This window comes from Aethina tumida, chromosome 6 (assembly GCF_024364675.1).
Source record: "Aethina tumida isolate Nest 87 chromosome 6, icAetTumi1.1, whole genome shotgun sequence".
NCBI lineage: Eukaryota > Metazoa > Arthropoda > Insecta > Coleoptera > Nitidulidae > Aethina > Aethina tumida.
This window is the reverse complement of record NC_065440.1, coordinates 9,136,820-9,208,908: the sequence shown is the minus strand read 5'-3', so window position 1 is coordinate 9,208,908 and position 72,089 is coordinate 9,136,820. Positions and strand designations below refer to the sequence as shown.

The following is a 72,089-nucleotide window of genomic DNA, read 5'->3' as shown; positions in this document are numbered from 1 at the left end:
TCAATCGGTACTTACTACAATTGTGTCAAAAACATACATTTAGCTGCATCTGCAGTTTATAATATCGTCATTTCCAAATCTGTATATTAAGAAAAAGATTTAATTTCAGATTGTGATTCAAATGCAAGTCCAACGGAATTTACTGTTTCTGGTGATGGGACTTGGGAAAAAAGAGATTTTAATTCTCTATTCGGAGTTACTACACTAGTAGCAAAAAATTTCATTAAAGTTGTTGATACAGTTGTCAAATCTAGTTTCTGTCAAGGATGTAAACTTTGGAACTTGGGCAGGTACAAGAGGAGAAAGAACAAGAAGAGTCAGTCAGATAGTCCGATTGAAACTGACAGCCCTGAGCGTTAGATATAAATAACCACAATGATTGAAAATAAATATTAGTACCGTGTATATAAACTGTAAATAGTGTATATATTGTTTATAGAGTTTTAGTTTAAGTTAGTCAGTTTTATTTTCACATTGCCAGAACCCCGGAAAACTGTTACGGAATTAAGAAAACCTGTTTCAGCAGTTCATAATGTATTTATAGGTAATGTCGAGTTTTAAAAATTTCATATAATACAAATGGCAAAGAAACTCTGTATGATTTTTGCAAACATAGCAAAACAAATTTTGAGTTCCCAGCTAAACCCTCATCAAACGGTGTCTGAATATCTAAATAATGCGGTCAAAACCACCGAACGTTTCAAATTCACTGAACTTTTATTGAAGTAAGGGAAGCATTTGACAAAGCAAAGAATAAAATTAGTAGGGACATATACAACAATAGTGTCTGATTGTTAAAACATATCAAAAACATAATAATATCGCCTGTGACTAAATTATTTAACTATTTTATAAAGGTACACATATATCCGGACTGTTTTAAAACAAGTAAAATTATTCCAGTTTTTAAGAAAGGGGATGTAAGAAATATAAACAATTATAGACTCATATCGTTGATACCTGCTTTATCCAAAATTTCTCTAACTTCTAAGATCACAACTCACAAAATATTTTGAAAATAATAATCTGTTCATAAAAAAACCAATATAGATTTAGGGCTGGCAAAAGTACCACCAAAGCCTATTATTGATTATGTAATCAATGGAAAATGTATGTTGGATCGACCTTTTGTGACCTCAGTAAAGCCTTCGACTGCGTGAACCACCGATCATTGATTTCCAAACTAGAGTACTATGGAGTAGTGACACCGAGTATTAATCTTATAATTAGTTATTTAACAAATAGATATCAACAAACATACGTTGGGGGGAGTTTTTCCAGTAAATAACAGTTACAAATAGAGTACCCCAAGGGTCAATCCTGGGTCCACTACTTTTCTTGATTTATATCAATGATATACCAATTCCAGATGAAACTGAGTTGATTGTTGATTCTATTTGCTGATGACACTGTTACAGAATTAAGAAATCCTGTTTCAGCAGTTCCTAATGTATTAATAGGTAATGTGGAGCTTTAAGAACTTCATATAATACAAATGGCAAAGAACCTCTGTTAGCTCTTCCACCAGGAATCTATGGGAAGTTCTACCTCACCTTCAACACTCCGTACTACCAGACCTTGCTTACTGAAGGTGATTATTTTTCATGATGGTAATCCATTAGTAGAAAAAAAAGAATGCTTAGGACATGTGCAGAAAAGAATGGGCGCATGGCTACGGAAAGCGAAGATAATAAAGGAGTTGGTGGAAAAGGAGAAGGCAAATTAACTGTTAAAGTTATTAATAAATTGCGTTCATATTATGGTTTAGCGATTCGTCGGCACCCTGACTCTGTTGAAGAGATGAAAAATGCAGTTTGGGCTACTTGTTACCATAATAGTTCTACGGATGAAGATCCACAACATGTGTATTGCCCACCTGGTGCACCTTGGTGTACGTGGAAAAAAGCTACATCAGAGAATACCTTAGAGGAGTTTCGACATGAAAATCTTCCTCTATATGATAAAGTTAATTATAAAACCAATTTATGAGAGTTTATCATCAGAGAAATTATTAAGTCGATGTTTAGGTTCAGAAACTCAAGATAATAACGAGTCTCTAAACTCGGAATGAATATGATTTGGACTTTCACGCCAAAACATATTCATTCCGGAGCTCGGATAATTGAGTTAGCAACAGTTATTGATGTTTGCATTTTTAATGAAGGTTTCATTCCTATTTTAAAAATGATGACGCTTATGGGAATGAAAATTGGTTCGGAAGCTCATTCATTTGCTGAGAGACGAGGCAACGCCCGGATTGACTACTCCGAAATATGAACATCCAACGCTTCAAAGGAGGCCAGAACTGCTCGATTGGAAGAGAGACACGGAAAATAGTTTTTTCGAAGTCGAAGAAGGTCCGATGTATGAAGCAGGAATGGCAGATTGAATAACTGTAAGTATGCAATTGCGACATCATTCTAAATTAATAATTTTTTTTTTCATTTCAAATTGCTAGGAGGGTTGAAATCGTGTGTATGGACACTTTAAAAATCACCTAAAATTCATGTCTCTACACTAGAATACCCCCTTAAAACTTTAATTCACTTTTTTGTGTTATTATTTCTTAAACTTCAAAACTGCACGAACTTTTTTAGTTACCTGATATGTGGATATGTCATTATATACTGGAGTATGAGGGCCAATCAGAAGGACTTGTATTAACAAATTTATTCGGATCGGAGGAGACAACAAAGGGGCCTATACTATAGCAGGAAGAGGAAAAGCAATTACACTTTGTTTAGTACAGAACGGAACAGAAACTAATTATGTGTAGTTGGGAATCATTGAAATGGATTCCTATCGTTAAGCAAGAACTTACACTACGCTAGAATAATAGGTCATACATTATTACCCCATGAACACAAGACGTAGCAACTCAAGAGACGATCGATTAAACAGCCCGGCACTAACGTTTCCCAACCGAAATCGAAAAATGGAAATTTCGAAGTCAATAATAGAAATAGTAAATAGGATAAATGAGGTAAAATTACTACACACAAGGAAATAATGAGTGTCGTATGTAAAACCAAAAACACATTAAAATGAATCCTTGTTAAAGTAAATAGAAAATATCTTAAATCCAACCGACACATAAGAGATAAATAAACCGTAACAACTTTTAACAATTTAATTTGTAAACTAAATTCAGCCTTAAAATACTTGTTATAATTGTCAATTCATCAACTCCAATGTTCAAAGAGCAGCAGGTTATAAACCTTAGTTGAGACAATTGAACATGTACACAAGAGGATATATACTGTTGAAGGAATAAATTACATTGTAACAAATTACATACTAAATACGTAAAATTACTTATGAAAAGTCCACAACTGGAGCACCAACTCGTGCTTAGTTCGAAGCCGAGATTATTTTGGTGTCCTAGTAGATTGATACAATCTATTGGCTCGAGTGGCTGAAGAAAGTAAGACTCGGATGAGTGGTTTCCGAATAAATGATCCTAATACCTAAAATATATAGAGATCACAAACGTTAGAAAATATTGTAACTATATACTTACTGATATATTTATAATTTGCTAAATTATTTGGGTGGGCGTGAGACGCGGACATGCCGAAAAAGACGCCATTTTTATTCGAACTCTTGAATTGTACTGTTGATACCCCGTCCACGAATAAACCGTTGTCTATTTGTGTCATTGCATCATTTCATCAACCCTCGTTTAACAATACTGAAAATAAAATATGTTTAAAATCATTAAAAAAAATCGATAAAATTTTAAATTAATTTAAAAAAAAGTAACAACATAAATTATTTAAACAAAAACATAAAAATTCATTGAATGTTTAAAATATGACAAATTTTACAATTTTAAGTTAAAAATCATTGAAAAAGCTTTGAAAAAATTATTTGAAAAATATATAAGAATTTTAAGGTGAAAGTTGCTGAATGAATTTTTTAGAAAGATTTTAAATTCAATTATTCCCTTTGAAATAAAAATGTTGGACATATTTTGTTGAGTGGAGTCTGTAGAAAAGGATCAAAATGTGGTTTGTGGCAATTAACCTTTTAAAAAAATTAGCCCCCTTTAATTGATCTGGAAATAATTATGATAGTTAAAATACCTGTATACTTACATTTTAGAGTTGGGTTTCCGATTCATTTTAATTCCTTCTTTCATAACATTTTATGACAGTTTAATTATTCATTTGTTCTTAAAAACTTGCACCTTATTGGAAATGTTTTTAATTTCCGAGTCCAATGCTAAAAGCAAAAAACAATATTAACTATTTATATAGTACATAAATTAAAGACTATAGAATGTTTAATTTAATTTATTGTGATAAATGACTAAAAATAATTGCTCATTATACAGACTTATACAGAGCACTTACATAACCATTTTAAGCAGTTAAAATATGTAATATTGTCTTTAACTAAACAAGAAAATTGTTGGACTATATGTCCAATTTCTTTATTTCCATATATTATTCATTCAAAATTTATTTCTACAATACAAATCTGGACGGTTGTAATTGCAGTTTTTAAAACACACAATCAGTATAATAATTGGCAAAATAGTAAATGTGAAACTGACCCTTTATATTTGAGTTTCTAATTCATTTCATTTTCTCTTTTTGTAAAATTTCATGTCAGTTTAATGTCCTAAGGAACTTACAATTTTATGAAAAGCTTTTTACTTTCTGGCTTAAATGTTATCTACTTTTTTAAAATAAAATAATTTTATGCAATAGTTAAGTTAAAAAATATAGTGGGCTAACACCAATTGTGACAACATTTAAAATTTATCCATATTTTAAAATTGTAATCCCTTTAAAAACACACAATCGGTGTGATACTATGCAAAATTAGTTTATAGTGAATATGAACCTAACCTTTTATATTTACACTTATGATTTATTTCCTTTCCTCATAACATAACATCCCAGTTTAATTTTTCTTTTATCCTAAGGAACTTTCAATTTGGTGGGAAGCTTTTTAATTTTGTGGTTAAATGCTGAAAAGAAAAAATCGATATTAATTATTAAAACTATCAAAATAATTTTATATAATAGTTATTAATACTAATTATTATATATAAAATTTATATTTTTGCAATACATAACTGAACGATTGTAATATTATACTTAAAAGCAAACTATCGGTATCATACAAAGCAAAATTAGTTAACAGTAAATGTGAGACTGGCCATTTATATTTACATTTCTGATTCGTTTTACATCCTTTCCTCATAAAATGACATGCTGTTTTAATTTCTCATTTGTCCTAAGGAACTTTCAATTAGGTGGGAACCTTTTTAGTTTCTTGGTTAAATGCTGAAAACGAAAAATCGATATTAGTCATTCAATTTAATAAATTAATTTTGTATAATAGTTATATTAAAAATATAGGATAGTATAACATATATACTAACTTATTATGGGTGACAAATATTGTAGATTGATACCAATTGTGATAATATTTAAAATAGAAAAGACACCTTGGAGGTAACTTATGATAACTGATCATATTTAAATAATCAAAAATAATTGCCCAGCACACATATTTATACTAAACGTACACACAATAAAGTTGAACAGTAAGATAACCCTTAGTACAATAATTTACTTATCCATATATTAATGAAAATTTATGTTTTTATAATATAAAACTGAACAGTTGTAATTGTGTTTTTAAAAACACATAATCAGTATGCAAAAGTTGTTTATAGTAAATGTGACTTATAGACTGATCTTACATTTCTGGTTCATTTTATATCCTTTCCTCATAAAATGACATGCCGGTTTTTTTTATTTGTCCTAAAGAACTTTCAACTTGGTGGTAATCTTTTATTTTGTAGTTAAACGCTGAAAACAAAAATCGATATTAATTATTCAATTTATTAAAATAATTTTATATAATAGTTATACGTTCAACATTTACTTATCTACATACATAACTGAATGATTGTAATATTATACTTAAAATTAGTTTACGGTAAATGTGAGACTGACCTTTAATATTTACGTTTTTGATTCATTTCAATTCCTTTCTTTCTAACATTTCATGCCAGTGTAATTTCTCATTTGTCCTAAGAAATTTACAACTACTGAAAAGTTTCTTCGTTTCTTGCGCCGTTGCTAAAATTAAAAATTCAGTATTGGTTATTAAAAGCACCTTATAGTTTATATACATTGTATATCATGAATAATTGAGCAAAGAATAACCAAACAAACCAAAAACGTCATTTTATATATTCCTTGATGTGCACACCGCCACGATGACATCAAAGAGTGGCGGGTTGCAAACTGGATGGACAATAATATTGTTAGCAATATAATTTTATCCATTCTACAAAATTTAAATTTTACAATTTTGTATAATTTATATAGTAACCTATTGTGTGTGGAAAATATTTTATATTCTCAATTAAGACGACATTCAATACAAAAAAGACGTCTTGAAAGTAACTTGTGATAACTGATATTATTTAAATAACTAAAAATAATTGCTAACTATACATAATTATTCAGAGCACATTTTTGAACAGTTAAAATTTGTCTAAATAAAGAGTAGGTGACTACATTTTACAAATCGACACGTATATTCTTTTTTGTTGATTTCATTTTTATTTATTTATTTTAATATAGTATCCGTGCGTCAAAATTATTGTCTTTTACTTTGTTCCATTTAAAATGTCTGAAAATTTCTATTTCTGATGGGTTAAACTCTAGATTAGGTAAAATGACGCACCGTATTAGAACAAACAATATAACAAATTTGAAAAAAACACAGACGGACACCAATATGAAACAGTAATGTGAAGTAAATTTGATAAATAAGTAGCTCCCCTTATTTATTTTATTATCTTTTATTAAATTTTATAGATTTATATATAATTTAAATTTGTTAGATAAATTTATTTGTTGTGTTTATTTTAGAAAAATATTCATTCAATATAAACTAATGGAGAGACATTTTACTAGGAATTAATTATAAACAAGCTATCACCAAAAAGAATAAACAAACAAGTAAAATTGTATTTACGTGGAATTATTGATTTTATTTGTATCTCAAATATTGACAAATGCAAAAATATTGAAAATAATTTTAAAAAATTGATTATTTTCTTAATCTTGGTTTATTGAAAAATAATGTTTAGAATGTGATGAATACTTTTATCAGGTACCAATTTTATTTGCTTTTACATGTTTGACAAGAAAAATAGAAAGTTTACAAGAAGTTAATTCAGTTTTCGTTAAACATCGAAGATCAATAATTATTCTTAAATTATAACCAAACCAAACTTAACTAGTATGTATTGTTTAATTTTTTATGTATTTTATAATTTTTTAATTATATTTATATATGGATTTATTTTATTCAAATTTTTTAAATAAATTAATTAGAAAAATATTGTTTATTTTTTCATACCTTGTCTATATGATTAATAAATTGTTTATATAGAAAAAATTAATATTTGCTTAACAAATAAATTTTGTTTGAATTTATATGAATATAATATATTTTTTGTAATATAAAACGGTGTGTATGAAGCTGGACGATGTGGAACCCGATTGCCAAATACATAACTAAAACTATGATCAATCGTGACATTGATTTAGGAAATCGCCTCGTTCTTCAGTAACTATTTCGTCGTTAAAAGCGCGACAAAGTCGATCCAAAGAATTACCACTCCTAAATCGATGTATTAAAATGTCGACACATCTTACTACGGTGCTATGAAACCAAGTATAACTTGTTTGAATTGTAGACAATATCTACGGAGACTAGTTGGAAAGAGAAAGATATTAAGTACTAGAAGCCAACAGTTAATCTTGGTGGTGGGAATACGAATTGAAGACAAAATGGGTCGTATTGTCTATAAAAATTTATTCGCAAGTCATGTGATGCCCTTTGCGGACATTTCAAATTGTTTTATAAAAACTGGATTACAAGTACAAAATGTGCAATATTAATTTCCCAAAGAATTTCGTATTTTCAATAGAATATGTGAAGTCTAAGTTACATAACATAGAAAGTATATTTCCTTCCATTTATATGACATTTATATTAAGATTCCTGCTGTTAAAATATCACCCGTAGTCTAAATATAATCCTTAATTATTTTAATGTAATTATTATTTTTTTATTTTAGTATATCATTAATTAAACGGAGAATTTCTTTATTTAAGGTCAGCAACAGATCTGCAGTTACACTTCGAATTCAGAATGGCTTGTTACTCTCCCTACTAATTTTGAGTTTATATATTTTAATTTTTAAATGGGTGAACTTTTTATTATTGTTGTTTATGGAAAGATTATATAATTTATTAATACTGATAGAATATTTATTGCTTAGAATTTATTTTAGAACTTCTAATGTCGAATGCGATACGGTAAAAAACGTACGGTATGAATATAATTCTTAATTACCAACATATATCATAATTAATTAAAATTTCTTTTAAAATAAATATATTAGAAGACAACAATTAGATGCTATTATATGAATTAACAATCATAACTGCAACTATAAAACAATTGTATAGATTAATATCCGATTCAAAATGAATAATGTGAACACAGCAATATTCATGATTTGTCAAAAAATAAGCATACGAGCAACAATACATCTGAAAAGATTTATGTAATATTGCCGCATTTGAACATTTTGAACGCTGACCGTACTATCGGATGCATGAGTGGTCTGCCACTTTCCGAAGCGCTTGACCTCGACTGTCACATTCTGTTATCGTGCATCGTTTTGGTTCAAAAACTGAATTAGTATAACATACTGCCTGAAGTGTATCGAAATTACAGAATTATATTTTATACTATAAAGAAGACTGCAAGGATTGAAATACGCCAAATTATTAACTAATTTTGTAAGCTTTAGTTATTCAGAGAATATTTTTTGTGTTTTGTTGAAATTGTCATAATAACTACAATATTTAAAGCGATTATTTAAATAATAAATATTAAAATAATCTTAATTAATATTATTTTGAATTATTTTAAAAATGATTTAAATTAGTATTTGAACTATTGTGATATATTTTAAAAATATTTCAAATACAACAAGAAACAAAGATTAACTATTTTCATAACAAAATCAAGTATTTACGAAACGTAAAATAGTTGAAATTTCTCGATATACGACAATTACTTAAATGTTATCAGTATGTAATATTCTATTTAATAATAATAATGGCAATTGTTAATTGTATTTACTCTTATGCTGTTTTTTAAAACTTTATTTTATGGACAATTTTGCAATTAATTTCTTTATGTAGATTAAAATTAAAACAATAAAATAACAATAATTATTAACAATTCAACAACATTTCGTTGTAAAAATCGAAGAAAACGGAATTTGGAACTATGAATTCAAAAATACCACTTTGGTTTGTTCAAAAAAGATCCTCCCTTGTCTTTCATTTATTGTTTCTTTGAATATTATTTGTTATTACATCTTATAACTCATTCATTATTTGTAATCTGTTTCTATACATGGTATTCTTTAAATGTTGTTGAATACAGTTTAAATAGCCTCGAGTGTAAAATATTAAAAATATGTATACATTAGGTTTTCATGTTATATAATTTTGTAATTACTATTAATTATTTTTTTTTAATTGATATTTATTTTAAAATAATAAATTAAATATCTATATTGCAAATGAATTTAAAAAAATTATAAGATTAAGATATAAGATATTTATTGAGTAAACATATATAATATATTAGTCATTTACACATATTTTGTACTTTTATATTTATTTAAATTGTTTATGAGATTCTGTACGTAATATTATACAAATATTTAGAAATTTGAGAAAAAAATAAATGAATAAATAGAATGACTAAATTATATGAATTGCCTGATTTTTAAAATTATTTTATACTTTCACTATTTTGATATATTTTTATCAACAATGAATTTTTTGATACATAATTTGAAATTAATATATAATTCACAAAATTCACGTCGTGTTTCGATTCTATTCTTAAATCTTGATCATTTTAGACCTCAGAAAGTCGGTTTGTAGAATGGTCAGAATGTTTCTCAGTTCACAATTAATTTTATAATCACAAAATTGTATTTATTTTATTATATGGAACATTAAATTGCAATATAATTTTTAAAATTAAAATACTTGATAATAAATGTTATATTATAATGAAAAACCTAAATCATTAAATCTTTAAGGAAAATTATTCGCATACGCGTTTCTTCGTTTAGATTCATATTTGTTGCTTCTATTCGCAATAACAATTTACATTGAATCGACAACACATTAGGGAATCTCATCTTACGATGTGGTGTGGAGTGGTGTGGAGTAGGCAGTGCATGGTAATATAGAATGTGACCGTATACCGCCTGACGCCAATGAAGTGGCGGACGAGTATAGTATATTGTAAACAGTTTAACACATTTATATATAGAAAAATAAATGCACACAAACCTCAAATAATTTAACTTGTAGTTTGAATTGCATTAGGGTCTTCATAAAAACCTTTTCATTAAATATTTGGATTTTTCTACTACAAGTGTGAACTAAACCAGTCTATATACGAAATTGTCTGATTTACGTTCTACACCTCTGGATGACTAATATACATGTTATGCAATTGATAAAGTGGATTCTACTAACCTAAAAACTGAATGTTGGATTTGTTTCTCATCGACCAATTGTGTAGGATTTGCTTCATCGAACGATCCATCCACAACCACGCAACAACCTAAACTGAGCAAACGCCATTTTGTTGGGGGTTTTGAAGATTGCTCTGTCGTCGATATTATGGTTTCTGCGCATATAGAAACGGCCGCAAAATGAACGCTTTTTCGACGCGCGACAAAGGAAACTAATTATTTGATGTGTGAGTGTTGGCGTGTGTTTTTGCTGCATCTCGTACACACAGAACACCCAAGAAGTACCAACCTCTTACTAAAAATGGGAAACAACACTGGACAATAAATTGATTTGTAGTGTTTAAATTAGTCAATAGATGTCGCCTTTATAGTTTTCTGTATTTGACATTTGACAAAATTGGCGGGAATAGTTTCAAATTTAAATTAATTGGTATATTATTGAGTGAATTGTGAGAAATAAAACAAGCTATGGAATTAAAACATTTTTATTACAAATTATTTATTGTACATTATAAAAAATACATCAGTCCTCTGTATACTTCATATTATATATAACAAAAATAAATAAATAATTACAAATACAACACAATAAATTTCTTCAACAACATAAAAATAAATAATTCGTATTAAAATTCAAATTAGACAATGAACTTCCAAAAACATTAAAATTAAGATCTCTGGACGTTGAAGGAATAGATTGACTAGAATTCAAATTAGACAATGGATTTTCAAAAACATTAAAATTAAGATCCCTGGAAGTGGAAGGAATATAAGAATGAAAAAGTAATGGTGACAAAGGAACTATTTTAGGTTTAAGGCGACGAATTTTTTAGTGAAAAACATGACATGTTTTGATAGAAGGATTAATATTACAAATTGACAAATTGAACGCCATACTAAATTTAATTTAGAATTGGAAGGTAGCTTAAAAACGATTTATTATTAAAATTAGAATTATGAACATCACTATAATATGTATTGAAACATAATATAATATATATTGAAACACATTTTGACACAGTAACCAGACAGAGATTGAGGCTGAGAACTCATGGCTGAATTTTATAAAATTATAAAATAAAATCGCAGAAAAAAATTCTGTATTTTAATAAACTACCTAATTCCCATTGATCGAACCTTCCCAATCTAGTTGGAACCTAGAATACCCACTTTTAATAATATATATAATAAGATTAACATACCTAAAAAGTGCAGAGTTTATTCTGGTTAAATCATTGGTCCGGCAGACTATTTAACCTACAAAATAATATTAATTTAATCAACAGATAAGAAAAAGTTTATTAATATATAAAGCATCTTATTCAAATTTGAGGTTATTTTATTTCTAATATGATTGTAATGTAAAGTAAACATCTTAAGTACTAAATTATTGAATTAAAAAGCATAGGATCCAAGTATGATTTAATTTATTAAGAAATATAAGAAATAACTTACCTAAAACAAAAATTTTAAACAATTTTATTCATTAGCTCTTTTCCATCCTCCCGGCGTCTTCGGACAGAAGCCCGCGCCATATTTAAATACTGCGTAGCTATTGGTCAAAAAATTAACGAACAAATCTGGTTAAATAGCCATTACCAATTGTCATACCAACATTATAAACAACATATCAATTTTAGAAAACGAGTGTAACTTCGGGAACATTCGGCTGTTTCCATTCGGTCCTATTCTCTTGCCCCCCCATGCTCGTACATACGTAATGATTTCGTAAATATTAATGGTAAGTGCATTATAGCGGCCTGAAATTATGTTGGTAGTTCCCACAGGCGCATTACCAACAAGAACTCTCACAACGTTGCCGCATTTGACATTTTATTACTTTTTGAGATATTTTGTGGTTGTTTTTTATATTCCGATGTGAGCAGAAAATGTACATTACAAATAATTAAAACGCTCTAATTAATTAAAAATAGATTGTTCCCTTTGACAAACTAAGAATGAATTAAGGAAATTTCGGTTACTCTTATACTTATTTCGTCAAACAAATTCGTGTAAAATGTAATGTGAAATAAATAGAACTTCTGATGTTCCAACCTGGTGCTTTTTGCCCTCATTCACATGTTTTCTATATTCTATAAATCATCGGGATTCGCATCCCATTTGAGATAATCCACCCATTTGAGATAATTGTTTAGAATCACGACTCTACCTATTTTCTGCCATTAAAAATCGACAATTTTTTTTTCATAATAAGATTAAATAAGAAGTATGTTTTGATAGAGTTAAAAAAATTAATATTTCTTAGAGGAAACTTTTGCTTGAAATTTTTATGATCATATTTTTTGGACTATATGCTTATTTTTTTCAATAAGTTCATCAAATGTAGCACATTTTTAAAAGAAAATTAATATGTAACATAATTTTTCAATATTTTATGAATATTTGAAAATTTAACAATTTTTATTAAATTAAGGCTTCACATTTTATACAATAAAAAATCAAAAAATTATATATTTACTTCATATATTTTTTAAATATTATATTTTTGGCGTGATGAAATACTTGTCTTGGTCAAATGAAAAAATAAGATATTTATCAGAGAAAAATTAATTTTAAACTTGAACAATACTGATTTTTGACGTTTTAATTATCAAAAATTCATATATTTTTATATTTTTTTTTCAGAAAGCTTATCAAAAATAGAATATTAAAAAAAAGAAATATAAACCAAATCTAACCTAACCTAAGATATTTTTTTTCAGAAAGTTCATCAAAAAGAGAACATTATAATATATAAAAATGTTCCGTTTTTGTTATTACATTACAAATATTTGAAAATTATTGTTAAAATATTTACAATTCTGGAACAAAACTAAAAAGTTTTAAATAATAAATATGTTAATTTCAAGAAAAGACTTAAAAAAATCAGCATTTTTAAAATTTAAAATTATTTATTCAAAAGATTTCATTAAAAAACGTTATTGACATTTTTTTTGAAAATATTCCATTTTTGATGAACTTTCCGAACAAAAAATAGGTTAGGTTAGGTTTCCATTTTTTTTTAACTAATTTTATCTATCTAATTTATTATTGTTTATTACTTAAACCAGCAAAAATCAGCATTTTTTCTAATTTTAATTTAATTTTTCTGCAAGGATTTTTTTTTACTTGATCGAAACATATTCTTTAATGCGCCAAAAAAATTTTTCAATTTTTTATAGCCAAAATCCATAGGTGGATCCTTGAAAAACAATTTCGTTTCAATATTATTATTATTCATGGCTGATATTATAATTAAAATAAACCTATGAATATCTAAAAATACTAAGCTAAAGCTATAGCACAATCTGTAAATAGGTGAAATAATATTAATAATATAATTTACAAATAAATTAGTTTTTACTTACCAACAAAATTAATATAAATCACACAAATCAACCACAATAAAAATTATCTATAAATCAATAAAAAATCAGACTAATCCAAATTAATAAACACGGAAATAAATTCAGGATGAATATAATTCCACCCAAAATAAATGGATATAGGTAAACACATGTAAGAAATGAAATGTTAAAAAATATAGAAATTCACATCAGCAATATTGAGTCCAATTTCGAGGTTCCAGAGTTACCAACTTAATTTTAGGTCGCTATAATACAGTTTTACATAATTAAAATATTAAGTGATTCTAATTCTAGTTAGAATGGAATGCTGAAGAAATGTTGAATTGTTGAATCGAATTGAATATCTGAATTGAATGCTGTTACAAAATGCAAGGGATTCCTATGAATAACTTAACAAAGAAACTATGGTATAAATACTAGAGCATGACGTCATTGCAACATCATCAAATTGCAACCTCGGAGGAATATAATATTGTGAAAAAATAATTAAAAAGGAAGTACAATATAAGATTGTATTCTAATACTAATGCGCATATAAATAAATAATTAACATATACATATATTCAAGTTTGTGAAAAACTACATAAGCATGCGGATCATCGGTGTCATATCATTGCAATAAAGTATCATCCGAATAAATGCGAAGGGTACCCGTACGCGCCCGAAGTTCTCGTGTTCCCACTCAAAATTTTCGCGCGTAACGTAGGACGGCTCGTTATTTAGGGTTTATTAAACATGTGGAATTTTTAATAATCAAATATAAATAGAAATTAATTTCGACGGTATATATGTAAGGGATTGTAGGCATTACTTTGAATAATCATCTGTTTGACAATAGTTGTGTAGTTACAATGAATAATGTAACAGTTGTATGTATTGGGTTATTAATCTGGGATAGACTTCTAAATGATAATTTATCACAGGGTTTAAATCTTAATATAACGTTAATATTTTTAAGTCAAACTGGAAACTTATTTGTAGTACATTAATGTTTATTATTTGTTTGATGGAGTGATATATAACAATCATGTTAATGAAGAATGTATATAAATTAAAACATGTTTGGGTGGTACTCATAGTAAAAAGTATTAATGTAATAATATTACTTTAAATTTGTATGGAACAACAATTAATAAGGTAATTAACAACTAATTATTAATCAATCCTATTATTAGTAATTTAATTTAATAAACTAAATAATCTGAAGCATTTATTGTCATCTGCACAACAATTACAGCTTTGTAAAATAAAATATCGTATTGTAAAAGCTAAAATATGAATTATAATATATTATATATTTAAATATACATATTATCTCTATTATATGGAGCTGAAATACTTATTCAAATTAGACATTTTGCCAATTTTTTTTATATAATTAATTACCTTATTGAAACAGATCTTGCCTGGTAATTATACACAAATTTAGCTTTAAACTTAATCCCGTGCCAAATTTCAACAATATGTCTAATTAATTTGAATTCTCTCCAATTAAATGTCTTTTTTCACTATATGAATATTGATGGGGGAGAACCGGTGCTAAAGTACATATTTAACTTAGATTTTTCAACAATATATTTTGTTAATTTTAATTACCTTAAGTTAGGTTAGGTTAGGTTAGGTTAGGTTAGGTTAGGTTAGGTTACGTTAGGTTAGGTTACGTTAGGTTAGGTTAGGGTAGAATTTGCTGTATAAATTTGGTAGAAAATGACCTAAGTTTGACCATTATTATCTTTGTTACTATGTCATGTCAGAGATCAAATATTTATTAAGCCACACCCAAAATGTGAAATAGATTGATTCCGAAGTTTTTGTGAATTGTCGTCGACGGCGTTTGTATAGTGAATTTAACACAGACGCTGCTTTTAAAGATTAAAATTTTATTGATTACAATCACGTTACATATGAAGAAACACGTGTGTTAATATTTATTAATTGACATTGAGTTTTTCATAATGATAAAAATATTCAATATAATTTTATATATTACTAAGCTTTAACAGTAAAATCCATAAAATAAGGAATTATTTTTGAAAAGTGTTTTTGTCCATATTTAAAAAGGTTAAACTGCTCCGATTTTCCGTTAAAAACAAAGAATATAATCCAAAAGGTTCACTTTAATGGATAATTTTAAAACAAGAAACAAATATCAGTTAACTTTTTAATTTAAAATTTTTTGAGTATACGATAATATTAGTCATATATTTTATTTTTATATACGTTTGTTGTGCTACATATATTTACAAGCCCGTGTGTACATTCAAATTTTTAATATTATATTTTAATGTTCGAATTTAAAATGCAGAGATAAATAATTGTACATAACAATTTTTTGGAATGAATATTAAAATACTAAACTAAAGAATTGAACATTGAAAATATATGGATATATATAACACATAAACAAAATAACAGAGAAAATTTCACGAGACATTACTTACAATAATAAGTAAAATTATTGAAAGTAATTGTGACTTAAAATTACTTGGTTACGTTAGTTATTAATATCATATTTGTTTTAAAATTTATTTATAAAATTTCACACTTTGTTCATAATGTTTCAAAAGTATTGAAGTTCAATATTTCTTTATTAAAATTATTAAACAAATTTTTAGTCTGGAGTAGTTAATATTAAAATAACTTCATAAACCGTGTCTTTGATTTATAAACGAATATTCTTCCTATGATGACATAAACAATACTTAATTTTACTCCAAAAAAGATTTATATCTGCTTCGCATATTACAAAATATCTACGCATTTCCACCAGAATTACTAAGATTTGTATATTCCACGGTTTGCTATACTGAACACGCAGTTTTTGGTCGACAGCTCCGGTCCAAATCCGTCGCGCCGCTGTTCGCAGAAAGCCATCGCGCGGCCGGCTTTCGTATGCCTTCGCATTTATTTGTCAAAAGTCGAGACTTAAGCGAATGATATGGACCCCGGATCATCGGCACTTACGTCCGTTTCAGAAACCGAACCTAGCCGAGTCGAAAGACGCCGAATGTGTCTAACGAAAATAACCAGTTCACAGAAAATCGGTTTCCTAAATGCCACACTTATCGCTAACGGAACAACCACGAGCATTCTCGGAGACCTTAGTTAATTTTCCAGGTTTTTCTTCGTCATCCCCTGGGATAATGATTTTATAACGCGTGCTATATTTGTCCTGGTGACGGTGAGTTTGTCCTGTTTGTGTATTTTTTGTTTACATTCTAATTTATATATTGTAGTTTAAAACTGAAGAAATTCAAGGACCACATGTTGGTGCATAAAACTTTGGTGTCTAAGAGTCGTGGTTTCTTAGAAGCCACTCCATCTGAAAATCTCCTGACGTCCTAAATTAAGAATATGGAGGCATTCAACGTAATATAAATTGTTTTACTTCATATCAATTAATCAATTTGAATACGTTAAGTTAGTAATAATTTTAGGTGGCGATGACAAAGTTTAATTGGAGGTTTAAAAAAAGAATATCTAGACGCGATGCTATAATGCTATTCTTGTAATTTGGGTAAACTGCGAGATGAATAATTGAAGGTGAGTAACATTTTCTTTATTTGAATATGTTAAGAAAATGATGCATGCATGTTCTTTAATATACATTTCAAATATTTCATTTTAAACAAAGAATCAAAGTTAAAAAATAATTTTCTGTTTAATTACTTATATAAATATTTAAGTTTAACAAAACATATTCCACTTTAAGGTTAATTTAATTAATATTAAATAATTTTATATTCATTCATGTGAACTAATATTCATGCAATTGAATATATTTAACTTGTCTATGTTATGTAATTAGTACAAATGTAAATTTGCTTATGTACAAGAATTAAATTACACTACTTTCTTTTTCTCATTTTAAGTCCTGTAAACTACAATCAATTAGATTTAGTTCACTGAAGAATGTTCAATCTGTACAAATCATTTTTAAATATAATATGAATTGATTTAGTTATTATACTTATTAAGGGGGTATTCTAGTGTAGAAATTCAAAAAAATCGATTTTTTTTCATATTTTCAAGGTTTAATTATTTAAGAATATGTCTACAAGAAGATTTTTGAAAATTTAAATTATTTTCGAAGATATAGGCATTTTACTGACCCGGAGATACGAATTTAGCCACCTGGGTAGGTTTTGGGTTTGGATGCATGTGGTTTTTAGTTCATTTGACGCCAATTTCCCGTAGTCTTAAATCAGGAGCGGGCGTGGAATAAAGTGCCACCATTGAAGTTCAGCAGCGTCTTCTTGATCTTTAACATGACATAGTTTAATAACAAAGATATTAATGAACAAACTTGTTTGTACTGCAAATAACTCCAAAAATAAAGAATATTTTGGTAAATAAAATATTATATGTTAATGCTTAGATTTAACAAGTGTACAGTGACAATTTTCCGAGAGAAATATTGTGTTTTTTAGAGTTGTTCCAAATTAGCAAAATATTAAAATTTCGTAATCGGAATAATCATAGATGGCTTATTGATTGGACGTAATCAGAAAAAATTGTACATTTTTGTACCAGTTATTATAGCAATAAAATTTAAATGTGAGTGTGTATCACACGTGGAATTCAAAAATAATATAATTTTTTAAAAAATTTATAGGAGTTAATTGATTATTCATCATTAATCAAATTTATGTGATGTAAATATATATTTTTATTTCATTATTTGAATAGTTATTATCGAATTTTGTAAATAGTACATTTTTTACCTGAAAATCTTAATAGAAAATTCTGCTTATTGTTCAACATAAACAATACAATATTTATGATCTGTTAAATTAAAATCAAAATATTTTTTATCTACACATATTTATAAAATTAGAGTGTGTGTTTGTAATATTGAAATAACCGTTTTTTACTACATGCATATGAATATAAATGCATAAACCAAAATAACATTTTTTACAATTTTTGTCTCTCTTTCTGTTTGTTCCGACTAATCTCTGAAATGGGAAGTGACTTTTATTGGCAGGTAGATGATGTAATAAGGAGTAACTTAGACTACTTTTATTTTAGAAAATAAAGTAATGTTGCAACGTCCAAGTACTGTCCAGTACCACGTTCAGCTCATGCGCATGCGCCACCACTGGGCCGTCACGTCGGGCACCTCCCACCACTTCTCCCACCAACGATTGATTGTTAGTTTGATTTGATTGATAATTGATCTTTTATAATTCCACCGATCCGTTCTTTTTATCTTATCATAATTCAAAATATTTTGTTACATTTTTACTGCTTTCCTTTTTTACCTTTAAGTAATAATTATAAATAATTATAAATTAAGTACATTTGTGTTCAATATTCAGATTTACATTGAAATTGATAAATTATTTATAGGTTATTTTATTTAGTTAGTAACGTAAATAGTTGTTTTTTTCTAATATTTAGTTATGTCTAAAAGAAAGTCAAATCTCTCTAAAAACAAGATAGGGATAGTCGTCTTACAAATTGTAGATTACGGAAGTCTATTACAATTAGATAGAACGCATCATTCATTGTTAATCATATTGATCGTATTCAACACGCTATCGGACGAAGTCGCGAGTACTGCTAGTATACAATAAAATCGCACAGATTAGCTACAATAATATTTAATTGATCTTGTATGAAAGTAATATTCGTGAATTTTCCTAAGTTCTATATTGTTGTCTTTCATTGCTTCTTTTAATGAACATCCTTGAAGGTCTTATAAGAACACTTGACTTCCACAACTTCGTTTTCAGTAATAATTCCTGAAAATATAAAAATTTAATTATAAAAATACACAATATAACATATAAAAGTTTTATACCATCAGGTGAAGCTCCAAAATATCCATGAAGAACATCTACCAATAAACCAGCAGGCATTATAATTTTATGATATTCCCCTCCGTCGGATCCAACGGATGCAGTGGACGTCCACATAGATGAGATCGAAGATCTCGAAATGCGGTGGGCACTGCTGAACTAGGACGAGGATCGGCGGATTCAGAACGAGGTGAAGCGAATGCGACAGGAGAAGTAACACCAAGCCAGTGAGACGATTCGAGGAACGGTTCCTAAACGCGATACAAGGTACGCACATATATGAATCGTATAGCGGAGTGTCTAGCCGAAGGGATATCAACCCGCCATCCACCACCAACAGTGGCGGCGCCGACCGGTTCAACATGGGACATGCACACATGCAGCTACAAAGCGAGGCGAAGCTGTAGTTCCTCAACAAGACATATGAAATCGGATGAAGCGTACATTTACGTAAGGCCACCACTGCGCTTCCGCCTACAGCAAACCCGAGGCCGTTCTTCCAGAGACCAAATTCGCAACCACTAGGTCGCCTCAGAGACAGAAAGACGACCGATGATGGCAAACCAAAAGACGACTGGCCGGCTGCGATTCCATACGAAGTTTCAACTGACAAGAAGAAGTTCACATCGGACACGATTTCCTACGATTCAGGACAAACGACATCTGACCGTGTACCTAGACTCCGGTAACGAGGGCAACGTCATCTCGCCAGAATGTGTGAAACGAATAGGCCTGCAGACCTGTCCCCTGTACTGAGACACTATCAGGTTTTGGAAGCGACAAGACGGACCCAAAAAGGCAGAGCCAGCTGGCGGTGACCGTCGACCGATGCCAGCTTACGATGGACGAGTGTTTGGAGTGGATCTGATGAACGATGGACATACCTACAAAGAGGTTAGAGGTCAGGAAGTGACTTTGTCCTGCTCGACAGACAGCAAGCGAGACAATCAGAGAAACCACAAGTGGACGCCTAACTGGAGCGCAAGCTTCGCCTCGGACCAGGGGCCTGTAACACAAACTCTACAGTCCTACAATTGTAAGTATATATTTTACAGTTGTTTCATTTTCGTAATACAACTCAACTTGTATATACAAATATAAATAAATTCTGTAACACAAAATCAAAACAACCCTGGATAAATGCGCAACACTACGACAGTTTCTGTACTGTGAACACGTACTTACATATTTGTCTTTAATATCGGGGAATGGTGCTCAATACCATGGTGTTTCCGATATGCATAGGGTATCAAAAATGACTGTGTTTTCCTTTTTCAATCTGAGGTCTAGTGTCCGGGTCGATGTCATGATACATTCTTACTCTTCTAGATCCTTGATCCGCAATTGTTTTCCTTCTTTTCGATGGTTGTTCATCAATTATTTTGTTATATATGTTCCCTTCTGACTGAAAGGTATGGTACGTCTGCATTCCTGATGGGTACCAGTATCTTACTACTCTTTATTTCTTCTTTTGTAGTTGTTTGATTAGAAGTATACGTCGATTTTTTGAAGTGTCAGATAGTTTATTTACTGGTTTTGTTTACTTTATTTTAAAATAAGTTAAAATTATTTTTATTTTTTATATTTTTTCTTAATTTTGAAATTACTTTATTTAAACTTAATGTTGAAATATTTTATTCACTTGTTTTGGTTATTTATTTAAATTTTACTTCAAAATAAATCTAAATTATTATAATTTTCTAAATCTTTACTTAATTTTGTATTTACTTTGTTTAAACTTATTATTGAAATATTGTATTCACTATTTTTTTTACTTCTAAATTACTTTAATTTTCTACATCTTCATTTAATTTTTAAATTACTTAAATCTATTTTTCAAAATATTTTAATCACTGTTTATTTCATTTAAAATAAATATATATTGTAACTAGAATATTGTGTATTCTGGGTTGCTTACCTCAACCGAAAACGTGGAAATCATAAATTTAGATATTTTAATTTGCTATTCCTTTATTAATTTATTTAAATTTAAATTAAATATTTTAATTTTTTAATTTAAATTTGATAATTTATATTTTTAATTCTAAATTTTATTTTATTTTGGTTAAATTAAATGTTTTCTTTTTAAATATTAAAATTAAAATAAATAAAATAATTAAATAAATTTTAACTTTTTTAATTTAATAATTATTTTATTATTTTTAAATTAAATATATTATTTTTTTTTAATTTGAATTAAATATTTACTGTATGCAAAGAACATGCAAAGCTTAATATTTTTAAAAATTATTCAGTAACGTAGAAAATAGGGTGAATCTACGCTACGTATCATTGCGGTAAAAGTTAATTCAAACTAAATTTAAACATTGAATTGAATTTAATATTTAGGGAGCTGAATTATCTTCAGCAAGAATTTTAGAAAAAAAAAATAGATTTATTTTGGTCGTGGTCTATCTGCCCCCAAATTTTGAATATCGTGTGTAATTTGCATTATTTTTGAATTTTAAGAAATATAAATATAATTAAGTGAAATGTATTTTGTTAAAAATGGGAACTACTAAAAAATCACATGTTTCAATAAATATACATTTCGTCAATAACTATGAAATAATATAAATGTGGCAACATTATAATTAATTGGCATATTTGAATTGGTGAGCCCTAGACATTTCTTTTATCCCTCCCCACAGAACACCCAGAAAATACCAACCTCTTAATAAAAATGAGAAACAAGACTAAACGATAAATTGATTTGTAGTTATATATTTATAGTTTTCTGTATTTGACATTTGACAAAATTGGCAGGAATAGTTTCAAATTCAAATTAATTGGTATATTATAGGGTGAATTGTGAGAAATAAAACAAAATAAATTATAAAAAATACATCAGTCTTCTGTATACCACATATTATATATAACAAAAATATATAAATAAATACAAATACAACACAATAAATTTCTTCAACAACAATAACAAACAACATAAAAATAAATAATTCAAATTAGACAATAAATTTTCAAAAACATTAAAATTAAGATCCCTGGAAGTGGAAAGAATATGAGAATGAAAAAGTAATGGTGGCAAAGGAACTGTTTTAGGTTTAAGGCGATAAATTTTTCTTGTTATAGTGAAATCTGGTGGAGAGATATGGTCTTCACAAACATGACATGTTTTGATAGAAGGATTAATATTACAAATTGACAAATTATACGCCATACTAAATTTAATTTAGAATTGGAAGGTGGCTTAAAAAGCGATTTATTTTTGAAATTAGGGTTATGAACATCACTATAATATGTATTGAAACATAATATATATTGAAACACATTTTGAGACAGTAACAAGACAGAGATTGAGGCTGAGAACTCATGGCTGAATTTCATAAAATTATAAAATAAAATCACAGAAAAAATTCTATATTTTGATAAAACTACCTAATCTATCTATAAAGTGCCGAGTCTATTTTGGTTAAATCAATGATGCGGCAGACTATTTAACATACAAAATAACATTAATTTATTCAACAGATAATAAAAAGAGTATTAATATATGAAGCATCTTATTCAAATTTGAGGTTATTTTATTTCTAATATGATTGTAACGTAAAGTAAACATCTTAGGTACTAAATTATTGATTTCCAAAAAATAGTATCCAAGTATGACTTTATTTATTAAAAAATATAAGAAATAACTTACCTAAAACAAAAATTTTAAACCATTTTATTCATTAGCTCCATTCCATCCTCCCGGCACCTTCGGATAAAAGCCCGTGCCATATTTAAATATTGCGTTGCTATTGATCAAAAAATTAATGAACAAATCTAATTAAATACCCATTACTAATTGTCATACCAATATTATAACATATCAATTTTAGAAAAGGAGTGTAACTTCGGGAACATTCGCGGGAACAGCGAATTCAAGTGTGCCGTATGCCTTGACTACATGAAACCACCAATCCGAATGTGCGTCATCGGTCACAACTGCTGCAAATCCTGCTCCAGGCGTATGAATCAATGTCCTGAATGCAGAGGCCAGAAGAGCGATTTCAGGAACATAAACCTGGAGAGGATATTTTACAAACTTGTCTTCCCTTGCCAAAATGCGGAGTACGGCTGTGAGTTCAGTGCCAAGGGACTGGAATGACGATGACGCACGAGGACAAGTGCGTTTATTCAAATCAGCCGTGTCCGTTTACTAGTTACGGGTGCACATGGTCGGGATTGTACACCACAATGGAGGATCATTTAAGAGAGACGCATAATTTCAAGAATGATATTGCTGATTTTTATGAATTGAGGGGCCTCGACGAAGGAGCCAATTGTTGGAGGGAGGCATTGAAATTCGACGGACATTTATTCATAGTTTGCGTAAGAAAGACGGAAGATAATTTTTGGTTTGGGGTTTACTCGATCCTCGATACAGATGTTACGTACAATTATGATATTATATTCGTAAATTTGGAGGATAATACTGCGGTCAATTATAGCGGTACTTGCTCCACTCACAAAAAATACGCGAGCGTAGAATTGAACAAGCACAATATGCAGGCTGCACCTGGATCGTTGATTGAAAGTTTTAGACAGGGCAACGTTATTAATTACGATATTGAAATCTTACGTAAAAACTCGTTAAACGAATCAATATAATGATTCAAGTTTGTAATAATGATATTAAAAATAAATTGAATGAATTGAAAATGTAATTTATTATTTTGTATTATATCGGATATTGGTATTAATAAACTTGTAAAATGGAACCTAGTTGTACTTTCAAATTATCCTCAAGATAGTCCTGGAGTGTTATGGTAAAGAAATAATAAATATATTAACTTAAATATATGATTTTGTCAAGATATAACTTTAGACGGCAGAATGTGAGTCCTGTACTTTCAATGGTTGCGTAAATATATTATATAATTATTAAAATAATCTTATACAATAAAATAATTCTGAGAGAAATACTATGATTTTGTAGTGCATCTACGTGCATATTTTAAATACATAATATATTTATTCTAACTATTAAAAATAATTATATAGTTACAGAATAAGTAAAGGTTAAAAATTAACAATATATTTGTAGGAACATTGTGCGTATTAGGACAAACATTTATTTTATATCAAAGTGTGGCAAATAATATTCAATTATGAAATTACTGATAAATCTTAAACATTGGTACTTTTTAGAATAAATTTGGTATAGACTATTAATTCCACAGCACGACTCGTTCAATAATAATCGTCATAATAATAATTTAGTTCAAATTAATGAAAACCAAAAGAGAAATTTTCTTTTATATTTAAAGAACTTTAAATTATTTACTAAATTATTAAGTTTGTTTAATTGAACTAATTTCAAATGTTAATATTAAAAAAACGAAAATTTTAAATTAATTTGAACCAAGCAATATAATTAAATATAATTATTTGACTATTTTAATATTGAATCATTTTATAACTTGAAATAATTTACTTTTATTATATACGAACGACGAACACAGAAAGGAGAGCGATCACGATCATGATCACGATAAATTTGTGACGGCTGTATACGATGGACAGCATTTGGAGTTCGGGGGAGGTGACCTGTATAGGGACAAAGTGGCGACGTCGCATCATTTTATGTTGTACATGTATTTGTTTATTGGTCACAAATTTAGAGATTAATATATATATATATATATATATATATATATATAATATGAAAAGAGTTTGATCCATCTGAATCCTGAAAGAGATAGCATGAGCAGTAAAAACAGTAAGTCTCCCACTATGGGACAGTCCTCGACGTCTCTGTTATGCATGATGTCTCTCTCTAAATTTAGACGGGTCTTCCTACTGTACATACATGTCATGTCAAAGATTGATTAACACTCCCAAAATTTGAAATAGATTGATTACCTGGTTTTTGAGATTTGCTCCAAGACGTCGACGGCGTTTGTATATGGGATTAAATTAAATTCAGATATAAATTATAAAAAATAGAAGTAATAATGCCAGGTATTATTTTTATAGAACCTAAATCTCATAATCCAATAGTCTATATTAAATTTTTCTTATACCTGAATAGGAATGGATATAAATACTAATTGCATCCGACCAAATAGGCAAAATTGTCAAACCTTTGGTGGAGTGCAACGTTTAAATCAATCAACCAACCATAATGTCCAGCAAGATAATGTATGATTTAATTAGCGAATTCAAGTGTGTCGTATGCCTTGACTACATGAAACCACCAATCCGAATGTGCGTCATCGGTCACAGCTGCTGCAAATCCTGCTTCAGGCGTATGAATCAATGTCCTGAATGCAGAGGCCGGAAGAGCGATTTCAGGAACTTAAACCTGGAAAGAATATGTTACAAACTTATCTTTCCTTGCCAAAATGCGGAGTACGGCTGTGAGTTCAGTGCCAAGGGACTGGAAGTGATGACGCACGAGGACAAGTGCGTTTATTCAAATCTGCCGTGTCCGTTTACTAGTTACGGGTGCACATGGTCGGGATTGTACACCACAATGGAGGATCATTTAAGAGAGACGCATAATTTCAAGGATGATATTGCTGATTTTTATGAATTGAGGGGCCTCGACGAAGGAGCCAATTGTTGGAGGGAGGCATTGAAGTTCGACGGACATTTATTCATAGTTTGCGTAAGAAAGACGGAAGATAATTTTTGGTTTGGGGTTTACTCGATCCTCGATACAGATGTTACGTACCATTATGATATTATATTCGTAAATTTGGAGGATAATACTGCGGTCAATTATAGCGGTACTTGCTCCACTCACAAAAAATACGCGACCGTAGAATTGAACAAGCACAATATGCAGGCTGCACCTGGATCGTTGATTGAAAGTTTGAGACAGGGCAACGTTATTAACTATAATGATATATATATATCAAATATATATATAACAAAAATTTTCAATTCATTCCATTCATTTTTAATATAATCATATATATATATATATATATATAATCATATATATATATATATATATATATATATATATATATATATATATATATATATATATGATTATATATATATATATGATTATATATATATATATATGATTATATTAAAAATGAATGGAATGAATTGAAAATTTTTGTTATTTTGTATTATATCCGATATTGGTATTAATAAACTTATGTAAAATGGAACAGAGTTGTATATTCAAATAAAATTATTTAACTCATACAATACTGTCAGATATTTCTTTATATATTTTCCTCAAGATAGTCCTGGAGTGTGTTATGGTAAACAAATAATAAATATATTTAACTTAAATATATGATTTTGGCAAGATATAACAAGACGGCAGAATGTGGAATGATGTCCTGTACTTTCAATGGTTGGGTATTTGAAATTAATAATAATTTAAATGTTAAAGATTTCGACATGAAAAAACCATTACAGGAGCATGCTACGCACCATTACTTGACAAGCTGAATGTAGAAATTTCAGAACAACGGGCACTTTTGCAGAAAATACAGTTGCCTCAGCAAAAATCCACGAATTACGGTTTGAATTACTTGACCATCCGCCTTACTCACCAGATCTAGTTCCAAGTGACTAAAAACTGCGATCGGGGCATAGAGATTTTCATCAAAGGAGGCGGCAATCACCTTTGTGAACAATTATATTGCAGAGAAAAACGCCGAGTACTATTTGGACAGGTTAGAGAGATGTGTAGAGTTACAAGGAGACTATGTAGAAAAATAAATAAAAATTTAAGAAAAAAATTGTTAGGTTGGGTTAGGTATCATTGTGAGGTCGGAAACTTTTCAGACCACCCTCGTATTTGGGCAAATGAACTTTGTGATATTTTTAAGTATTGTTGTAACCCAGCCATAATCTATCATTTAAACAGGTATAAATACGATATGAGAAAATACGGATGACGATTTATTATCGACTTCGTCCGATAGCGTGTTGAATACGATCGTTTTCTAGACGGTAATTTCGAGATTCCAAAGATTCTTGAGCCCTTAACAATAAATGATGCATTCTATCTAATTGTAATCGCTCATTCCTCTCAGAAGTACTCTCATTCGACATAGACATGGACATCCGTAATCTACAATTTGTAAGAAGACTTTCCCTATCTTGTTCAGATTCATTTTCACGTCGCAATTCTTTGGCTTTTGGCCTTTCTCATGTGTTTAGAGAAATTTGACGTTCTTTTAGGCATAATTAAATATTAGAAAAAAACAACTATCTACGTTACTAACTAAATAAAATAACCTATAAATAATTTATCAATTTCAATGTAAATCTGAATATTGAACACAAATGTACTTAATTTATGATTATTTACAATTATTACTTAAAGATAAAAAAGGAAATCAGAAGAAATGTAACAAAATATTTTGAATTAAGATAAGATAAGATAAGAAGAACGGATAGGTGGAAAACGATTTTGATGTACAGATTATTTGTATATAGGTAATATATTTTAAATTTTCTATTTTAAATATATAATAATAGCGTATGTGAAATATATGTTGGGAATCACAATACTTGTTTTTGTTTTTAAAAATTATTTATTTAATTTTAAACAAATACAATTATTATATTAAATGTTTTTAATGGATTTAAGTGAATGAATTGCGTTGTTAGAATAGAATATTGTTAGAAATGCTAAACGAATGAATCTATAATCGAATGTCGTTATAAAATGCAATGAACCTAAGATAAAATATAATTCTAAGGTATAAAATCTAGAGCATGGCATCATTATTAAAATTGCAACTACAGAGGAATATAATATAAAATAATTAAAATGGAAGTAAAATATAAGAATAAAGAATATAAATTCTAATACTAATACGCATATAAATAAATAATTAGGGTATCGAATATAACTTTTAAATACAAAATCTCTTAATATTATTTTAAGTAGGGAATGCATATATCAATCGAACAATTTTTAATATTTTTGTTCTTTTTCTTCATATATTTAAGGTATGTCATGTGTGTACTATCGGATGCATAAGTGGTCTGCCACTTTCCGAAGCGCTTTACCTCGACCGTCACATTCTGTTACCGTGCATCGTTTTGGTTCAAAAACTGAATTAATCATATTAGTTTTGACACTGCCTAAAGTGTATCGAAATTACAGAACAACATTTTATACTATAAACAGGACTGCAAGGATTGAAACACACCAAATTATTAACTAATTTTGTGAGCTGAGAGAATATTTTTGTGTTTTGTTGAAATTGTTATAATAACTACAATATTTAAAGCGATTATTTTAATAACAAGTATTAAAATAATCTTAATTAATATTATTTTGAATTATTTTAAAAATGATTTAAATTAGTATTTGAGTTAATGTGATATATTTTAAAAATATTTAAAATATTACATACAAGAAATAAAATAAACTATTTTCATAACAAAACCAAGTATTTACGAAACGTAAAATAGTGCATATTAAAACATTTTAAATGTTATGAACAAATATAATGAAAAAGATCGAGTGATTAGAAATTGTTCGTGCCTATGAGTTGAAATTTCTCGATATACGACAATTACTTAAATGTTATTAGTATGTAATATTCTATTTAATAATAATGGCAAATTGTTAATTGTATTTATTCTTATGCTGTTAAATAAAAAGTTGACGGTCATGATTCACAACACCCAGTTACTTTTTTAAAACTTTATTTTATGGTCAATTTTGCTATTAATTTCTTTATGTAGATTAAAATTAAAACAATAAATTAACAATAGTTATTAACAACATTTTGTTGTAAAAAGCGACGAAAACAAAATTTGGATCTATGAATTCAAAAATAGCACATTTGTTTGTTCAAAAAAGATCCTCACTCTTGTTTTTCATTTATTGTTTCTTTGAACATTATTTGTTATTGTATCTCATTCATCATTTGTAATCTGTTTCTATAAATGTTATTCTTTATATGTTGTTGAATACAGTTTAAATAGTGTGTAAAATATTAAAAAAATGTATACATTAAGTTTTCATGTTATATAATTTTGTAATTACTATTATTTAATTTTTGTATTATTGATATTTAATTTAAACAAATAAATTAAATATCAATATTGTAAATGAAAATAAAAAGATTATAAGATTAAAACATAAGATATTTATTGAGTAAACATAATATATTAGTTATAATAATGTTTATCCATTCTATCGTTTTCAGATTCTCTCAGTTACACATATTTTGTACTTTTTTTATTTATTTAAATTGTTTATGTACGTAATATTATACAAATATTAAGAAATTTAAGAAAAAATAAATGAATAAATAGAATGACTAAATTATATGAGTTATCTGATTTTTAAAATTATTTTATACTTTCACTATTTTGGCGTATTTTTATCAACAATGGATTTTTTAAAAATTATTTATATTACTCAATTTTATAATTATTTCTGTGTATGTGTGTATTTTGTATTGGGAACGTTACTGCTGTTTATATTAGCCGCGAAGTGTTTCTTTTTGTCTTTTTAGTTTATTAAAATTGAATATAAGAAAACTGACTGCGAATCTCCAACATTGTAGTTGATACATAATTTAAAATTAATATATCACAAAATTCACGTCGTGTTTGGATTCGATTCTTAAATCTAAATCATCTTAGATCTCAGAAAGTCGGTTTGCACAATGACCATAGTGTTTTCCAATTCATTTTATTAATCACAAAATTGTATTTATTTTATTATGTAGAGGTTCTCTTCCTTCGCTACATATAAAATTCACTATTTACCTTGTTCTTTAAGGAAAATTATTCGCATACGCGTTTCTTTGTTTAGATTCATATTTGTTGACTTCTATTCGCAATAACCATTCACACTGAATCGACAACACATTTTGGGAATCTCATCTTACGATGAGATGTGGAGTAGGCAGTGCACGATAATACAGAATGTGACCGTATACCGCCTGACGTCAATGAAGTGGCAGACCACTTATGCACGCGATAGTACTTAGTTTTTGCCCCAATTTGTTGTTTTTTTAATTTACACTGATGCCTAGAGTGTTATTACACTCTAGCACTATTGTGCTAGAAAACCTTTATTTAATGGCTTCGTGGGAGAATTAGACCACCACATTTCACGAATTTTTTCAGATTTTTTAGTTTGGCCACATTTGTTTAGTTCATCTGATTGGTTGAAGTAGGATCGTTGTCGGAGACATTCTGTTTTATTAAGGGTGTTAAGTCATCACCTACTTCACCCTCGTCCCAGAATCCAGGTGTTTAAAAGCTCTGGGATTCATTATTTCGGTAGATTTTTACCAAAATTTTTCTAGTGTCTAGACAAGGTTCTTTTAGTATTTTTTACTTACTGTTTGTCGAATCAATTGTTATAATATTCGTTAAGTTCAACCTTTTTTCTATGTGTTTTAGTTAATTTTAAATCATTCAATTTCATATTTTTTTATTTCTTTTGTTTTTTTTATTATATTTATTTCTTAATATAGTTAGGTTGTTTTAACCTGAGTTTTAATTAGTCCCGTATTATAAATTTATGGACAGTAAAACAGTGAAAAAAAATTAAGTAATATTTCGGTTTGGTGCAAGATGTGAGTATTGAGTGTAATACATCAGACGAAGATCTGATCAACGAAAACAAAGGTTAGTGAAATGAAATTGAAATTAATCATTGAATGAAAATTGTATAGTCTAATATTATTGATATCTTGTGTAAATTAAATCGCTCCCTTTAACCTGTTGTAACCAGTGTTTCAAAAAGACTTCGGTTTTACCGATTTAAGAGCGGCGTTTACTAGACAAGGAATCACACTTTCGGCCAGAAAAGGATGCAAAACAAAACATAGCCCGTAATGTGGTGCCGCCACGAAATCAAACAAACATTCGGTTGTAAAATGTTCGTCTGCAATTTTTCTTGCATAGAACAGGACCGCACTTGAGATCTCATACATATAGTGAATTTACTGGTTGTAAATAGATTATGAAATTTATAATAGTAATGAATTCGTAATATATTTTTATTAATAAAAATTATATAAAATTAATATATAATACAATATATATTAAAAATATAATAACGTATACAGTTATTAACTTTTTTTTAATGCTAATAAGTTTTGTGATATTTTGTCGTATAGTTAGTTGTAAACCAATCACATTTTATTATATAAACAAATATAATAAATACCTTATACAAATACGGAAGCCGATTTAAAATCTATTATTAATTAAAAAAAGTTATCTTAAAGTCAATAGTGACCCTAGCTCTGAATTTGTTTTTATTTCAGACTCTTACTTACGCATCCTCAAAGTGATGAGTTCAGTGCATGTAACCAGCGTGTAATTTTTTGGGACAAAATTTAAGTAAAATTTAATAACAAAACAGATGTATTTTTTCTGTTCGGGTAGTACTTGACTTAGAAATTTTAGTTCAGTTTTGGTGGTTGAAGAAACATCAGTTTCAAGCAGAGAAACAAATTAGTCTTATTTTACTCATCAGACAAAGTGTAATTTGTTATAAACTTTTAAAGGTAAGTTTTTTATTCAATTTTAGTTTTTATATTGCTGTATTATTGTTTCGTATGTGTTATGTATATTTGTTAATTCATGTTATCAATTAATTAATTAATTTTTACTTGTATCTGTCACAATTTTGATATTATTTCATATTTTTGTGTCCTTGGTTTTCCATTGGAAGCGTCTGGATGGATTTGTATTCCGTGGTCATTGTTTGTTTTTCTCCCCGTGAAATTATGAATAAAAATTGATTTAGTTTAAGAATAATAATAAATCGACTTTAGTGTCGTTTTAGTTTTTTTTGTTCATATTATTGGTTCACCTAAAATATTAATATTCTTGAATTATTTCTATTATTTTTTTGTGTTGTTACATAACTTGTCTTTGATCTATTTTGTATTATGTAGTTAAATTAACTTAGACTTTATAAAATTGAAAAATCAAGTGACACATAATTTTAATATGAAATTTAAAATCAAAGAAGCATGTAAGATTATATATTATAGTATATTATAGTATACAATAATAAAATAAAAGCAATATTAATTTTAGAAAATGCCAAAAACGCGTAGATTTGTTTCTTGGTCTAAGAAAAAAATCAAAAGTTTACATTTATTTGAACTAAGAAACAGGAAACTGAAGAATTTATTTTAGATCAATTCAAGATTACTAAAAAAGAACAATTTAAATAAATGAAAAAGCAATTGGCAATTTAAAAACCCATATTATTATTAATAAATGCACCGGCTTACTACTTCTAATTTTGGAGATATTATAATTAAAAGAATCTTTTGTCAATATAGTTAAAAAAATAATTAAATTTTTATATATTCAGGAATTATTTCTGAAGACGAAACTGTGGAAGTCAAGTGTTCTTATGAGACGATTATAATATAGAACTTATAGAATATTACTTTCAGATATAAGAACAATTAAATATTATTGGAACTAATCTATGCTATTTTATTGTATATTCAGGTCCAAAAAATAAACTTCTCGTTAAAGTAATTCATAAAGATGAATTTTTGGAATAACAAAATGCTTTCGAAATTAGAAAGATTCTATTTTAATTGTCTAGGACAAGAGATACTATTATATAGAAGAGGGTGAAATTTAAAATGTTTTGATCCTCCCTACATCAGAGAAGCGCAGGAAAAGAGGACAAAAAAATGTCAATTTAATAAAATATTAATTTTTCAAATAATTTGTTTCACTACGTTAAATTCCTATAAATTCCATTCAAATTACAAAGTTTACGCATTAGTTTACTGTAATTATTATATATTTAAGTTCAACCTTTTTGCCAAGTATTTAAGTAAATTTAAATAATTCAATTTTTATATTTATATATCTTTTGTTTTTTTTGTTTTTCTTATATTTATTTGTTAATATAGTTAGATTGTTTAAAATTGAGTTTTAATTAATTCCGAACTATAAATTAAAGAACAATAAAACAGTGAGTAGAAATTATCTAATATTTCGGTTTGGCGAAAGGTGTGAGTATTGAGTGTAATACATCACCTTAGTTGAAGAAGATCTGTTCAACAAAAACAAAAGTTAGTGAGATTGAAATTAATTATAGAGTAAGAATTGTATAGTCTAACCTCATCAATATCTTGTGTAAAAGTTAAATCTCTCCCTTTAACCTGTTGTAACGAGTCTTTCAAAAAGTCTTTCGTTATACCGATTGAATTATCATCGGTAACCCGTTACACTTTGAAAAATAACTTTCAGCATCAAAATTAGTGGTACAAACATTTTAGTTACACCATCGATGTGTCAAAATTTTTTGAAAATAAATATATTAATAAAAACTTTTTTCTTTTAGATATTTTATTTACAATTACATATACAATTTAAAAATTAAAAAAAATTACAGGCACTAAAAATAACAAAGTTGATGACTCAATAAAAACCGGGAATTTTGAACAAAATAAATTAGAAAAGTAATAATAATAATTGTCTTTATTAATTGAATAAATTATTTTAATGTTCAGATCCAGAACTGTATCGTACTCAGGGATTTTCTGGAAGATAGTACTGAATTGTGTAATTTATAAGTGGAATAAGTGACCATTAGTAAAAGGTTGTATGATATGTTGGAGGTCAAAATTAAACCTTTACTTCTAGTATTTAACTTATGTTCTGATCTGTTCTAATTTTCACTTAAAATTCTAATCATAGGGATAATACAATTAAGACAAAAATAAATTTCAAATTAAAGAGTAGTTTTTATTTTGAACAAAGGGAAATATATGTCTTACAAAATTTTCAGTATCTATTTACAAAATTATAATACTTAACAATTTTATTTTTATAACAAAACGCTTACACAAACGTACGTAAAATATTAATATAACATTACCATTCATCGGCACATGGATCAAATGCAGCTTTAACGTCAGTACCATAATCGTTGCCTCTGACATCCCTGCCGCTAAAGGCATCCGACGATCCGCCGCCATATCCGGCCTTGCGCAGAAACTCCGGAACGGTGATCCCGGCCTGTTCCAGAATCTTCGTCAGTGGCCCGGCCAGGCCTGAATCGACGTCCGGATCGTAGAAACTGGTGGCTTTGCCGCAGTTCCCTACACGGCCCGTCCTACCGATGCGGTGAACATATTCGTCTATGCTCTTCGGCAAGTCGTAATTTATCACGTGCTGGATACCTTCGATGTCGAGACCTCGGGCCGCAACGGCGGTCGCAACTAAAATATTTCTTGTGCCCTTTTTGAAGTCCCACAAGGCCTGCTCGCGCTCTCGTTGAAGTCGGTCACCGTGGATGCTGGTCGACTGTATGTCGCTTTCGCTTAACAAGCTGGCTAGGAAGTCTGTGTTGCGCTTCGTTTCCACAAATACGATGGTTTTTTCTTTGCCTTTGGCTGTAACCAAGGGGGGGGCAAGTGAGTAGAACCGAAAGGAAACAGCTGAATGTACCCGAAGTTACACTCGTTTTCTAAAATTGATGTTTTTTATAATGTGGTATGACAATTGGTAATGTCTATTTAACTAGATTTGTTCGTTAATTTTTTCTATCCGAAGGTGCCGGGAGGATGGAATGGAGAGCTAATGAATAGAATAGTTTAAAATTTTTTTTTTAGGAAACTTATTTCTTTTATTTTTTAATAAATAAAATCATACTTTGTCAACTAGATTGGGAAGGTTCGATCAATGGGAATTAGGTAGTTTTATTAAAATAAAGATATAGAAAATATTTTTTTCTGTGATTTTATTTTATAATTTTATGAGTTCTCAGCCTCAATCTCTGTCTGGTTACTATGTCAAAATATGTTTCAATATATATTATATTATGTTTCAATACATATTATAGTGATGTTCATAATCCTAATTTTAAAAAATCGTTTTCTAAGCCACCTGATTTTAAATTAAATTTATTATGGCGTTCAATTTGTCAATTTGTAATATTAATCCTTCTATCAAAACATGTCATGTTTATGAAGACCATTTCTCTCAATCAGATTTCACTATAATAAGAAAAATTCGTCGCCTTAAACCTAAAACAGTTCTTTTGTCACCACTACTTTTTCATTCTTATATTCCTTCCACTTTCAGGGATCTTAATTTTAATGTTTTTGATAATTCATTGTCTAAGTTGAATTCTAGTCAATCTACTCCTTCCCCTTCCAGAGATCTTAATTTTAATGTTTTTAAAAATTCATTGTCTAATTTGAATTCTATCCAATCTATTCCTTCCACTTCCAGAGATCTTAATTTTAATATTTTTGAAAGTTTATTGTCTAATTTGAATTCTAATTCGAATATTGTTATTGAAGAAATTTATTGTATTGTATTTGTATTTATTTATTTATTTATTTTTGTTATATATAACATGTAGTATACAGAAGACTAATATATTTTTTATAATGTACAATAAATAATTTGTAATAAAAATGTTTTAATTCCATAGCTTGTTTTATTTCTCACAATTCACCCTATAATATACCAATTAATTTGAATTTGAAACTATTCCCGCCAATTTTGTCAAATGTTAAATACAGAAAACCATAAAGGCGACATCTATTGAATAATTTAAACACTACAAATCAATTTATCGTCCAGTGTTGTTTTTCATTTTTAGTAAGAGGTTGGTACCTCTTACACTGACAGGGGGGGCCAAGCGAATAGGGACGGAGGGGCAACAGCCGATGATAGACGTTCGGAATCGTCGAAAAGGCACGACCTTTTTGTTTGGGGTTGTAGGGATTTTTAATGTTTAATTTTAAAAATTGGTAATGGAAATTCCCCAAAAATTTCTGAGATGTATAGGGAATATTTAGTGATTTTAGTAATTTGCTAGATTTTAGAATGGCGAAAATTCAGTAGTTTTTAGGTTAGAGAAGAGAGCGTGGTCGAGGAATGTTAGTACTTTGAGAAAGTATATTTCTGGTAAGAATCTTTTTATATACCACTATATATAATTTAATTGTTTGTATTTGTTATTGTATATTATTTTGCATAGCTTGTTAGAATGTTGTTTATTTAAATTGTTCAATCATTGAATTTAATGTAAAATTTTTCTTAATTCATTTCACTTTTGCTGGTTAGTTATTATTGTTTGCCAAATTTCATAAAGTTCTTATACAGCAGTTGTAATAATTATATTACGGTTTTAGGTTAGATAACCTCTTGAAGAGATATGTCTTTAAGAATCCCCAGTGTAAAAAACACTTTCAGGTATATATATATATATATATATATATATATATATATATATATATATATATATATATATATAATAATAAATTTTGTAATGGATTTTTCTTAGCAATATCTAATTTTTGGTTATAATAGTAAACATTGTAGTTATTCTAAATGTTCTAACAAATATCTTATTAATGTTAAAAATTTGAATTTTAAGAATAAGTCTTTTTCCTGTTCCACTTGTTCAAGAAATTTCCACAGTTCTTTCTATTTCTATTAGTATTAATAATGTTCAAGTAACCAAAATTCCTAGTTTTAGTTTTTGCCCTTCGGAATTTAATAATTTAAATAATATAATAATAAAAAAATATGATCCATTTCAATGTTTTGTCAAAAAGTTCGGATACTCTCCCAATTTCAAATGTTTCTACAGTTCCTATTTTTCATTCCAATTCTAGTATCTAGTATGATAAAAATACAAATATTGATATTTTCAAAAATTTTATTAGTAAGCAAAAATCTACCATTCTTTCAAATCATTCATATGGTAAATCTGTATCTTCCGTCTGTGGTAAGTAAAACTACAATTAGTAATTATAATGCTGAGAAAAATTCTTTGTTGTATAAGATGCATCGAAATACTATTTCTAAAATTTATTAACTATTTTTTATAATGTACAATAAATAATTTGTAATAAAAATAGCTTGTTTTATTTCTCACAATTCACCCTGGAATATACCAATTAATTCGAATTTAAAACTATTCCCGCCAATTTTGTCAAATGTCAAAAACATACAACTATAAAGGCGACATCTATTGAATAATTTAAACACTACAAATCAATTTATCGTCCAGTGTTTTCTCATTTTTAGAGATTGGTACTTCTTGGGTGTTCTGTGGCTGTAACAAATGATTATTTCTCATAAATAGTCCATTTTCAGTTCGTGGAACAAATTAAACAGATTTTATATAATGTATCATGAGCTATGTAGGGATTATATAACTAAAAAGAAAGGTAAATTCATACATAAAATATAATTTTTATTATTTTTGTAGTTCTAGTGTGTAGCATGGAGACAGGTAAAGGGGTTATTGGTAAATAAAGAAGAAGTTAGAAGGAACTTTGAAAAAGGAACCTATAACGACTCACCTACCGGGACTGTCTAGGAGAATTTTAATGACTGGACATTGTAAGTTAAGAGACAGTGGTGACAAATATCTTTTTCTTTTGGACACATTTTTCTTTAGCACATATATGTTATATAAAGTTTTCTTTTAATGAGAGTAAATAATTTTGAATATTAAAACTAATAATACATGTTAAGCCTTTCTCATTTTGAAATCAACACAAGATTTTTACCATTTTTAAATTAATTAGCAACACACTGTGGTACAAAAACAGATTTGTTAAGGTTTGGTCTTTTGACTAAAAATAATTATTTAACTGTAACTAATTTCTGATAAAAAATGTATAATAGTATATAATATATTATTTTAACTCTGTCCAAATAAGTAATGAGTTGACTAAGATAGAAAATTAAGTACGTAACTCACATTTTTGAAGCATTTCTATCAACATTTCTCTCTTGTTGTACTTTGATACCATGTGGAAGTACTGTTCCACATCACTTGAGGCGCTCCCCACGATGCCAACAGCCACAAATATATAATTGTATAAAAATTTGCCCGCCAAAACTTGAACCTCTTCAGGAAACGTAGCGGAAAACATCAACGTCTGTCTTACACCCTAGAATCAATTTCAATTAAATCAATGATGGAGGAAGCAAACAGTATTTTACCGTAGCTGGCATAGTCTCGTGGCCAAGCATCTGCTCAACTGCTGATATAAATCCCATATCTAGCATGCGATCCGCCTCATCCAGAACAAAACAATTGCAAGAAGCAAATGAGACAGTGTTACGCGAAAGAAAATCAATCAGACGACCAGGAGTTGTCACCAAAATGTGGCAACCTCGAGAAACTTGACTAGTCTGATGAAAAACTGATGTGCCGCCATAGCACATTAAAACCTTAACAATTGTGTGGTAAGCAAATTTTCGGGCTTGTTCGTAAATTTGTATGGCAAGTTCTCTGGTCGGAGAGATAATCACCACAATGGGATGTGCTGTGCCATTTTCAGTGATAGGTGGAGACTGATCTTCCATTAATTTGTTAATTATGGGAAGTAGAAACGCGGCGGTTTTTCCTGAGCCAGTTTGGGCACAGCCCAACAAGTCTCTCCCGTTTGCAATAATGGGTATTGCATGTTTTTGTATAGGCGTTGGTGTGGTGTAACCAGACTTTTTCACGTTATCACATAACAGTTGTCTAAGTTGGGATGCTTCAAATGAAGCAATCGGCCTGGGCACGTTCTGTCCCGACACATTTACTTCGACGTCAGTCAGTTTAATAAAATTCACACCTAGAAAAATGTCACATGCCACATTGTAATTAAAATTAATTTGACTTTATTTACCCGAAGTGATGGTGGTTGTGAAGAGATCATCCTCTCCGACCCGTTCCAGGGGCACATAAATCTCCCGTGGTTTCTCCGGACCGGCATCATTTGTGTCATTATCAGTGCGACCTCTTCTGTTGGAGTCGCCCACGTCGCGGCGACGCCTTCCCTTATCATCTTCACCCCAAGCACCGTCGCTTCTTCCACCCCAGCTGTCGTCCACTCCGCTGCTACTTCGGGTTTGATTGTTGCGATCTATTAAAGTTTTAACAAATAAAATTATGCTGCTGAAAGAAAATATTTATATTTGGTGATCACTGTCCCAAATCAATATTACTGACAGTGTAGGCAACCTTATTAAATTAATTTTTCTTTTGTTTATTTTTAGTTTTAATTATTTTCACTAATAGAAAGTATGAAAATTACAGTACTGACTTCATGGACATAAATAGTACAGAAAAAAAAACTATTTTACCTCCTGTACTGCCTCTTGCGCCTTCCTCGCCATTTTCAACCCACGGTTCATCATTATTAAATCTGTTGCCACCGCCTCGACTATAACCACGGTCCCTTCGGTCTATAAAAACAGCTTAATTTATAGAATTTGTTTTAAATCATTAATAATTTAATTTACTTCCTGTGCCTCTGTCACTGCTTCCCCATTCAGTGGTATCCCTGTTTCTCTTATAGTTGTCACCACTTTCCCAGTTGTCATCTGAAAATTACAATTTAGTTAATGTACTACTACTTAGGTTAATTTGAAACCAAAAATGAAATATATTTCAAAAATACTTTGGGTTTAAAAAAATGAATTAGACCATAAAACTTAAGAATGATAACTAATAACTGAACAATAGAAAACAAACAAAATTTTATCCTTGATTTTGGCAATAAATATTACTTAAATTTATAATAATAGTAAAATTATCCGTTAAAACATTGTTCTTGTTTCAAGTTTATTCTAAGGATTCATGAGAATATTTGAAGATATAAGGATAATCATGGGAAGTTGTACTCGTTTTTTAAAATTGATATGACAATTGGTAATGGCTATTTAACTAGATTTTGTTTTAGGTAAGATATTTCTTATATTTCTTAATAAATAAAATCATACTTGGATACTATGCTTTATAATTCAATAATTTAGTATTTATGATGTTTACTTTACATTACAATCATATTAGAAATAAAATTACCTCAAATTTGAATAAGATGCTTTATATATTAATATACTTTTTCTTATCTGTTGAATAAATTAATGTTATTTTGCATTGATTTAACCAGAATAAACTCGGCACTTTTTAGGTATGTTAATCTTATTATATATTTTATTAAAAGTGGGTATTCTAGGTTCCAACTAGATTGGGAAGGTTCGATCAATGGGAGTTAGGTAGTTTTATTAAAATATAGAATTTTTTTCTGTGATTTTATTTTATAATTTTTTAAAATTCAGCCATGATCTCTCTGCCTCAATCTCCGTCTGGTTACTGTGTCAAAATGTATTTCAATATATATTATATTATATTTCAATACATATTATAGTGATGTTCATAATCTTAATTTTAAAAATAAATCGTTTCTTAAGCCAAAATTTAATTAAATTTAGTATGGCGTTCAATTTAGCAATTTGTAATATTAATCCTTCTATCATGACATGTCATGTCTGTGAAGACTATTTCTCTTCATCAGATTTCACTATAACAAAAAAAATTCGTCGCCTTAAACCTAAAACATTTCCTTTGCCACCATTACTTTTTCATTCTCATATTCCTTCCACTTCCAGGGATCCTAACTTTAATGTTTTTGAAAGTTTATTGTCTAATTTGAATTCTAATTCGAATTATTTATTTTTATGTTGTCTGTTATTGTTGTTGAAGAAATTTATTGTGTTGTATTTTTATTTATTTATTTATTTATTTTTGTTATATATAATATGTAGTATACAGAAGAGTGATATATAATGTACAATAAATAATTTGTAATAAAAATGTTTTAATTCCGTAGCTTGTTTTATTTCTCACAATTCACCCAATAATATACCAATTAATATAAATTTGAAACTATTCTCGCCAATTTTGTCAAATATCAAATACAGAAAACTATAAAGGCGACATCTATTGAATAATTTAAACACTACAAATCAATTTAACGTCCAGTGTTGTTTCTCATTTTTAGTAAAAGGTTGATACTTCTTGGGTGTTCTGTGAGGATAATTATATTTATTTTTATATGTGTAAGACTTCAAAAGGTAATGAATAATTTCAATTTAATTTTCATTAGGCCTTAAATATTTATGTATATCCTTTCTCTGTAGTTTTATTGTGTTTAATTAGTAACAGTAAAAATGATAAATTAATTGATTTTATTGTATTATATTATTTTTCTATTATTAACGTTTAAATTTCAGATTTTTCATGAATGATGCAAAATGAGAATTATTTAAGTTCCTTATGCATTAATGTTAAAATAATTAGTTATATTTATTATTTTTCTTCGGTTCCATAACACCAAAACCAATGAAAATTGAATAATTATTCATTGTAAAGTAACACCACAAACGTTATCTTAATACGTTATCAAAACTATTTTACCTTCTCTTTCGCCTCTTTCGCCTTCTTGGTCATTTTCTCTCCATCCTTTGTTACTGTTTGTATTAAATTTGTGACGACTGTCAACATCTCGATCAAAACCTCGTCCTCTTCCTATTTTGAAAACAAATTAATTTATAGAATTTGTTTTAATTAATGTCAGATGTATTTTAATAATGTAATAAGTTTGTTTACCTCTTCTGTCTGTACCGTTGCTATTCCTTTCAACATTTCCTATATTTCCTTTATTATTATTGTCGCCACTTTCCCACATGTCATCTACAAATTACAATTCAGTGTAAGTATTGAGTTTAGAGTTTAGATCGCTCACTTTTCTACGGGTTAGTTCTATGTCATCAACTTTATCTTCAATACAATTAGATAAGTTACATTCATTCAATTATATATATTTTTTTATCAGATCAAATTTATTAATATTAATACTTTTGTAACTAACAGTACCTTTTTATAGATTTATTAATGTATACTCATGTATTGTTTAATCATTCATTAATTATTTTCACTAATAGAAAGTGTGAGAATTATATTAATGATTTAATGAACGGTGTAATAAGTAGTTAACCTTTTTCCTAATACTAATACACAAATAGTACAGGAGGAAAAAGTAATACTGATTTATTTCAAACAGCAAAAAAAAACTTTTACCTCCTCTTCTGCCTTTTGAGCCTTCCTCGCCATTTTCAACCCACGTTTCATCATTATTAAATCTGTTGCCACCACCTCGACTATAACTATGGCCTCTTCGGTCTATAAAAACAACTTAATTTATAGAATTTGTTTTAAATAATGTAATAATTATAAATAATTATTTACTTCCTCTGCCACTGCTTCCCCAATCAATGTTTTCCTTGTTTCCATTATTGTTGTCGCCACTTTCCCACTTGTTGTCTGGAAATTACAATTTAGTTAATGTACTATTAAATATATTTCATCTATTAGATATGACACATCATTCAATAAGTCCTGAGACTAACCCAGAAATGGTCCTAGTAGTACCTAACTAGCCACGTTTCCATAGAGTACGAACCTTTACATGAAACGTGTACAAATTTTACGTCGATCGTACCACAAACAGAGTTATCGAGGTTAGAGTAAAGTCACTTTGTAATTTGTTTGAAAAATGGAGAAAAGCTGGTTTCGCGTGTTGATAAAACATTGTTTATTAATGGGTAAAAACACCGTAGAAGCCCAGCAATGGCTTGAAAAACATTAACCGGACTCCTTTCCATCCAAGCCAACGATTTTTCGGGGGTATGCTGAGTTTAAACGTGGTCGTACGGACACAAACAATGCGAAACGTTCGGGTAGGCCATTGGAAGCCGTTACACCGGAAAATGTGAGTGAAGTGTTAAAAATCATAATGAAAAATCGCAAAGTAAAGGTCCGTGAGATTGCAGAAATGACACAGATATCATCTGGAAGCGTATTTACAATCCTTCATGAAAAATTGAGCATGAAAAATATTTTTTCCAAGTGGGTGCCGCGATTGCTTTCAGTGGAACAAAACAGCAAGCCACAAGTCCATGAAAACAAAGGCAAAATTGAACGAGTTGGGCTTTGATTTGCATCCTCACTCCCCATATTCGCCAGATTTAACCCCTAGCGACAATTGGCTCTTTGCTGATCTGAAAAAAATGCTCCAGGGAAAAAAATTTAGCTCGAATGAGGAGGTCATTGCCGAAACTGAATCCTATTTTGAAGCAAAGGATAAATCCTTTTATAAACATGGTATAGAAATGTTGGAAAGGCGTTGGAACGATTGTATCACTCTAAAAGGAGATTATATTGATGAATAAAAATGATTTTTGAAAAAAAATGTAGTTTTCGTTGTTAGACTCGGGACTTATTGAACGATGTGTTATATAACATATACAAAAAAATGAATTAGTCCATAAAACTTAATAATTCATCATTCATCAACATCAACAAACTAATAACTAAACAAAAGGTAATTATAAAAAATGTTAGTATTCATGTTGCACAATACATTTTATTTAAATAGTTAATTAACAACAGTAAAATTGCCTGTTAAAGCATTGTTATTGTTTCAAGTTTTTTTAAGGATTATTAAGAATGATTAAAGATATAAGGATAACTATATTTATTTTCATATTTGTAAAACTTGTTTGAAAGGTAATAATTTCAATTTAATATTCATTGAGTCTTAAATATGTATGTATATACTTTCTCTGTAGTTTTATTATGTTTTATTAGTAATAAATAACAGTAAAAATGATTAATCAATTGATTTTATTGTATTATATTATGTATACTATGTTTAAATCTTATATTTTTCTTGATTGATGTAAAGTGAAAATTATGTATTACGCTGAAATAATTAGTTATATTTATTATTTTTCTACTGTTCTATGACACTAAAACCAATGAAAATCGAATAATTATTCATTGTAAAACACCACAAACGTTAACGTAATACATTATCAAAATGATTTTACCTCCTCTATCGCCTATTGCGCCTTCTTGCTGATTTTCTCCCCATGTATTGTTAATGTTGTTGGGTTTGTGACGACTGTCAACATCTCGACCAAATCCTCGTCCTCTTCCAACTTTGAAAACAAATTAATTTATAGAATTTGTTTTAAACCATGTCAGATGTATTTTAATAACATAATCATTTTGTTTACCTCTTCTGTCTTTGACTATTTATATTACTTAAAAGTAAAAAAGGAAAGCAGTAAAAATGTAACAAAATATTTTGAATTAAGATAAGATAAGATAAGAAGAACGGATCGGTGGAATTATAAAAGATACCCCATCAATCAAATCAAACTATCAATCAATTGTTGGTGGGAGAAGTGGTGGGAGGCACCCGACGAGACGGAGTAGTGGTGGAATGCGCGTGAGCTGCGCATGAGCTGCGCGTGGTACTAGACAGTACTTGGACATTGCAACATTACTTTATTTAAAAGAATTTTTCTAAAATAAAAATAGCCTAAGTTTACTCCTTATTACATCAGCCACCTTCCAATAAAAATCCCGTCAAAATCGGTCCAGCCATTTCAGAGATTTGGAAACAAACGAATAGACAGACAGAGAGACAAAAATTGTAAAAAATGTTATTTTGGTGTATGTACCGTATGTATATTCATATGCATGTAATAAAAAACCGTTATTTAAATATTACAACAGACACAGGTTACTTGACTATGAATATTGTTATAGTGTTTTAGGCAAATTTAATATAGATTTTCGCCTAACTTTCTGGTTCCTGTTTGTTAATATGATTCTACATTTGACATTGCATATTAAATATTATTTAAATTGTTATCAACAGTGAAATTGAAACAAATATAAAAGTGGTATGAAATGCTGGAATGATTGCGTCGCTCTTGATGGAGATTACGTTGATGAATAAATCTAATTTTGAACAAATAAAACCGTATATAAATATTAAATATATACTTTAATTTTCAATGCTGAGTCATCTACCAGCGATGCTAATCTAAAAAATATTAAAATTTGTCAATGTTTGTGTGTTAATTCTGTGTTCGACATTCATATTAATTATTTAAATGAAATAAAAATCAAAATAATGTCAAATAGATTCCTAAAATTATTAACTAGCAATAAAAATAAAATATTCCATTATTAACTTAAAAACAATTGGAATATGAATCAATTAAAATATAATAACTTAAAATTTCATGCTACAATTTGTTTACGAATGATATCTATACATATAAATAAAATTGGAATGTCTGTTTGTAATATTGAAATAACCGTTTTTTACTACATGAATATAAATACAGTACATACACCAAAATATCATTTTTTACAATTTTTGTCTCTCTGTCTGTCTGTTTGTTTGTTCCGGCTAATCTCTGAAATGGCTGGACCGATTTTGACGGGACATTTATTGGTAGGTAGCTGATGTAATATGGAGTAACTTAGGCTACTTTTATTTTAGAAAAATTCTTTTATTTTAGAAAAATAAAGTAATGTTGCAATGTCCAAGTACTGTCCAGTACCACGCGCAGCTCATGCGCACGCCACCACTGTGCCGTCACGTCGGGCGCCTCCCATCACATCTCCCACCAACAATTGATTGATAGTTTGATTTGATTGATGGGGTATCTTTTATAATTCCACCGATCCGTTCTTTTTATCTTATCTTATCTTAATTCAAAATATTTTGTTACATTTTTACAGCTTTCCTTTTTTACCTTTAAGTAATAATTATAAATAATTATAAATTAAGTACATTTGTGTTCAATATTCAGATTTACATTGAAATTGATAAATTATTTATAGGTTATTTTATTTAGTTAGTAACGTAGATAGTTGTTTTTTTTTTCTAATATTTAGTTATGCCTAAAAAAAGTGAAATCTCTCTAAAAACATGAGAAAGGCCAGAAGCCAAAGATTGCGACGTGAAAATGAATCTGAACAAGATAGGGAAAGTCGTCTTACAAATTGTAGATTACGGATGTCCATGTCTAGGTAGAATGAGAGTAATTCTGTGAGGAACGAACGATTACAATTAGATAGAACGCGTCATTCATTGTTAAAGGCTCAAAAATCTTTGGAATTTCGAGATCACAGTCTAGAAAACGATCGTATTCAACACGCTATCGGACGAAGTCGCGAGTTCAGCTAGTTTATAAATAATATCTGAACAATAAGAACCTATAACCAGTAACATAATCTAGTTAATAGTGGTGAATTAATTCGATATACCTGAAGAAGCTGGTCCAGTAAACCTAGTGCCACCTTCAACTGGATGAAACTCTGAAGGCGGGTCGTCATCCCAGTCCTCGCTCATATTGACTCAAGTCAAATCTGAAACTGCAGAGAAATAAAATTAGCAGGCTTCGAGAAATCAAAAAAAGGCCCTCCCATCTTTCCTTTCAATTGTTGGTGTGACATGAATCAAGGGATGAATGAAGGAGCATCACAGGTTCAGCTTGTCTGAACTTGTTGACCCGTTCCGACCGAAGGTTTGTTGGTGAATTTTATGTAAATTTTGGTATGTGTTGTTTGAGCAACGGGGGGAGTCTATACTGAGAGATAAGGGTAGCAGCTGGACGGCTTAATATAATGATACCAACCCTATCTTTAAAATTTACAAATGGATGAAGAAATGGCCACGTGATCAACTAAAATTATTAGAAAACCTCGTTGTGTGGGATACGAAAATAATTACGAAATGTAGTAGTATATCATTTTGATTGAATAGGACTTAATATTGACTAACCAAATTAAATAAAATTGTTGTAAAATTATTCATCGAATAAGAAACGATATAAGTCTGAACAACAGATGATTTCACATATATTACAACAACATATTCACAATTAATAATATATTATATGACTAAAACACTGCTCTCACCAATATCTCTTAAAATCTGCACATGAGAATAATTGTTTTAGATCACATTGTTTCTAAAAAGAAACAACATGGCGGACAAAATTAACAAAGACGTGCAAATTTGACATAATATTAAAAATGGTCCGAAAGATTCATAATTAAAGAGAAAAACTCGACATTTAACAAATAAAACAAATACAGATATTATTACAATGGTAAAATTTTAACAAGAAATATAATATATATAAATTTTTATAACAAAAATTTATTTACCGTTGTAGACACGTCTGATCTGTTCAACAGTTGAAACCAAAAAGATCGAATCGTATTCATGGGGGGAGGGAGTTAGTGAATAGGACCAAATGTTCCCGAAGTTCCATTCGTTTTCTAAAATTGATATGTGGAGGGGCAACAGCCAATCATAGATGTTCGGCATCGTCGAAAAGGCACGACTTTGTCTGTCTCGGGGTGCAGACTGGTGACAATTTAATTTTGTTTAATTTTATAAATTGATAATAGAAATTCCCCAAATTTCAGAGATGATCAGGGAATATCTACTGTTTTTTGTTAGAAAAAATAATTTAATAGATTTCAGAATAGTAGCTGCACCATTCGATACATAACCCCATGGAGGGACAAGTAAATAGAACCAAATTGAAACAGCCGAATGTTCCCGAAGTTAGACTCGTTTTCTAAAATTGATATGTTGTTTGAAATGGTATGGCACACAGAACACCCAAGAAGTACTAACCTCCTACTAAAAATTGACACAACACTGGATGAAAAATTGATTAGTGTTTAATTTATTCAGTCAGCTTTATATATTCGTGTATTTGACATTTGTCAAAAATGGCGTGAATAATTTCAAATTCAAATTAATTTGAATATAATTACTAGGTGTTCTGCGTATTATCAGAAGTAAAACAAACTCCAATGTCCAAGAACTTCGTTGGTGTTGATATTAGGACTATATCATTGGTTAGAGGCACGCCTCAATTTCCAAATATATCACGCTTCCTATTAGTGTATGAACGTAATTTTGGTCTAATCAGTCCCACGTATCAATCGCCGCTAACCTGAATTTCTTTTTGGTGGTGGTGAACCTCTATTTTCCTCTTCAACATATCCCAAACATACTCAACCGGATTAAGGTCAGGAAATGTGTCTAGGAAATCCTCTACCTGCATTGTTCGATGGGGAGGTGTTCTGTCGTTCATAAAAATAAATTATGAACCAACATCACTCCACCGTAACCCCACCACTGTTCTGAGAATGGTATCTATATTCCTTAACGTCGGTCTCCCCCAAGATGGATCCACCTTGTCGTGGTCCTGGGGCTCACTACCACTCCACAAACCAGTGGCAGTGGGAAGCTAATGCATTTAACCGCAATTCCAATCCATTCTCAGGAAGATCTCCGATCTTTCTCGATTGGTCTTGTTCTTTCTGAACCATTTGACAGGGAGCTGATGACTTTGCCTTCCTTGCGTCTTCTGGTTCAGTTAACCTATGTATGCCTCGCAAACAGTAGGAAAAGCTTTTGACCCGTCTGAGACTTACTGTCTCTATTGTTCATGATGTCTTTCAGGATTCAGATGGATCAAACTTTTCGTACTTTATACGTCTTGTCTTTCCTACATGGGTTTTCATGTGTCTGACATTTGGTCATGATCTTCGGAACGGTACCCCGAAAGGGATTTTAGTCTTTTATAAGGTTTGTCCCAAAATAAAAATCAGGATTGATCCACCTTATCGTGGTCCTGGTACTCAGTACCTTAAGATTAGATCTACCCTATTTAGGTACACGGTGCATACGCAAAATTATATACCTATACCTTTTTCTAATGATATTAAAATTCTAAATATCTTCTACTCCATTTAAAAAAAAAACTTGTAGTTATGTACATTGAAATCAGAAACGCTAACATTAAAACGTTAAGGGCCGCAACGTTGGAGGTATAAAAAATGTTCAACCGTAAAGTAATTACTCTAAAGTAAGGGATCTAAAGCTAGTTATTACCTTAAACGTTGTAACGTCTATGAAAGCACGAACCACTGAATTCAACACTGATGGAATCGATGCGTAAAATTTTATACTGTTTATTATTATCTTTGTTGCCTAACTACCTAAAATAACAACTGCAACCTATATACTTTTCTTAATTTGTATTTATCCCGATGCCTAGATTAACACGTATTGTTTACTGGTTACTTGATTACAAACAAATTATGGTTGTCCATGTTACTTAGGCAACAGGGTCTATCATGGAGGGACAAGTGAATAGATCCAAATGGAAACAATCGAATGTTACACATCTATACATCTATACAAGTAATGTTGCAATGTCCAAGTACTGTCCAGTACCACGCGCAGCTCACGCGCATGCCACCACTGGGCCGTCACGTCAGGCGCCTCCCACCACTTCTCCCATCAACGATAGATTGATAGTTGATTTGATTGATAGGTATCTTTTATAATTCCACCGATCCGTTCTTCTTAACTTACCTTAATTCAAAATATTTTGTTACATTTTTACTGCTTTCCTTTTTACCTTTAAGTAATAATTATAAATAATTATAAATTAAGTACATTTGTGTTCAATATTCAGATTTACATTGAAATTGATAAATTATTTATAGGTTATTTTATTTAGTTAGTAACGTAGATAGTTGTTTTTTCTAATATTTAGTTATGCCTAAAAGAAAGTCAAATCTCTCTAAAAACATAAGAGAAGCCAAAGGCCAAAGATTGCGACGAGAAAGTCGTCTTACAAATTGTATATTACGGATGTCCATGTCTAGGTCGAATGAGAGTAGTTCTGAGAGGAATGAACGATTACAATTAGATAGAACGCGTCACTCATTTTTAAGGGCTCAAGAATCTTTGGAATCTCGAGATCACCGTCTAGAAAACAATCGACTTCAACACGCTACTTGGACATTGCAACATAACTTTAGAATTTTTCTAAAATAAAAGTAGTCTCAGTTATTCCTTATTACATCAGCTATCTGCCAATAAAAGTCCCGTCAAAATCGGTGCAGCCATTTCAGAGATTAGCCGGAACAAATAGACAAACGGATATTTCAATATTACAAACAGACACTCCAATTTTATTTATATGTATAGATAATGAATGATGAATTCAAGTTAATAAGTAAAGTTTCGGTTTAATATTTTAATATTAGTAAATTTTGATTTTTACGCAAATTACTTGTATTAACATCTATATTTTAAATCAGTTTCCACCATTAGATATTCCTTCCTGGGTACCTGGTTTATGGTATATTTTTATTATTACAGGAGAGACCAATATTATTAAAAACATAAATAAATAATCGACTCTCATTGTTTTAACTATTGAAAGAACATTTTTTGTCATTGTTAGAATATATAAAAGTATTTAAATATACATTTTCTAAAGTATTTAATATTAAATATAATAACTCTGTTGTACATTTTTGAATAAATTTAGTACTTTACTTGGATAAGTGAGTCATACAAATTATTTACATTGATAAATATTAATAAAAGCATTCAGAAATAATTTTTTGGAAAGGGTTGATATTTTACTTGGATAAGTAAATTTGGGAAAATGAGACTTTCGGTCGCCTACAAATTGTCGAAAGTATGTGATACTTGAATAAGTAATGTCGTGTTTGCTTCGCGGTTGATATAAGTATCTGAATCCACGGCAGTTGCATTCCCAGTTGCCGAGTCCAAAGGTGCCGAAAACTAATCAATTCACAGAAAGTCCGTTTGCTGAATGGTAGTATTTCGCTCTCTTCCTTTCGAGCGTTCAAGTAGTTAGGACGTGCGAATACTTAATCAAAATCTAGGTAGGAATTTTTACATATTTCTTGTTAGTAATGATTCATTTTGTACTAATATCTGTGTTTGTTCTGTTTATTTAGATGTGGAATATATATATTGCTTAGTTTATATCTTTCGAAGCTTTGTCGATCAAATATGTAAAACTTGTAAGTGGTCACGGCTTTTTATTTCAATTCACAGTCGGATTCTGTTTTCAGCATATCGAAGTTTGCAATCATTTTATTGTTATTTTTGTTTATTTAGAAACAATATGATTTCGTAAATTAATTTTTCTCATGTATAGATTTCTGTTGGTGTTTTTGTTGTAGATTAGTAACTTGCTGTACAATGAAGATTCTCCCTTACCAATCAAGCCGATTGAACTGTGACTAGAACTAGACATGTGTTACGGCTTCGTTTCATTATCTTCCGCTACTGGACACAACGTGGAACTTAATCTTTTCGAAACTGGGGAAGCTTTGTGCTACAAACCACACTCCACGATTTTGCTGAATGAAAAGGATGGTAATAGCAAGAATGTTGGGTTCTTCGTGGATGGTGACGTGGTTGTCACGACACTCTGGAGCAACGGCAACAGCAAGATGTTACAGATATGTAACGTATGTACTCCTTAAATATGTTTATATGTTTCTTCAAATATTTAATTTTTAGATTAAAGAACAAAAATTTAATATCAAGTTAAGGAAAGTACCTGCACCAGATGGTTTTGTGCCACACAGTCCGATTCAGAGTGACAGCCATGAGTGTTAGACATAAATAACCACAAGAGTCAGTCAGACAGTCTGATTAAGACAGACAGCCATGAGCGTTAGACATAGATAACTACAAGGGTTGAAAATAAATATTAGTACCGTGTATATAAACTGTATATAGTGTAAATATTGTAAATAGAGTTTTAGTTTAAGTTAGTGTCAGTTTTATTTTCACACTGCCTGAACCTTCGAAAACTGTTATATTTTACTTGGTTAAGGTAAGATTAGGCGCTAGATTTTCGGTCTCCTATTGGTTTAAAGTCCTGACCCGGAGTCTTGGTCACGGTACCCACGAAGTATAGATATATATCTATACTTCGTGACGGTACCGATACGCTCTAATTAGACAGCCTGGCGGCAACAGTGGTTGGGTTTGAAATCAGATTTTGAAAATAGGTCTGATTAATAGAAATGTTACATTATAAAATTATTTTCAATAATAAAAATATGTGTGAATAAGAAATATGTGAAATTCGTGATTTATATATTTATATATTAATTTCAAATTATATATCAACAACAATGTTGGGGATTCGCACCGAATTTCATATTTCCAAGTTTATATAATGATATAAGAACACTTGTTTACTTGGCGGTTGATATAAGCGTCTGGATCCACGACAGTTGCGTTCTGAGTTGCCGAGTCCAAAGGTGCCGAACTTGTCTAACGAGAATAATCAGTTCACAGAAAGTCCGTTTGCTGAATGGTAGTATGTTGCTCTCCGTACAAGCGCTCAAGTAGTGCGATTACTTAATCAAAATCTAGGTAAGAATTTTTACATATTTCTTGTTAATAATGATTCATTTTATACTAATATCTGTGTTTGTTCTGCTTATTTAGATGTGGAGTATATTTGCTTAGTTTAAGTCTTTCCAAGCGTTGTCTGTGAAATGTGTAAAACGTGTACGTTTAATTTTAATTCACTGTCAGATTCTGTTTTCAGCATATCGAAGTTTGCAATCATTTTATTGTTATTTTTGTTTATTTAAAAACAATATGATTTCGTAAAATAGTTTTTCTCATGTACAGATATTCGTTGTTGTTTTTCTTGTAGATTAGTAACTTGCTGCACAATGAAGATTCTCCCTCACCAATCAAGCCGATAACTCCGAAGTTGAAACTAGGGAAGCTTTGAGCTACAAACCACACTCCTCGGTTCTGCTGATCGAAAAGGATGGTAATAGCAAGAATGTTGGGTTCTTTGTAGATGATGACGTGGTTGTCACGACACTTTGGAGCAACGACAACATCAAGACATTACAGATATATGTACTTCTTAAATATGTTTATATGTTTCTTCAAATATTTAATTTATAGATTAAAGATCCAAATCTTAATATTAAGTAAAGGAAAGTACCTGCACCAGATGGTTTTGTACCACACGCTTTCAAGTTGGAGAAATTGTCCAATAAACCTTATCTCTATGCTGAGGCAACGTCAGTAGTCAATCTTAAAAAAGGAGTTGCTGGTTTGTTCCATGTAATTCTTTCTTTTTTATATTGAAAATTTTGTTACAAATATTGCTTTGTTTCAGATATTGTATGTGGAAATGCGTGAGACTGACGCTTCAGGAGAATGTACTGCAAAATATTTCTCAACATCTCAAATTTGACCAAACAAGTCTGTATATCTCTAGATTAATCCTACATTTACAATCCTGACTCAATTTTAGAAACAGTTATAAAATCATTTGGATATACGGAATATAATTTGTATCTTATGAACAATATTATAAAATCGATGACTTCTAAGGAGAGCCATCAAATGTTCGTTTCAGCGAAAGATTTGGGTAATTTTGTTGAGGCGGGACAAATTTTAAGTCTATTTGGTCGCAGTATTTCACTGGGATGATTTAGAGACAGTAATCGTTACTTATAGTGGTATATTTTACAATCAGGAGTATGTTCTAATGGACAAGGAGGAAGATAACAAAGATGTTCAAAGTTTTCCCGTTCTAGTGAACGAATTAAGGAATAGTATAAAGAATGAAGCTTTGGAAGAATTAAAATCACTCAGAAGCTTTATAATACTTATTAACACTGGAAGAAGAGCCAGTAAAGGGGAAATCATCAAAGCTCTTGATGATAAGGTGAATAAAAATATACTGAAAGTTTTTAATAAGTCTTATCGTATTAATTAACAATGTGTTATATTTTTAGTTTACATATGTATGATGTGAGTTTCATTCAAACTGTTGATTCAAATTCACAACAAAATATTGGTATTTGATAATGAACAGAGTATCGATCAAAATGAAAGATATTTATGGGCTTTGTCCATTTGTTTCCAACCAAATCATGATGTCATGATAACCTTTTAAACAATTACAATAAAAACATAAATATCCCAGCTAAAGTCAAAGAGACCATCATTCTCATTTTGGCTTCTAAATCTAAAGTGAGAAAAAAATGTGTAATATAAATAAAATTATACAATTATATATTGTCATTTTTAGGTTCTCCATGATGTGGAAGAAACTATTAAACAATTTAGATTATGGACGTTCTAATTCTTCCATGCATTAGACAAATCTTTTTGGAATAAATTTGTTCTGAAAGCCGCAGAATAACCTTCTTTCAGTTGGACAAGAAACACGAAACAAGTTCCAGAACTATTTCTTTTGTCCAATCCCTCAAATGAAATGATTAAAAAGTTGTTGGAATATTTATATTCTAAACATCCTGGATTTGAAATCAAACAATATGCACTGCAAACTCTTGTTGGCCGATGAGAATCTTGAGTTTAAAGAGAAATTGATGAGAATCATCTGAAGCGACAACAAACTGAACAACTACTCTACTTTGTCGCCAAGAGAAATGTCGACTGCTTTAACCAGAAACTTGATGAAAACTCCCTCGTGTAATGCACCAAGAATTGAAAAACGGAATCGCAAAGGTGTCATGATGGACAAAGATGGCTTTTTTCAAGAAATTTTCACCGCAAGTAACAATTTAACTTTTTACCCTTCCTTACTTTGAGGGTTTTGTGTTTCTGCAGCTTGGTATATTTTCTGGTGGTCTTTCCAGTTTCATGTTCAGTTCTTGGGACGCAGCTCAGACCGTACGTTTTCTTCAGCCGACAAGGCGAACTTATGGGTCACGTTTCGTCTGGAACTGCTTCCGAGAAACCGCCTGCGTCTCAGGTGAGATGTGATTAATTATTTTTGATTATGCTTTATGATTTTTTACCGATTTGTAGGCTAATGTATTGTTGCAAGATCATATGAAATACATTTTTTAGAGCTGGGAATTTTGATAGTGGGATCAACCGAAGTTGATACGGTATTTGTAAAGTCTCAAGTCGAATTAACTGCATCTATTGAACCGAAATTGAACCTTTAAACTGATATCGATTTTTTCTCTAAAATGAATTTGTGCCAGTGACTAACGCAGCCTGAAACAATATTCTGATAAATATTTGTTCTATTATCGAATTCACTTTGGAAGGTAAAGTTGGTAGTAAAATGAACATATATATATTTGTTATATATTATATTAGTTTATTTGGATCAAAATAGTGGAAGTGAGTTTCTTCCTTTTGTTCACTTTATTACCAGCATTAACATCGCAAATGAAATTATAATAATGTTTGTATTTTAGTAAAATTAGAATACATTTCAAATTTGAATTTTTTTTCCAAAATGAAAATCACAGCAGTCCAAAAGAAATTTTTAGTGAAAATCCCATATTAATTTCCAAAAAGTTACTACGGGTTGTTCATCCAAGAAATACGTTGAGCTGTGGCAAGAAGCCACAGCTATTCTTAACGTGATGACGGGCCCGAAAAAACTTGGCAGTGGAGGGGGATGGTTAGTGTATAAAGTGAACATTAAAACACAACTTTTAGTATCAATTTATTTATTCTGACAGGCATGGTCCGATATAACAGCAATAACTAAATCTAAACTCGCCACACAGAGCGGCCTTAACCGGCTTGAGGCAGACATTGCCGGTCTGATTAAGCCCTCTGCGGTAGAAGGTGTGGCAAATATCCCCCTCCCAGTCGTCAAATTAGAATTTCCTTCGGGTATGTCGGACACCCCGATTTTTCCTGACATGCTAGGGCCTTTGTCAGCTCCGGACGTGCCGCGCCAGCCCTTACAACGTTTAAGGAGTAAAAAGCAAAAAAGTTCCACATATAATGCATACGAAAAACATGCTCAATATTTAAAAAAAAATAAAGATGAAGGAGGCACATTATCAACAAAAGATGGAGGCTTTAGAGAATATTGTGGGTGCCTTGAATACGTCCTCAGCGTCAAATGCACAGGCCTTAATCCAAACGGCCAAGGTGTTGTCATAGACTGCTGTGGCACTGGACCACATGGCGGAAGCCATAAATAAATTAGCGCAGTATCGATGACTATTTGTTTTTGTTACTATTTTTGTTAAAATTTATTTTCGGAATTTCATCTTTTTTATATTATTGATTAAATTTTGTTATATAAGCATAGTTTATTATTTTATTTACATTTAATTTTTTTGAAATCCTTGGGGTGCAACTGAAAAGTCAAGTTTCTTATAAGCTTTTTTATTTTATCTTTTAATTCAATACACTTGACCCAGCGAAGCTCTTTAACTAGTTTGAAATCTAGCTGTGATTAAGCGGTTACCAGTTTCCAATTCAGGATTTATTCCTCCAACTTTCCTCCAAATTATTTTTAATACAAATGTTGTGTAAAACATACATGCATTTATAATTTTGCATGACATTTCAGCTGCATAATGAAGGACTCGATCATTTCGACAACATCTAAACCTTGCTTTGAATAATCCATTACATCTTTATATAATGCTACGAATCCTCTTATGGGCTTTATTATACTGATATTCTGGGGTATTCATAACAGGTTCACGTTCTAAAGGAGTCATAATCCAAGGTCTTAAAGGGTATTTAGAACCACCTACAAATTAATATAATATTTAATTTTAATGTTTATTTAACATCTATAATTCTTTTTTAACATATGTAGTGACTATAGCACTCCTGTGAAACTATTGTTTTGAATGTATATGATGAATGGTTTAGTGACATAATAATAAATGTATATATGCAGGTTTCCTGGATTTCAGAAGAGCTTGAAATGTTAGACAGAACATTGGTACAGAAGTTGAATAAGCTGGGTCTTGGTAGACTTGTACATATATTATTTGAAAATTATTTAACAAATTTATTTTCTAGACACTTTTTGTATTAAATGTAGTCATAATTGGCAATATACAATATATTCAACTCACTATGGGTTGTTATATACATTATCTTAAATAGTATATATTAACTGTTATACAAAATTGCAAGATTTAAATAATCTTTTAAAGAGTGGTTAACATTATATTGTTAGCAATAATATGGTCCAAACAGTTTGCAACCCACAACTCTTCGATGTCATACTGGTGGTGTGTTCATCAGGAGAGATAAAATGGCGTTTTGAGTTGTTCCGTTTTTCTTTGCACAGTTATTCATAATAAACCATGTATATATTTATAATAGTGCTTTTAATGGCATAACAATATTAACATATTAAATAACCAATACTGATTTTTTGCTTTTAGCATTGGCCCAAGAAACCAAGATGCTTCTTCATTAAGTTGTAAGTTCTTAGAACAAATAAAAAATTAAACTGGCATGATATTTTACAAAGAAAGGAAATGAAATGAATGAAATGTAACTAATAAAGGTGTGTTTTACATGTACTACAAACTAATTTTGCATATTATCATATCGACTGTGTGTTTTTAAAAGAGCAATTACAATATATGTTTGTTCATGTTTATAGGTCAACATTTTTTGGAATTATTTTCTGGCATTTCGTTAGCACGAGTTAACTTTTATACACGTTGTATTATATACAATTATTTTGATAACTAATATGGATATTGTTTTTGCATTTAATGAAGAAACTAGGATCCTTTCCACCAAGTTGTAAGTTCCTTAGGATAGATGAGATTAAACTGGCAAGAAATTTTATGAAGAAAGAAAATGAAATGAATTAGAAACGTAAATATAAAAGGCTAGTTTCACATTTACTATAAATTACTTTTGTAAATAAATGTTGGACATGTAGTCTAATACATTTTAGTTTTTTTTTTTTAATCATCTACTAAAATTTCTCAAGCCTTTTTCCCTATTTAACATATGCGTTATTCCGAATAGTTATGATCTTAGGATTGGTACCCTGAAGAGGGGTTTTTAGTCGGTGAACATCCGACAATGCCTCCAATTCATTGTCTAATTTGAATTTTAATACGAATTATTTATTTTTATGTTGTTGAAGAAATTTATTGTGTTGTATTTGTAATTATTTATTTATTTTTGTTATATATAATATGAAGTATACAGAGGACTGATGTATTTTTTATAATGTACAATAAATAATTTGTAATAAAAATGTTTTAATTCCATAGCTTGTTTTATTTCTCACAATTCACTCAATAATATACCAATTAATTTAAATTTGAAACTATTCCCGCCAATTTTGTCAAATGTCAAATACAGAAAACTATAAAGGCGTCATCTATTGACTAATTTAAACACTACAAATCAATTTATTGTCCAGTGTTGTTTCCCATTTTTAGTAAGAGGTTGGTACTTCTTGGGTGTTCTGTGAATCAATTACACAATAAATAACCGTTTATCAATAATCAACAATAAATAATCAATTAGACAATAAACAACGGTTTATTAATAACGATTTTCATTAAAATACTAAACGCAACAAGTCATTAAACAATAATGACCGTGGTCCATAGATGGCACAAAAGCAACATCAACAATTATTAATTAATTTCTAACAATTTCATATTTGAATAAGAATAAACCACGTGTAATATTCTGATAGTATACTATCTACACATCTGGGTAAGGATAGCATTTGATGAAAAGAAAATAAATGACACAGAACATAATTAAACTTATCCCGAAGATGCACTAAATTTTCACCAATTACATCAATGGAACGAATTCTTTAATATATATCACGTGCTATTAAATAAATTACGATTTTAAGGTACTTCATGTTTATTTATTACACAGCAACATCAAGCTATAAGTGAATCTTGAACAGCAACTGTTCGAGTGATCGTGCGGTCGCCATTTTATTACTGTGTTAAAGAGGATTGCTCAAATGTTAATTTTAAGCCTTCTACGCACGCGGGAACTCATTGGCGCGCAAGTTTAAATTGTGTAAAATAAAATAATAAAATTTTTAATTTTTGTAATTTGTTTAACAAGCACATGGCAATTTCGATAAGAATAGTTTTAAAACGTCGTGTGTTTTTAGCTTTTATGAACTTTATAAGATGATTTTAGTAACCTTTTGAAGATCAATTAGGTTACTGTTCTGGTAGGGTTATGTTGACTGGTTGTTTAAGTTGTATGTTGGTTATTAAATTATTAACTTACATATGTTAATCGTAAAATAATCGTAAAATCGTATAATATTTATTTTAAAATATACTCGTCTTAGTGTATACATTACTTTAATTTTAACATATGTGATTTTTCGAACCCTTTTTAAGTGTCAGGGTGTGGTCGCACAGTGGGTTCGAAGTTTAAATGGTTGGATTTCTACGTGTCTTTATGTATAACTTATATTCAAAATATTCAAAATTAAATTTAATTAATTAATGGGAACATTTAATATATTACGGCTACTCGAAATTTTAAAGAATTGTAAATCTGTTCTTTTTATTTTAGTCTTTCAAAATTAGTAAACTTAAGTTAACGAATTAAATGATTGAAAATATTTATAAGTACAATGATTTTTCCTTATGCAAACAATATCAGAATTATAATTATATTGAAATAACGTATTGTATTTTGAATTACATTAAGATTTTTTAAACCAAAAACGTAAAATTTAGAGTAGAGGTAATTTTCACATAACAGGGAAACATGTCGATCAATTTGGCAACAATGTTGTTCAGGGCTGAAAAGTATGTTTTAACAACCCTCTTGGTTAGAACAGAATCGTTGTTGAGGAGATTTCAGTACTTCGGTACCACCTTTTTTTCACCCCCCTTAACTCTGAAATTATAAAACCTTAAGTTGCAGTAGTTTCAGCATATTTTATTCGAAATTTTCAAAACAGTATTTTCTGACCGTTTACATACAGTAATTATCGGTGATTGTTTTGTTCTTTTCTCTGTGTGTTTTGTTACTTGCGTAAGTCTTACTATTTTTACTTAATCTGTTAAAGTATCTTTTGTATCAACTTCTATAAAACAGTTTTTTATAATCGTAACTTTAACTTCAATCAAACAACCTTTTTGACAGATTTCGATTATTATTTCATTAAATTTTATTCATTAATTTTAATGCTTTCATTTGTACTTTAATTTTAATTTTTCCTTGTTATTTTTATTTGTTAATATAGATAGTTTATTTTCGTTAATTAGAGCTTTAATTGCTATATTCTAAAAAAACCTAAACTGTAAGGCAAGTAAGTATATTTTAATTATCTGGGTTTGGTACACAAACGCGAGTTGTTAAGAGTGTGAGCTACTTTACACACTTTCTAGCTCTACGTTTGAAATCACCAAAACTCAGTCTCAACTGAGACATTGAGAGACAACGGAATCAAAGGTTAGTGTCACTAGAATTAGAACTTATATAGAAACGTGTAGTCAGTAAGCTTCGAAAAATATTGAGTCAAATCGCTTCCTGATGTAACGAATCTTTCAAAAAAATTCCAGGTAGTACCGATTATCAACTTGGGTAATTAAATTGTCATCTTACCCATTACACTGATACTCTCTACTATTTAGAATACGTGACTATCAGATTAAAACTCACAGTATGATAAACTTAAATATATTAACAATAAAAAATAATAAGAAAACAACAAACAAAAATTAAATACAAAAAGTAAAAATTACTACAAAATACAAAAATTAGCATATTATCCCAAAGTATTGTTTTATAATTATATATAATTCATTTTAATATTTTTGTGCAAAGTAAATTACTTTTTCTAAACAAATCCCTTATATAATTAAAGTAAAATCGAACCACCGTGCGAGAGGTGACCAGAATCCTAGAAGGCAAAACTGATGCACTTGTTGCTTATAAAACCAATATAGTAGCTTAACTAAATCTATAAATGTTTATTTCAATTATGACCCTTTCTATTTCCTTACCAATTCTATCGGTAACTTTAGATTTTAATAGTACCAACCGGGGAATTATTAGAATTTACAAAAGTGCATAGAAATGACCACGTGACAAACTAGAATAATTAGGAGAAGCCTTGTTGCGTATAATAAGAAAATAATTACGAAAATTTAGTAATCCCATTCTGAATGCGTAAAAAAATGATGAAATATAAAAAAATTGCAAAAATATTAGATGTCTGAAAACACTGCTCTCACCTAGATCTCCAGAAATCTATATAGAAAAATAAAACTGTTTTTCGAGATCATATTTTTTCTAAATAAACAAGAATAATAATAAAATGATTGAAAAGATTATGCTATGATGGAAATTCAACATGGCGGACAAATTTAACAAAGACACATGCAAATTTGACACATTATTTTAACAAAAATATGGATTCTAAATTAAAGGAAAAACTCGACATTTAAACAAATGGAACAAATACAAATATTATTACAATGGGATCATTTTTAAACAAGAAATATAATAAATATAAATGTTCATACCCAAATTTTATTACTCTCTCGATGTCTTTTCAGTTCAACAGTTGAAACCTAAGAGATCAAATCGTACTAGTCAAGTCACTTGACTCAAGTGTCGTACTACCCATTCATAAAAAACTTAAGAAGTACCAACCCAATGTTATAAACAAGAAACATTACTGGGCACGATCTCGGGATGCAGCGATGCTGCCATTTTGAAGGCGGTGTTGCCATTTCTTACAGACTACAGATATCTTTTTGTCCATCTGAAACTTTCTATTTAAAATTTATATTAAATGAGTATAGGTTAGGTTTTTCTGATATATATAAAAATAAAACAATTATATATTTTTTACTAGGTGACCCGGCAAACGTTGTTTTGCCATATAAATAACTTTCAAGTAATTTCTAGTGTAGACAAAAAATAGCTTACTTATTGTAAATATGTATGTATGTAAGAATGTGGTATACGCGTGAAATAAGCATGGAGGGCTGTGAACGATGAGGGAATATAAAAATAACAAAAGGCAAACATTATTTTTAAGTTATTATAATTTATTCCTTAAAATTATATATCATTAGTTAAACAATTACGACAGTAACACTAACAAACAATATCAATCTCTTAATGCTGTAGCGTGAACAATATTTATTGTTAGTCCATCTTCAGCTAACACAAACAAACTGGGTGGTTTACCTACTCGAGAGCATGCCACATATAATTGTCAGTGTGAAAAACATGGTGTTCTCAATTCTAAGCCACAAATAGACATCGTTTGACCTTGAGATTTGTTGATAGTCATTGCAAATGCCAATCTAATCGGAAACTGAACACGTTTGAATTGAATTGGCACATCTGTAGGTATAATAGGAATCTGAGGTATTAGTATATTTTCACCTCTGAACTTGCCATTTAAAATGCTGGCTTCGATCACGTTTTTCATTCATTTTTGAATGACTAATCGCGTACCTTTGCACAGTGCACTCAGTGTGTCTTGGATTGACTGTAAATAATCGCCTCAAGGCGTTTGATTTAAATAAATTGAGACATGCAGCAACTGGTGAGCCTTGCTTGCGGGGCATCCATGTTTTTGTTTGAGTCCATGAGAAATAGCGTGGTACTTGTGAATAGAGTAATGTTCGTGCAAAGACACCAAAATCATCCGCACGATTACACAATTAAAAAAATGCAGTGAGTGTAGTTTTAGGTGGATTTATTGCACGATCAATCGCTGTCTCGTTAGTGAAAAATACACACTGACCGTTTTCAAGATGGGCGGCTAACTGAACAACTGCTGGATCCCGTTCATGAATTGGAAAATCAAAGATACGCCAAGCAGCTTCATTGGAGCTGATGTACCGACCAATTTGGTAGAGCGTTATTTCATCGTTTTTATTCACTGGAAGAGCATTTACATTAGTATTTTCCACTCTAAACACAGCCATATCACTGCCTTTATGGACATACTTGCAAATGTATTTGATGCTCTTCACAGAACTGTAGAACTCAACATTAATATGAGCATTATATGTCTTGCTCAGCAGAGGCGAATATGGCACCACCCAACGATTGTCAATATCAATGTCTGTGTTGATGATATTTTTAATAAATGATTGTCCGCCATTATCAGGATTTCTTCGACGATATATTGGGTATCCGTCGACATTTGTGACCGTATCATTGGTAAAATCTTTAGGGAAATTTTTAGTACATTTTCCATTTGCCATGCAAGGCGATGAACTATTAAAAGTACCACATGGACCATGAATCATGTTTGTTGTAACAATATCAAACAGCAGTTGGTCAGTGGATAGATCTGGAATTTCCGCAGAAATGATACTATCGATTTCTTCAGGACGGATTTTGTCAATTAACCAAACCAAAATGTGTGCATGAGGTAATCCTCGCTTTTGCCACTCAACCGAATACAGCCAGCAACATGTGGGACCGAATACATGTAATTTAGTAATGAAACTTATTAAAGACTTCAACTTTTGTCTGAACACACGTGCTGTAATGTCATGGCGATGTATTGCATTTTGGCCAGGCAGTAGCAAAGATACAATCTATGGCCATTTTGGATTACATGTGAACGTGATAAATAAACATGGTCGTCCATATTCGCGCACGAATGTCAGAGCATTCTGTATATATTCTTGCATATGACGTGCACTTCCTACGTACGATGATGGTAAAATGACATGGTTACCAATTTCAGCCACGTCGGCGTTGTTGTTGATAGCGTCTCGCAAATGAATGTACTCTTCCGTGCGCAGCTTTAGTTGATTATATCTTCACGTACATGTCGACCATGAATTGTTGACAAAGCTCACGACATCGTAGAATGACGTTGTCCAGGCCACGTCTAATCATTAATCGGTACACATAATAATCCTTTGAGCTAACGTTCTTGTTTGTTTCAGCTCCTGTAATATTTGTTCATAAAAATTAATTTAAATTTATTACGTTCAATAATTTAATTGTTTTGTTAAATGATTAATGATTAAATTCATAATCAATGAAGTACCTGATACGGGATCTCGTTGTTTTATGTTTAAGCGTCATATGTGCGATGTGTGTCAGTAATGAAGTGAAGATTATTATTTCTTCTATGAATCACAATTTCTCGTGCAGCTGTACACTCGCCAACCATGATTCCAGCAACATCATCAACAACTGGTGCATTGAATCTACGAATATGATCTCCAGCTGGTGTTTTATCAGGATTAATGACGATAGCGTGATTATCGCTTTGTAATTGGTGCATATGTGATTTGAATATTTTCAACAATTCGTTGTGCTCGTTCAATAGAGCGTTTAGCTCGCTGACGATGCGTCTGGCATAAAATGAATCAAGGTTATTATAATCACAACGTGCATTCATGCGATTGGCAAGTCCGCTTCCGGAATCCTCGCCGCCCATAAAGTAGATTTGTAAGAATTTATGTGGTTCGTTTGGCATTGGCAGCAGTGAGCCCATTTTATGATAAACTTGGCCTCTGATTTTGAATGTAGAATTGTATTGTTGACCATTTGCATTAGTATTTCGAACTATTTCTGTTGCTCCGAACGATGTCATTTGAAAGCATGAATTGAATGTTCGAATTGACTTCAGGAACACGTTAGAATCTGGATCCGTGCCGATAAGTAAACCGTTCAATGGTTCAGGTGGTGTTTCAATTTCAGGTAGTTGCACTTTTCCTGACGCGCAACACATCCCAGCTGGCTCATTTTTGAATGAGCATAATATTCAATATCTGGCTCATACCGGAATGCTAGACGCAGGAATGAATCAGATATAAATGCTCGATGTACCTGTTGTCGTTGTTGGTCATTTGTTCTGCGTCTATTCACTGTGAAACGGCGTGATTGTCGTTGTTCCAATCTTCTGACTTCATTGCGTTCAGCTCGTGTAGGAATGATTAATAGTTAGTATGACATTTATTGATTGACATTGATCAGTTTTGGTTCGAAACTCGTAACTCATTGACAATCTTGACAACTGTCTAAAAAATAAAAAAAAATTAGGGGTGGACTACCCCTAACATTTGGGGGGATGAAAAATAGATGTTGACCGATTCTCAGACCTACTCAATACGCTCACAAAATTTCATGAGAATCGGTCAAGCCGTTTCGGAGGAGTATGGAAACGAAAACTGTGACACGAGAATTTTATATATATAGAGATAATTTTATTATATATTCATGATAAAAACAAACAAATTAAAAAAATATATATATTATATATAAATATAATATAATATAATCATCATATCACTTCGACACTCATCCAAACTAAAACTGTAATATAATAAATATAACTAATGTAACTGCTGTAAAAGTAACTTTCTGTATTTTGCAATAACTAAGCAGGAAGCATGAAATGAATTAATACCAATGAATCTGTACTTCAAATTCAATTAATAGAAAATAAACGAACATATTGACTTTACGGTTTATAAAATAACAAACACAAACAATTAAATTACGTAAGTTGGTTATATAAAAAGTTTCTTACCAGAAATATATTTTCTTAAAGCAAAAACATCATCTGACCGTCTTCTATAACCTAAAATCTATCAAGTTATAGCGTCCATGTCTCAATATTCTGAAATCAAGTAAATTATTTTCTCTAACTAAAGACACTAGATATTCCCTGGTCATCCCGACAATTTTGGGGAATTTTTACTACCAATTTATAAAATCAAATATTATAAATCCCTAACTCATTCCGAGACAAAATGGTCGTGCCTTTCCGGCGATTCCGAACGTCCATGATCGGCTGTTGCCCCTCCGTCCCTATTCGCTTGGCCCCCCCTGTATCCATTCCTATTACCAACTTAAACAAAAGAGTGAAACAATAACAACAAAAAAGAAGAAGTAGAGTTAATTAGTGCAATATTACTCTTACATTAATTAAATCTAATCCCTAAACAATATACAATAAAAAACAATTACTTTTTAAAATAATATTTGAATATATGTATATATATTAGATTATATATATTATATTAGGTAGAGGGAATTTAAATACAAAATTCGGACCACTACAAGATATATATGGCAGAAAAAATTTAGCCCTTGTTACGTAGATACCGATCATTGGGTGAAGGTTTGTTTCTCCTTCTCAAATTCGATGTTGTTATGTTGAGAGTTTTAGAAACAGAACAAGTTTTAACGTACCGTAACGATACCAAACAGAAGGTTTGAGTTTCAAGGTCTTACTCATGTTTTGTTCAAACTTTTCCATAAATCCAATTACTTGACCTGAATATTTTTGCAATCCTGTTTAAGGATCGTTGACAAGAAGTTTGGTGAAGAGTGACAATACGTAGAAACTAATCATTCTATTATCTATATAAAGACGTAACATCTTCAATATGTCAATAAAATGACTGATATCTTTGATCAAGATTGGGTCATTTCTGACATGAGATTGTGGTCATTTGGCAATTTTTGTGATAATATTTTTGAGTTATTTTACTATAAAAGACAACTGAAAGTGGCTACATAATTTGGAAAAAGGTAACCATCTAGGAATATAGAGTAAACACATTTTGTTATATTAAATTATATTTATTATAAAGGGAATTTTTATTTTTGATACATGGTAGCTATGGAAATTTCTTTAAGGCAGGATATCTGAGATACCTTGAGGTAAAAGGGAGGCTGGCACTTTGACTGAATTCGGGATGCAAGTTTTTCTTACGTGAAATCTGATGGGGATCTGTAAAAGATATAAATAATTTATTATTTAGATATTGTTATATTACTTCTGACTAAAGGTTCATCTTTGAGTTTGAGTTTACCGTCTCTAATTTCCTTGTAGACACAATGCCACCTTCTCTAAAATACCGTCTATTTAATTTTGTTTTACTTTCGACAACTTTTGCTACTTCTTGTGCATTTATTATATAGTTTTCTTGATCCATTTTATCTAAAATATAATTCATAAGCTATTTGACAGTAAATGAATCAGACAGTTTAACAGGAAACTTGTCAGAAAAAAAATATCAGTATGTTGATGTGAACAACAGATTATGTATTATTGTTACTATATATAAACTATCTATAAAAGCTTGTCGCTCTAAAAATAGTAGGTATATCAAAAATAAGGGAGTGAATGAAGTATATTCTTTTAAATGTAACAGTAAAATATAATTTAATTTTCAGTTGGTATGTCTAAAAGAGTCAAGGGGGCCAAGCGAATAGGGACGGAGGGGCAACAGCCGATCATAGACGTCCGGAATCGCCGAAAAGGCAGGACATTTTTGTCTCGGGATGAGTTAGGGATTTTAATATTTGATTTTATAAATTGATAATAAAAATCCCCAAAATTGTCGAGATGAGCAGGGAATATCTAGTGTCTTTAGTTAGAGAAAATAATTTACTAGATTTCAAAATAGTGAGTCATGGACGCTATAACTTGGTAGATTTTAGGTTATAGAATACGGTCAGATGATGTTTTTGCTTTAAGAAAATATATTTTTGGTAAGAAACTTTTTATATAACCAACTTACGTAATTTAATTGTTTGTGTTTGTTATTTTATAAACCGTAAGGTTAATATGTTCGTTTATTTTCTATTAATTGAATTTGAAGTACAGATTCATTTGTATTAATTCATTTCATGCTTCCTGCTTAGTTATTGCAAAATACAGAAAGTTGCTTTTACAGTAGTTATATTAGTTATAATTATTATATTACAGTTTTAGTTTGGATGAGTGTCGAAGTGATGATTATATTATATTATTATAAAATTTATATTATATTTATATAATAAAAATTTAAATTTATATAATATAAATGTTTTTATCATGAATATATAATAAAATTATACAAAATATACATAATTGTTTTATTTATATATATATATATATATATATATATATATATATATATATATATATCTTATACAGTGCCAAAAATGCTTTTCGTGTCTGAATGTTGTAAGAGATGGATGCACGACAAAGAGAGAAAAATTTTGCCCGGTAGTAGGAATCCCCACTCTCAGAGACAATGCGCCGTGCTAGTGCGCGCTTGCGCACAATATAAATTAATCTTTGCGAATGCATTTAGTAACTCTCCATATGCGATATTAAAAACAAAAATAAGTATTCTAAAAATAAAGTTCTTTTTTCAAAATAAAAATGTATCCCAAAAATTAAATAAAATAAATAAATGCATAAGTAAAAAAAACTAAAAATAATTAAATAAAGTGTTCAAAGACACCGACTCGTCTGCGGAGACGAACCGCATGCTAAACGTAGCAAAACCAAATGATCCCCTCCAGTCAATCCGGCCCGCCCACATAATTGCATGTATATCTTTCTTTTTTGTTTACAAAGGGATATTGATGTTCCGTCTCAATACGTGAGTAGACACGTTCATCATTTTTGATACTGTATATAAAATTCTCGTGTCACAGATTTCGTTCTCATACTCCTCCGAAACGGCCGACCGATTGTCATGAAATTTTGTGAGCGAATTGAGTAGATCTGAGAATCGGCCAACATCTATTTTTCATTCCCCTAAATGTTAGGGGTAGTCCACCCCTAATTTTTTTTTTTATTTTTTAGACAAAATTTTTAGTTTCTATTTTTTTATGATACAACATACAAAAATACATACAATCCTAAATTTTCACCCTTCTACGATCAACCATTATTTTTTAATAGCCATTTTAGTAATTTAATCATTTTTCATCCCCGGTCGAAAACTGATCAATCGTCATTTAATTAGTTATCCCCGCCAGATGTATACCACATTCTTACATACATACAATATACACATTCTAACATACATACATACTTACAATAAGTAAGCTATTTTTTATAAATTTTAAATAGAAAGTGACACATGGACAAAAAGATACCTGTAGTCTATAAGAAATGGCAACACCACGTTCAAAATGGCAACTAACTAATACTAACATCATCTTTAACAGTGGAATTATTAGAAGAAGGATTGCCATGACTTGAATTCTAAACAGAAAATGAATATTACAAATTGAACGCACTATTAAATTTATTTTAGAATCGGAAAGTAGTAAAAAAAGATTTATTTTTAAGATTGGCAGCATCACTATAATCAGGGGGGGCCAAGCGAATAGGGACGGAGGGGCAACAGCCGATGATAGACGTTCGGAATCGTCGAAAAGGCACGACCTTTTTGTTTGGGGTTGTAGGGATTTTTAATGTTTAATTTTAAAAATTGGTAATGGAAATTCCCCAAAAATTTCCGAGATGTATAGGGAATATTTAGTGATTTTAGTAATTTACTAGATTTTAGAATGGCGAAATTCAGTAGTTTTTAGGTTAGAGAAGAGAGCGTGGTCGAGGAATGTTAGTACTTTGAGAAAGTATATTTCTGGTAAGAATCTTTTTATATACCACTATATATAATTTAATTGTTTGTATTTGTTATTGTATATTATTTTGCATAGCTTGTTAGAATGTTGTTTATTTAAATTGTTCAATCATTGAATTTAATGTAAAATTTTTCTTAATTCATTTCATTTTTGCTGGTCAGTTATTATTGCAAAGTTTCATAAAGTTCTTATACAGGAGTTGTAATAATTACATTACGGTTTTAGGTTAGATGACCTCTTGAAGAGACGTATCTTTAAGGATCCCCAATGCAAAAAATACTTTCAGGTATATATATGATAATAATATAATAGAATAAATTTTATAATGGATTTTTCTCAGCAATTTCTAGTTTTTGGTTATAATAGTAAATATTGTAGTTATTCTAAATGTTCTAACAAATATCTTATTAATGTTAAAAATTTCAATTTTAAGAATAAGTCTTTTTCCTGTTCCACTACACATTTTTCTACAGTTCTTTCTACTTTTATTACTATTAATAATGTTCAAGTATCCAAAATTCCTAGTTCTAGTTTTTGCCCTATTCTTTCAAATAATTCATATGGTAAATCTGTATCTTCCGTCTGTGTTAAAACTACAATTAGTAATAATAATGCTGAGAAGAATTCTTTGTTGTATAAGATGCATCGAAATACTATTTCTAAAATTTCAAAATTAAAAGCTTAAATTAAGATTAGAAAATATTTGTTCTGATTTAATTCTGGTTCTACAGTATGTATATTTTAATGTTTTTTGTTTTTACCATTGATATATAATAAAGTTGATGTGAAATATTTAATTGTTTTGTTTTTATATACCTTTGAAAAAACCTTACCTATACACATTTGAAATTGAAAATTTTAAATGAAAGGTTTCCCGCCCTAAAAAAGGGACAGATAAACAAAATATGTAAGAAAAGGCAACACCGCATTCAAAATGGCAACATGGCTACATCTCGAAATCGTGCCCAGTTATGTTTCTCGTTTATAACATTGAGTTGGTACTTCTTAGGTTTTCTATGACTATAATATATACTAAAACATGAAGAATAGCTGCACATTTTGACACATTAACCAGACATAGGTTGAGACTGAGAACTCATGGCTGAATTTTATGAAATTATAAAGCAAAATCACAGAATAACAGTACCTAATTCCCATTGATAGAAATGGCATCAATCGATAATAACGTGGAAAACTTTATTAACAAAAAAATGTCGTTGATTTTTATTAAATATATATATATATATATATATATATATATATATATATATATATGTATTTTTATATATATATATATATATGTATTTTTATTAAATTACTATAATAAAAGTCTCGTAATGAATAAATTATTTTGCTGTATATTGCATGTCACGTCGAATGTCATATATGGAATCAACATTCGTTGATAAAACCTTATTTTAGAAATAAACGCATATAAAATATATATAAATCCTGTTATTCAGAACTTTCTAAACTAATTTTAAAATGAAAAATTCTATACTTACGCACATATATGTTTTATATGTTTTATATGTTTTGAGTGAAAAAATAAAATACCACATTTTTCTTAATATATTTATTCGCGTAACTTTAGGGGTACAAACAAGTACAGTACAACATAACAATATTTTATTTACCAACCAATTAAATTATTTGTATTTAGAACACAATATCCATATCACTGTCATAATTCATTTCAGTATTGTCCTCCACCTGCTCGATTAAATTCGTTATCTTCTCTCTTTGAGGTTCATTGAAATATCTCAATATGGGATTTATGTCAATTTTAGCTAGCGGTATACTTACTCTTATACTTGTTTCTTGGCTGACTGCTCCACTAGAGTCTTTAGGGCTTGAAAAAATTCTATCTGGAAGAGTTGGTGGTGGCCGATATACATCGGGAGAAAACATTTTTGAAAAATAATGTTGTTCCGGCATTTTCGGAGTCGATACGAATCCACCATCAGCTTTGTCAATCTCGGATTCTTCAATATCTGGAGAAAACATCCCTTTTAGCTTAACACATTCTTGCTGAAGTATTTCTGAGGTAGGAGCTACAACGTTATCTGTACAACTGTCATTAATTGTCATTAGATTAGAGGTGATGTCCTGAAATACTGCGTCCATATTTATGTTTTGATCTTCCTGAGATGATTGCTGCTTTCTAAATTTCGCAGTGATATCATCACCACCAGGAGATAACATGTTCCTCTTTCTTTTTATTTGTCCCCTATTCAGTCCAGCGTTTGGAACTAATTCATCAGGATTGAACCCACATAAAGGCTTGATAATCACGGATTCTTCAATATCCGGTGAAAACTGCCCTTCTGATTCAATATGCCTTACTTGTGGTATTACAGAAATAGGACTTACCATATTACTTGAATGTGGTATTACAGACATAGGATTTACAATATTACTTGTATAATCGTCACAGCTAGGAAGGAAGTTATCAGACGATGCTTCTGCTATACTTGTATATTGATTGTCCTGGGACATAGGATTTACAATATTACATGTATAATCGTCAGAACCAGGAATTAAGCTAACAGATGAAGCTGCTTCCATTATACTTGTATATTGACTGTCCTGAGACAACACGTAAATATCTCCTTGTTGGATCTGATTAGGTTGAACAGAAGAATTCATTCTTGCCAGCACATTATCATGAGCCCCTTCAGGAACTTCTAGG

General features: G+C 29.8%; 1 protein-coding gene and 3 long non-coding RNA genes across 6 annotated transcripts; 2 read left to right on the top strand and 2 right to left on the bottom strand.

The window, feature by feature from the left end:
* Positions 1-3,542: 3,542 nt before the first annotated feature.
* On the bottom strand, positions 3,543-10,710 carry LOC126265889 (uncharacterized). Its single transcript, XR_007548372.1, has 7 exons — positions 10,620-10,710; positions 5,976-6,101; positions 5,720-5,828; positions 5,184-5,297; positions 4,857-4,978; positions 4,098-4,224; positions 3,543-3,691 (listed from the first exon to the last, which is right to left on the bottom strand). It is a non-coding gene; the product is annotated as an uncharacterized LOC126265889 (long non-coding RNA).
* Positions 10,711-17,053: 6,343 nt separating this feature from the next.
* LOC126265865 (uncharacterized) lies at positions 17,054-24,393 on the top strand. 3 transcript variants are annotated; one of them, XR_007548329.1, is made up of 6 exons: positions 17,054-17,167; positions 17,223-17,355; positions 17,424-17,529; positions 19,018-19,139; positions 19,799-20,826; positions 23,630-24,393. It is a non-coding gene; the product is annotated as an uncharacterized LOC126265865 (long non-coding RNA). The 3 variants fall into 3 exon arrangements; XR_007548331.1 differs by having other exon boundaries at positions 19,785-20,826; XR_007548330.1 differs by lacking the exon at positions 19,018-19,139.
* Positions 24,394-25,617: 1,224 nt separating this feature from the next.
* LOC126265859 (ATP-dependent RNA helicase vasa-like) lies at positions 25,618-49,353 on the bottom strand. Its single transcript, XM_049968741.1, has 14 exons — positions 49,328-49,353; positions 46,675-46,782; positions 44,433-44,543; positions 42,790-42,864; positions 42,622-42,723; positions 42,151-42,234; positions 41,959-42,069; positions 40,002-40,082; positions 39,843-39,944; positions 39,386-39,622; positions 38,709-39,331; positions 38,464-38,656; positions 34,612-35,128; positions 25,618-26,097 (listed from the first exon to the last, which is right to left on the bottom strand). The coding sequence occupies exons 2-14, from the start codon at positions 46,757-46,759 to the stop codon at positions 26,049-26,051; spliced, it is 2,370 nt and encodes a 789-aa protein (XP_049824698.1). The 5' UTR covers positions 46,760-46,782; positions 49,328-49,353; the 3' UTR covers positions 25,618-26,048.
* Positions 49,354-53,217: 3,864 nt separating this feature from the next.
* LOC126265891 (uncharacterized) lies at positions 53,218-56,289 on the top strand. Its single transcript, XR_007548376.1, has 6 exons — positions 53,218-53,371; positions 53,427-53,512; positions 53,565-54,289; positions 54,348-55,034; positions 55,091-55,700; positions 55,762-56,289. It is a non-coding gene; the product is annotated as an uncharacterized LOC126265891 (long non-coding RNA).
* The last annotated feature ends 15,800 nt before the right edge of the window (positions 56,290-72,089 follow it).

Coding starts and splice junctions, on each gene's coding strand:
- LOC126265859 (XM_049968741.1), bottom strand. CDS start 46,759: ATGAGCGAGGACTGGGATGACGACCCGCCTTCAGAGTTTCATCCAGTT. Junction 42,865..44,432: donor CGCAATAGGCGATAGAGGAG/GTAAAATCATTT, acceptor TGTAATTTCCAG/ACAACAAGTGGGAAAGTGGC. Junction 38,657..38,708: donor ACGAGACTATGCCAGCTACG/GTAAAATACTGT, acceptor AATTGATTCTAG/GGTGTAAGACAGACGTTGAT.